This window comes from Pyrgilauda ruficollis, unplaced genomic scaffold (assembly GCF_017590135.1).
Source record: "Pyrgilauda ruficollis isolate IOZ18807 unplaced genomic scaffold, ASM1759013v1 scaffold57, whole genome shotgun sequence".
NCBI lineage: Eukaryota > Metazoa > Chordata > Aves > Passeriformes > Passeridae > Pyrgilauda > Pyrgilauda ruficollis.
Genome location: NW_024527377.1, coordinates 2950656 through 3014572, shown reverse-complemented (window position 1 = coordinate 3014572; position 63917 = coordinate 2950656). Strand labels below are relative to the sequence as shown.

The window sequence follows — 63917 nt, the reverse complement described above, 5'->3', positions numbered from 1 at the left end:
CTGCTGCCAATTCTGCTGCTGCAGTGTATGGCCTGGCCTGAATAAGCTTTCCTTTGACTTTATGGGCATAATTGGTGATTTTTCTTTATTTATAGGTTTAGCTTCTGCTATTCCTATGAGGTTGAAAATAGTATCCTGTGGAGAAATAGCTTCTGTAAGTCACAGTGGGGGCAACTGTGACTCCTTTTGTATTCTTCAATTTCCAAAATGCAACCAGCAGTTTCTAAGATTACCGGAAAGAATAAAGCCTACCTTTTCCTCAGCACTGTCTCTGTTGGTTTGGCCCCAGAGCACCTGGTTAGGAGCAAAGGTAGTGCTTAATTTTGGAGAAGTATGCACTCTCTGTCCAGAGGTCAGCATATGTATTTGCAAATAAAAATGCAATTAAATTAGGTGTGAAGGCAGTCCTGGATCAAGGTCAAAAAATCTTGCCTCCTTCTGCAGTTAAGGAGTCACTTTTTTCATAGCTTTTGGCTACAAAGCTATGATTGCCTTCCTCTCTTACAGCCAGGCTGTCTGTACAGGTCATACCTGGCTAACACTGGGTCTAGGAAAAGGCTGAGTTTAGGGAGGCTCTTTGCCTGTGGTGATTTCCCAGCTGCTCCAATGGAGACAGCTGCCCACGTGCAAAATTTTTTTTAGATGAGCTTGGAATTTGCGTGGCCCATGTTCATGAGGGGGAGGTAATTTTAAACCCCTCTGGAATCTTATAAACTGAATTCTCCCTTTGAGCTGCACCTTTGCAACTCACCCATGAAAAGGTAAAAGTGAATATTTGTGCTGTGCTGAGGAGCACAGTGATTCCTGAGTACAGAGAAAGGGAATCTGAGCCAATACTTTTATCCAGGGAAGGAAGATGTTGACAGCATGTTTACAACATGTTGTAAAGAATTTACCAGGATGCAAGGAAACAGCAATCTGGAGACATGGGCATCAGCCAGCAGCTCTTCCTTTAGCAGGGAGCCTCCTCCAGGGCAGGAGGTGTTGGAGGCAAGGGCAAGAATGGATCCTGAATGAAAACAGGAGCCAGGGAAGCTGCAGCCCAGCTCCCTGCCCTCTCTTCAGGCTCTCATTCTGCACAGGAAAGACTGGATTTTCTTCAAAACATGGCTAGATTTGAAGAACCTGAGCTTTTTGGATGTTTTGTCATAAGCTGTATATATGAGACTTTTCTGGCCAAAGCTCTTGTGTTTGTGCTGTGGCAGCTCTGGCCTTGTGCTGTGTCACACGCCACACACATCCCAGTTCTGCTGTGCCAGCTCTGCTCTGCTCCAGCACTTCCCTGCTCTGCCGGGATTCAGGCTAAAACAAACAGGGTGGATAAAGAGTAGGGAGGACACAGAGCCACTGCAAGGCCAGAAAGGGGCTGGAGCCTGGTGTGTGCAGACTCTTCAGGGCAGGACAGGTTAGACTGGGTCTGAGCAGGCTCTGCCTCTTTAGCCAGGGCTGGCCAAGGCTGGCAAACACAGAGGTGAAAGTCAAGGGGTAACTCACCCCCAAATGCAGCCACTGCTAGGCACTTCTGAAGCATTTCTTTCTCAGTTTTACTGCCTTTGTAGCTCCCTAGATTATGGGTGCAATGACTTGTCAGGGCCACAGGAGTTCATCCCGACGCGTGACTGATCCGATGGGCTTCAGGAGAGGTGTGGGGAGCTGAGAGCAGCCTTGGTGCCAGGGAAAAACTGGGGGCTGGTGATAAATACAATCCCTTTGAATCATCTCGGGCCTTAATTGTCTAATAGTGCTAATAACAGGGACTAATAATATAGTCTTTGGCCTTGAAAAGGCTGAGAAATCTTTTCCAACAGCAGCAGCAACCAGTGTGCAGACCAGACACCAACAATTGCCAAAAAATGGGAAGGATGGATCTGGGTCTGCTCCCTGATCTGATTTCTGCATTTTTAATTAATTACTGTCATGCCTGCTGCTACCTGAGGTGCCCAGCCTTTCCTTGTGCTTTTATGGAAGCATCATGCCTCAGTAAATTGGATTTCACACATGGTAAAGGTAAGAGCTCACCTGATTATCCAGAAGAGGTTCACATTAGCATTGCATCTTGAGAAATACATATACATTTATGTTTATGAAATACAAACATAAGTATGATTAACGCAGCTCTGGTTCCTCTAGGGATCCAGCTGTTCTGCCTGAGAAACATCAACTTCTCCTCACTCTCCTGCTTTGATTTAGGTGAAGATATGTCCTCCACTGCTGTACCAGCCCATAGATCCCAGTGCCATGGGGATAATGAGGGGGCTGAGGTGTATTTCCATCTCTCTGAAATGGGAAAACAAAGCAGCTCAGCTTATGGAACCTGAACTGATGTAAGCCTGATTTTTTATGTTGTAATCCTTGTTAGTCCTTGTGTTCTTCTGCATGCAAAACTAACCGCTTAAAACAGACCTTGAAATAACACTTTTCTTTACGTGAAGTACTCAGGAGATAGACAGCCTTAGCATATTCCCAGTGCCTTTATTTAGTTGCTCAGTACCTTCACAAAACAACAATTCCTTATTAATCTGGATTTCACCCAACATGGGCCAGGCAGTTTATTACTTTAAAGCCTTATTTCATTGCCTTAAATGCAATAACTCTGGTTTACATAGCTTATTGTTACTTAGGCATGTTCACGTGGTCTCTCATTGTGTTAAATCAGTGCTAAATGAAGTGTGTGAAGCAGAGCATTTCCAGAGTATTTTTGCCTGATTCCAATTTATAAATATGTGATTTAAATTCAGGCCTCCTTTAATTGATTCCTCCAGAGATGATAGAGGAGATAGGAGCACTCACATGTGCTTCTGCTCAGCTGGGCTTGCTCTTTCCAGTTCTTCCTGTCTCTCTGCTATGGATTTCCCATGCCAAATACCCGTCTTTAGTGTTGGCACAAAAACAAATCCATGGTTTATCTCAATGCAAACAAGAGAAAAGCTCAGCTAATTGCACTCATGGCCGTTACTGATGCAGAATTGTGGCACTTTCAAAACATTTCTGTGCTCAGACAGGATTACTTGCTCAGATTGATTCCTTAGACTGAAGTCAGACCTGTCTTCAGCTCAGTAATGACATTTGCTGTAAGTATGCTAAAAAAGTGTGGAATTACAGGGAGATGGATCCAGTGTTGTTGTCTCCTTTCACCTCGTGGGTCTGGGCTACTCCCAACAGCAAATTCTTGTAGTAAGTATGGCTGTTGTTTGGGAGGGTTAATGTTGTGTTGTGACAGCATTTGTCCCAGCAGAGTCCATCCAACAGGGATCCCTCTTATATGACACATTTAAAAATCTGATAGGAATATAAAAATATGAAAATACTTTTTATTGAAGACTTTTTCCTTGTGTTGAGTATATGATGCAGCAGTCAGCTGGCCTATTGTTTTCCTAGGCTGGTTATTCAGAAGTGCCAGCATTGTTTGTACTCAGGATTTCTCCAAATGCATTTGAAGGAGCTGGTTGCCTTTCTTGAGCTGAAAACACAACATTTAACACATGGTTTTGGGGAACCACGAGGTGAGGTTGCTCTGAACTACACTGGTAGCTTCTTCACTTGTTTCTCTACGTGAAAACATATTTACAAGGAAAGCCTTGCCCTCCAGAAATCAGCTCCCAGAGCTGCTCCTGTCATCCTCCAGGCAGAGGTGGGACGTGGCTTTGCTCACGTCTGTGCTCAGCACCCTGAATGTCACCAGAGAGAAGGGGCAAGGAGGGGATGCTCACAGCCTGAATTTAGAGGGTGACAGCAGCTTCTGACCTTGCTCTGCCATTTCCACTTGTCACTCAGTCGTGCTGCTGGGAGTTGAGAGCCATTTCCACTGCAGGGACGCTTTTGGGTGGATGATGTGTGGGGTAAGGAGTGAGTAGTGAATGAGGTACAGCTGACACCGTGGTTGCTGGTAAGGAGAGTGAGTCTCTCAGTTATTCCATGACTTGTGTGTAAAGATACCTGCCAGAGAAATGATGCAGACTTTCCACCCTTCCAGTGGAGCCCGTGGGCAAACTGTGTGCTGGCTTTCATCTGATCAGCTCCATCTCCAAATGTGCAACAGGGGAGTTATCTCAGTGTATTTCGTCACTTGGGCAGCCCAGAGATGTGTGGTGGTAAAGCTGCAGGATTTTTGGGGAATTTAATAGTCAGTGTTATACAGATCAGATTTGGGGGGTTATTTCATGGTACAGCAGTGCAGGGTGGAACTGAGGCCTCATTTTTTCTGTTCTGGAAGATGCTTGAGAGGTTTGCTGGCTGTGCACTTTGATGAGGAGGACAGGCTAGATCAACCCCTACAAATTTTCTTGTAGTAAGTACAGTTGAAAGGTCCCCAGTTTTGGTTTTATTCCATGGTATTTAATACTGTTTTTGAACAAGGTGTCTGTGAACAGCAGCACACAAATCACCTGGGTGACTCAAATCAACAGCTTGTTGAGAGTCAACAGCAGGATAAGTTGCAACCACTCCTTGATTAAAGGAGGGAAAACATGATAGCCCCAGTGATTCATATTATAGAGGGCAGCTTTTGGGTCAAGTGTGCAAGGAGAAGAAATATTGATGTTGCCTCACTGGCACGATGTAGTGTTAATAGGGTGTCGGCATTTAGTTTATGCTAAATATTTGATAAATGTCAGATGACAAATGACAGTGGGAACAGACAGGGGAGGGGACAAGTGGAAAGCTTAGGAGGGTAAGAACCCATCTTTCCCAGGCTGCAGCTGATGCCAGACATTCAAAAGCTGCTTTTAACAGATCAAGCAAGGAAGAGTCACAGCTCATGTTGGTTATTTAAAATTTTATTTGCCTCTAATTTATTCTCATAAAAACACTCTACTCTATTTGGTTTTAGTATTCAGACAGTACAGACTTCTGATATCACGAGTGACATTAGAGAAGCAGTACAAATCAAGCTACCTTAGCATGTAACCAAGCACAGGTGGAACTAAGCCCACCCACACTTGTAAAAACTAATCAACCTGCTTTCTTAGGCTTTCTAGTTAAAATGCAATACTCAGTAATGGTTACAGTCACCAAACCATATAAATAAAATCTAACATGGTAAAATGGGAACAGCTGAATGTGCAAGAGTCAAAGTAAAAATATGTAAGTAGGTATTTTGCTAATTAGAGCAATCACCAATTAACTGCATCTATGTTGTAACTGTCTTTGATGGGTGTGAGGTTTTCCTCTTCATTTCCAGTTAAAGTTCATCACTTTCATACAGTCCAGACTGCTCAGCCAAACGCTGAAACTCCCCTTCTGGTGAGAAAGCTTGTTTCACATCCAGTCCTCTTCCATTAAGTGCCAAATACTTGCTAAAAGTTGGTCGAACCCGTAACTGCTTTGGGGCTGGAAGTGGCTTATTTGTATGTGCTGGAAGAGAGAGAAAAAGCCTCTTTCAGTGCCTTCCCAGAGTGTAGTAAGACCCATGGCAGAGCAACCCCATTGCTTTTTATCTGCAACATAAACCAGCAAGCCCCTGGGAAGAATTTAGCAGACAAACCCATATCTCAGACACCAGAGATTTATATTCACCCTCTTGCTTGGTGTCAGGGAAACTGTAGTCTTTAAAAGTGCAAAAGGACACTCCACAGTGTCCTCTACTAAACAGAAGACCTTTTCCCAGGATAGTTACTTTTTGTCTAGTAAATAAATCCTCCTAGTAAATAAATCCTCTAACTTCATGAGATTAATCTTGAGGGCCAGTTCTGAATATAAGATGCACTTTCTGTGGCCTGGAACTTACTTGCAACCTCTAGCCTGGCATGGCATGTGGCCACCCCTGCCCCGTTGACAGCAGACACGGTGTACCAGCCAGCATCCTTCTTGGTGGCATTGTGGATCAGGAGACAAATCCTTCCAGTATTGTCATGGAGCAAGCTGAAAAATCAAGGAGTTAATGCCTAAGTGCTTTGAGGTGGAAGGAGAGAAAGCAGAGTCAGTTTACATGCTGAGGAGCTGAGAAAGCCCCAGATCAATCCTTGCAGGGCTCTGCATGCTGTTCAGACGTGAACACTGCACCTGTGTCAGAGCCACCAGCGATTCACATCCTGGCACCATGCAGGTGGCACCGGTGTGCAGCCCCACACTGCACATCTCAGTCTAGAGCTGTGCTTCTCCCAGGGCCCTCTACTGCTGCAGGCACTCAGAGGAGCACCTGGGCACAGCTCTCTCCCTCTGTGCCTCCAAACAAGGCTCAGCACATGGCCTGTGCCCCTGTGTCACACACGAGGGGCAGATCCAGCTCTCCAGCCTTACAGAGAGCAGCCCATTTACATTGGATTGAGCAAATACTGGTTGCTGTTTGCTAACACACCAATGGCCAGCTCATCAGTGGGATACCTTATTCGGTCTGTATTATATTGTACCATTTCGTTGTTTCTTTTCCAGTAAATCCGAGGGGTTGGGATGGCAGAGATCTGGCATTCGAGTCTGGCTGTGTCTCCTTCAAAAACCTTTTTGCTTTGTGGCTTGAAAATGAAAGTTGGAGGCATGTGATGTTCTTTAGCTGAATTAAAGAGGAGAGATAAGGAGGAGTTACTGGAAGTGTGGAAGGCTCTTGTCATGCCTTTTTTTTAAGATTTCAGGTTGCTAAATTCAGGAGGACACGTGTTCCTCACTGCATCTCCTTAGCCTGCAGGCAGTTCCCATGAGCTAAAGGGTGTGGTAAACCCAGTCCACTTTAGAAGGAGAGTCAATTAACATATGTTATCAATCCTGGAAAATTAATAACATAAATTAAATTAAATTCTGGACATCTCACTATACCTAAATTATATTCTGGACATCTCACTATGTCACTATATCTAAATATCCTGATAGAAGTGGCTTGGAGAAATATGGCATCCTAGATGTAGTTATTAAAATAGTCTTGGAACAGGTAAGTTTGATTTTTGTTGTTTGAGCCTGGATATGTGGAGTGCTACCTCTGCTTCTTATTAGTTTAATGTCCCAAGCACAGAGAGAAAAGCAGCAGATTGCCGAGACTTTCCCAGTGTGTCCAGGGAATTATCAGTGCTCTCAGTCTTACCAATTACTTCCACTTTTACTGTGAAAGATGCTTCTCCTGCACGGTTGACAGCCACACATTCGTATGTCCCTGCATCAGCTGATTTGACTGCTTCAAAAATAAATGAGTGGAACCCCTTTTCTGACACTATCATTTTATGGAACTGATCCTGGTGAACCATCCTTCCATTCTGGTACCACATCACATCTGGGGTCGGGAGCCCACTGACCTGTGAGGGAGAGGAGAGCAGTGAAGAGTTAAAGATAATAAAATCCCTCCAACACTGCAGGGAGTTTGATGCTGATGGGTGATCAAACCATGTTTCTACTGCAAAGCTGTATGGTGTTGTCTAGTTCTGAATAGTAATGAGATGTTGCACAGAAAGGCTCATGGAGGGCTGTGGAAAGATGAGCTTTAGCTACAAGACAGTGGATGCTGTTCCTGCAACCCCCTGTTGTTCCCTTCTTGTAGGTGGCTTTGATCAGGCCCAAGATGCTGATTTTGGGTTCAGCCTTTTGTTCCCACAGCTGTCACTGCAGCAGCGCTGACACCCATAACTGCTAATGGCTGGAAATGAGCTGTCCTGCAGGCACGCTCCAGCTTCTCCACGGCATTCAGAAGTTTGGGCAACCTGGAGGAAGACAGCTAAAGGCCATGTGTAAGTCTGGCCAGAGTTTACTGAAGCAAAGAAGCTGGCAGCCATTAGGAAAACCCAAGCCTGTGGGGGACAACAGGGTCCTTTCTTACCCCAGGGTTGGTACAGCTGCCATGAACTTTTAGGCCATTCTGAGTTTTGTTTCTATTTAGGGCATTTCCTTGCTTTTCTGCTCCAGCAAGGGTACAGTTACCTCGGGGAAGACTCACTAAAGGGAGGTGAGTCCTGCACAGACCTCGCTGGACGTGTGTCCACTGAAGCAGTGGAGCCCCTGTGCAAAGCACAAGGTTCCCTGCCAAAAAGCCTTTATTCAGCAGGGCATTAATATTCATTCTTCCCAAGGAGGTCTAGAGACATTTTGTAGTGGACTATATTTACTGGTACTTAGCTTTAATCATAATCTTATGTAGCTAATTCCACTTACATTTTCTAAGGGAAAATGCTGACGTATTTAGAACCAAGAACGTCTCCTTTTTCCTGGTTTCCATAGCCTGGGGAGACCCTGAACCATCTGCCTTTAGTGCTCTGGTTTGTTAAAATGCAAAGGCACTGCAGAGACCTTTCTCCATGCCCCACACCCCAAGAGAGAATGGAATGGGAGGGAGAGGCTGGCAATGGAATGGGAGGGAGAGGTTGGCAATGGAGTTGGGAGGGAGAGGTTGGCAGTCGGATTGGGAGGGAGAGGTTGGCATTACTTTGAAGTCCAGCCTGCAGAACCGCCCCTCCTCAATCACTACATCTTCAGGCACTTGTGTAAAACGTGGCTGAAAAAACTTCTCCTGGATTGAGTCATGTCCGCGATCGTCGCCTCTAGAGGATGGTCTGCTCCTGAAAATGGGACAGGAGCAGTTAACTGTGTAAAAGCCACTGTAGCACAAGTAATACCAAAGCTCTGATTGCAACTGGAGCCCCTCAACACCTTTAGGAATCTAACACTTCTGGTTGGTTTTTCAGCTGAAAGTCCTAACTTTTGATCAGTTAATTTGTTCAATGCAACACACAAGAATAACTTTCATTATGGCCTAATATCCAAAAGAATTGACAAAAGAAACTTGGCTGCTTAGTTTTCATAATTTATATTCATTTCAATATTTCTATTTCTTTGACTAGAAATTAATCTTCTAGAATACAAAGAATATTTTTCCAGGGTGCATGGGAGTTGCATTTCCCAACTCCCAAGGAAGTTAAACCTTCTAATGCTATGTTTAGAATTCACTGGATTAAGATCATAGGCATCATCACCCATCCACAAATGGTAGCATTTTAGTCAAAAGGGAGTGAATTTGGTAATTACTACTTTAGCAAAAGTGATAAGTAATGACGTTAAACCAACATTGTCTAGAAATGTTTGAAATAAGATCTTGAAGAATAACACGGCACAAGTTTTTGCTTTACCTGACATGTGTTGTAGGAACCTGCAGCCTGATGTTTTCTGCATTCTGATGCTTGGGAAGAGAAAGAGGAGAGGTGAGTTCACTTAGAAAGATTTATCTGTAGACTGAGAAGCCATTTTAAGTTCATATCCTGACTGCTGCTTAAAAACAAAACGAATGTACTTCAGAAGTCCTTGGGACAGGAGGCAGAGGAGCTTGCATGAGGACCTGACACAGTGGGCTTTGCCATGGCAGAACTTCTCACTGCTGCCCAGGTGATGGGTGCAGCAGCTTTGTCTGGCACACAAAGTTTTCTGCCAGCCCATAACCTTTGTCAGAGAGGAGCAGTGCTCCTGGCAATATCTAAACTGGGAGCTGAGTACAGAGTGTCCTTCCCACAGCAGGAATAGCAGTGGAATGGCTGGCAGGAGCCTCGTATTGTGCCCACTTAAATATGGTACCAGCAGCGATGGACACATGCTGAGCTGGAAAATACTTTTCTTTCTAGATCACAGCACCAGCTAAGCTCGCTGACAACTCTGAAACCACGTGGCTAAATCTGCTAAAGTACCCAGGATTGATTCCTGTTAGGAGCCAGGATGTTTGGAAAAGGTGACAGAGTTTGGTGCCAGTGGCTCCTTTTAGCCATGGAATCAGAGAGAGCAAACTCTGCATGGAAATTTCTGGAGAGTTTGCCTTGAGCCATCCCAGTGTTTGGTTCTGTGCTCTGCAGCCAGTCCTGTGGAACATTTAAGCCTGGGTTTAAACTTCAAGCAAAGAGGCAGTTTTAAGTTCAGGGGGAATATACCATGAATGAGGGTTTTGCTGGGCTGAGTTCCATGTGGAGTCCAAAGGCAATTGCCTCTATCTGCTCATTTACACAGGTTCTGTACAGTTATTAACTTGTCCTGTGAAATTACGCCGTAGTGGTGAAGTTGCTGATGATTCTAATGACCTGTTACATGGACTGAGTTAAGATCCTGAGGAATCAGGAGGCTGAATGAATCAGTGACTGCAATATGTAAAAATCAGACTGAACAATGGAGGTAAGATGTCCCAAACATAAGCCAATCTCTGCTTCCAAAGTTATTTTTTTAACGCAGCATTTCACATGTGCTGAAAAGTTGTCAGTCATCCTGTTTTGACTGAATATTTCCTTGTTCTCTGCAAAAGATGAGGCTTCCCTTTCTCTCTGACATTCATGATTTGTCCTTCTTTCCTGATCTTGCCAGGTGATTGTTGGGGAGAAATAGCTCAAACTGTGTATTCCTCCTTTGCTGTGATCTTAAGTGTCTGTTCCATGCAGGAGTTTTGCTGAGGGCTCTTTGGCTGTGTGTGCCTGCTCCTGGCTCTCTGCTTTTTGCAGCAGGAGGGGTGTTTTCTTTCCTGCACAGGTACCCAGTGCCATACCATGGACATTTCCACTAACTTTGAGTATAGAAGTGCCAAAGAGAGCTTCTAACTCACCTGAATAACCAACAAATGATGCAATTCTCCAACTAAAACTCTTTGGAAAAAGTCAGTAGTGATAGATTCTTGTCTATCAGCATGTGGGCTGCTGAAATAACTGCTTTGCATTCTCTTAATGGCTTCAGCCCCCTGCAAGGGCTAAAACCCAACCAATCCCAGCCCAAGGCCACGACCTCTTGAAGCCAATGTCACTTATTCCCAACAGTGACAGGTGTAAATCTTGTTGTCCTGGCCAAGGCTGCACCCAGGCTGTTGGGAGTGGGTACCTGGCTCCCTCAGGGGCTGCTCCCTGCCTGTCACAGGCACGGGGTGCTGTGCTGTGCTGTGCAGCAGCTGCTGGGATTCCTCCCTGGAGAGGTCATTCCTACAGATCAGGCACAGCAAGGGAATGGTGCTTGAATTTTCCCCCTCTGCCATCAGCCTGTGAAAACACCAAACCCCTGCTACAGAGAGCTCTCCTTTGAGAGCCACCCCTCGCCTGCACTGGCACCAAGTAAACCCCATCTCTGCCCCACCCAGGTACAAGCAGGCCACAGCACAACCACAGGAAATCCTAGGGGCAGGAGCCCAGTTACCTGTGCATTCTGCATGCTGTCTTCACCCTGTGTGTCCAGCACAGAGGCAGCATTCACTGGTCCCAGCAGCCTGCGAGCCATCCTCTCTTCATAAGTCAGTCGCTGAAGGCAGAGTGGAGAGCAATTCTAGTCAGAAGTCCATTTACTATTTCAGATCAGCTTGTTAAGAGCACATTAATATGCCACAAATTCAGGATGTTGTCAATGGGAGCAGGAGCTGACCAGAAGCCCCACGTCTGGCCCAGAGGGTTTGCAGTCTGTGATGCCAACTGAAGTCAGCCTCAATATATACAGCACTGAAATGCATAAAAGATTAAACTGCCTGTTCATCAAAGCCTCCCTAATGCCATCTGTGGCCTTCCACTCCTCCTCTTTCTCTTCTGGGATTATTTATGGGTAGCTGATGGCATCATCCACAGAAGCCAGAGTAAGTCCCAGGGTACCTTTCTCTTAGGGCTGGGAAAACTTCCCAAGTCATTCAGCTGTGGAGCTGGAGGCATGATGGATGCTCCCAAAAAAGCAAGAGCCACACCAGAGGCAGGCACAGCCAGAGGGGAGCACCACTGCCCCTGAAGCACTGGGAGGCACACCTGCAGGGGGAAATGCTGTGAGCTGGCTGGGGAGGAGGCAAGGACACGTTTATGACACAGCCAGTTCCTGCAATCTGGATGAGGCACACAGGGATAAAAACGAGCAGAGTTAAATTCAAGCTCTGTCAGTTGGGTTACTTTAGAAAGTACATTAGCACCAGAACACCTGACGCTTTGCTGCCCACAAAGTTTCACTCGGGTTTGGATTTTGTGACACGAGGGCGAGCTCTGACTGAATTTCTGCTCTGTACAGATATACATGTGTCTGCTGGGTGGGGAAAGGTCTGGGAGCCTTGTGGGACTTTTCTTTAGAAGAGAGCACAAGACCTTTAGCAAAACCTGTGAGAGCTGAATATCCCTGAGGTCCTTACGTGTGTATCAAGTGTGGCTGAGATTGGCCAGCTGGCTCAGATGCTGTTGGAGGACAAGGGAGGAGGACACGGTGGTGATTGCATAAGACTTATTTTTAGCCTGGCTTCCTATGGGAAGAAAAGCTGACTTGCTATGACAAGCTTTCTTACAGCACACAGGACATTCCTGTTTAGGGGCATATTCAGTCAGATTTCACCGATTTGTTTGCCCATTCAGTATTTAAAATTACAGTATATGACACAAACCTGTTCTCACTGATGATCATGAAATACTCCTTATACTTCATGGGAAAGAAGATGGAAACTTTAAACACTGGGCTTTTACCAGTCTGCCTCCAGCCAGCAGAAAGGTTCCCACATTAGAAACCTGCCTGCTCTAGCTTGCTGTAGTGGGCTTCCCTACTAGTAGCAAATTTTTCCCCCAGATTTTGATTTCTTGGTAAGGGGGATTCTATTGTGACCATCTGCAGAATAAATAAATAAGTACTAAGGCTAAGAGGCCTTCTTATAGGAAACAGGCTTTATGATAAAAGCTCATATTAAAAAAAAAAAGCTCATATAAAAGCTTAATTGATTGTTGTTCATATAAAATAAAAAATTTACCCCATTTGGAAGTGGTTCATAGAATGAAATTTCAAATATTCCAATTTTTCCTCAGGTTCTAATGGTTTTGAGATGTTCATTAACCCCAGTGCTGAAAACCAGGTTGTAGTCATGTCTAGGGAACGGAGGCATTCTCCTTGGATTTTTAATTTTCTGTGGATGTGATGTTCAACAGGATCCCCAGAAGAGAGTTCAAATTTGTGCCACAGCTCTAAACATGTTCCTTTTTCTTTCACATTGAAAGAATATTCTGGTCATAAATGGCTTTTCCTCACGTGGGATCTGTTGAGGTTCTGGGTAAAGGTCCTTGGGCAGTGCTGCTCCTGCATTTCCTCCTTCCTTAGCTCAGTTTGGAGGCTCCAGCCCCTGGGGCAGCAGCAGCAGTCTCTGCAGCCTGCCTGCACCCCTGGGAGCTCCTTGGTCCCTTACCTGGTTGCCGTTCTGGAGGAGGCTGTCTTTGCATCGGAGTTTCTTTTCCAAGTCCTGAATGAGGGCCTCCTTTGTTCCTCGAATTTCTTGGTCTGATGTCTTCTGCATAGAGTTGATGCTGGCTTGTTTGTTGTACATGGGCTGTGAGTAACTACTCATACAGGAAGAGAAAACAAAGTTATTCCTGCAGGCCTGCTGGATTATCTGCTACAGCTTCACAGAATGCACATGAAAATGTGAGCCTGCCTCCTAAGAACTGCGGATCAGATGAACCCACAAAGCATCTGGGAGGAGAACAGGCCAAGCTGCCCAACTGAGTACCAAAACCTTAAGGGAAAGAAGGATCATGGTGCAGCCAAATCACTGAGTGTCCTCCCACAGCACAGCATCCCTACATCCTGCAGTGGCCCCTGCCAGCCTGACCCCATCCGTAGCCACGGGATGCAGTCAGCTCCTGGAGCTTGGTACCACTTCTGATTCTGAAAGATGCCAGGAAAAGAGGAGCAGCCATCAGAATGGGTTGCAAAGGTCTGCTGGAGGTCACAGCACTCTGTGCTGACAGGCTCTGACCTGGTTTGTGACCTGCAGTGGGGTCTCCTGTGCTGCACCTGTGTTCAGAGATTATTTCTATTCCAAATCCTCTTCCTCCTGTGGCTTGGGAATTTGTTCTGCTGACTAGACTAGAGTAGAAGGGTTATAATTCCAGAATACTCCCAGCACTGCTTGGATTTAATAACTTAATGTGAGTTATAAAACTTGAGTGATTTGCCCCACAGGTGAGGACACCTCATGTCCCTGTTTGCCCATTACCAGCGGGACTGGGAAAACAATTCCTCAACTCAGCGTGTGCTGCATCTAAGAGCAGCTGATATGAAAAGCATAGTGAGGCACCCAAACCCTTTGCTATGGAAACAAACAACCCCACACTACAAACACAATCCCAGCAGTGTCCCAAGCCCCCCACACTCCTGCAGGACTTCAGGAAACACTCCCCAGTTAACCCACCCCATCTTACCTTTCCCCTTCCCTCAGTGTTGTGATTCAGAAAACAGACAGAAATATTCTGATTTCCTGAATGCAAACTGACACTTAAACCTGGATTTATATCCAAGTCAGCAGGACCCCCTGCCCCTATCAACTTTCCAATATCTCACTTTGTGCATATTCTACCCTGACTTTCCCCAGGACCTCCAGCTGATATTGGCAGGAATACAAGTTGGTGAGAAGGCAAGGCCCAGCTCCCTTTGAGATCTCACTGACCTTGGAAAATATTTGGATTGCAGCCCAAAGGCAAAATGATATAATACATATTTAGGAAAGAATTTATTCTTTGGTCTAAAGGAGTGAAATTTTCAAGGGCCTGCCTTTCTTTTGCATGTAAGATTAATAAAAGGGGTATTGTAGGTGAGTTTAACTTCACATTATGTTGTGAAAATATTGCTGAGACTTACTAGGATTCTAAGTTGTGTTGGGAATACTACTGCCTCCTCCCTGTCTCCCTGTTCATAAAACATGTCTTGGAAAGAAATGAATTTGATACAGGTGCCTGTCTTCTGTTCTAAATAGCCTTAAGAAATGTCTGTCAAATGAACCTAAACAATTCAAACCAGCTCCAGAACACTCACCCATTAGCCTGTGGCATGCCCACAGTGCAAGGGCAAGCACTCAGCCTCCTCACCCGACCCCTGCAGGGCTCTGCTTGCACAGCAGCAGCCAGGTGTGCACGGGCACAGCTGTACCAGGGCCTTGCTTTGGGGCGGTCAGTGCTGGGACAGGCCAGGGGAAGCAGGGCAGGTTAGAAGGCTGTGTGTACTTACTGAGGTCCCACGGGAGAAGGAGCTGGGCTGTTATAGTCGGGCTGCGAGGGGAGCACGGAGCACAGGAAGGCTGCGGGGGATTGGTTAGGCATGGGTAGAAGCCTCTGCCCAGATGATGAGCTAGCAGGAGACTGTGCAGATGCAGGTGTGATGGGATAGGTGGATTCCTTAGGGGCACTACAGGAAGGCGAGGAGAGCGTGATTGAAGAGCTCAGCGATGACGAGGAGGAGAATTTCTGCCCGCTGGGGTTACGAGGCTGGATGAGGATGGAGGACTGTTTGATTTCTCTGCTTGACTCTGTAGAGGCTGCAGGTCCTGGAGGCTGCTGTTGCCCTTGACACACGTTCTTAGACTGGATAAAGTGTTTTGGGCGTTCGTAGTTAAACATGGTTGGTTGGCACATAGAGGAAACGGATGGGAGATTAGGGACACTCATAGGAGAGGTTTCACGGCTGTCCTGGGTTTTTGTTGGTGATAACTGGCTTTGGATAGGTGGCTGGTAAAAACTAGGTGACAGGCCACAAAAGGTTTCCTGGCTGGGCTCCTGGATAGAATGGAACCCTTGCCTTGCAGAATAGAGGCTTTCTTGGAGTGGATTTTCCCTTAAGGAAGACAATACAGATAAAATAAATTGTACATCACAAGCTGAATCACCAAAATACTGTGTTCTGAGCAGTCATTAGCAATTCAAACACTATGAAGTTAAAGTTCAACTAAATTAGAGCTTGAACTTAAAATTATTTAGGATTTGTTAGAACTGCCCCACAACTGTATGAGCATTTTGGGTCACAGTAACAAGCCACACAGTCTGTCTGGCTCAGGTGCAATGATCACCGGGCTTGTTTTATATGCCAGAGCCCAGTAAATTCTAAAGGAAATAGCAATTGGTTAACCACCTGCCTAAATGTACAGATAAACACAGATGCTACTGCTAAGCCAGGTAATTTCCCATGTATCATCTTAACTAAAGATCCCTGGATCCTGCTGTTTTGTGGCCTGTCAAAATGCTAAATGTACTATTCCCCAGAACCAGCTACCTGTGCCAAGAAATTCCTTGTACCATAGGGAAGCACAAAAGTTTCACTTTCAAGTCTAAAATGAACTTTTGAAACCAAATCTCCTGATTTCTTCTCTAATGGGTTTTGAATTCATAGCTTGTAATATCCAACCGAGATTTGGGATCAGAATGCCAAGGACTGTGTGTCTCTGTTTGAGGTGATTTCCCGAGATTTGCTGTTAAGGCTGCTAATTGCCAGAATGACATGAGCTGCAAGATAAGGTAGGGCAAGCTGAGCTGCTCAGAGTCCTGATTTTTTTTTTTTTTTTTTTTTGTAGGTGTTTAATATCTAAAAACCTCAGCTTTCCATCAGCTCAAAACCTGGGAGAATTTCATTTAGCAGGCTTTTTAAAATGGACAAATTACTTCCATAATTTGTTAAAAAAGTAGTCTCCCAAAATAAAGCCACTAATAAAAAGAAGAAGAAGAAGAAGAAGAAGAAGAAGAATATAGATCCCTACAGTTACATGTGCTGGAAAAAATTGTAATCTTGCCCCACTGAGATCAGCTGTTTGACTGCTATATATACCCAGTATATTGTATTCCTCTCGCTTTTAAAATGGACAAATTATTTCCGTAATTTGTTAAAAAAGTAGTCTCCCAAAATAAACATAAAGCCACTAATAAAAAGAAGAAGAAGAAGAAGAAGAAGAAGAAGAATATAGATCCCTACAGTTACATGTGCTGGAAAAAATTGTAATCTTGCCCCACTGAGATCAGCTGTTTGACTGCTATATATACCCAGTATATTGTATTCCTCTCGCTGGAGAGCCCAGAGAAGGGCTCCACGAGGTCATAAATTCCCATGGGGGGAGAGAAGTGGAGACGTTGCTCTGATATTAAGGACTCAAGGCTTCCATTTCCTAAAGATAATCGTCAATATTAGTTGTGAATTAGCTGTAAGTAAACAGAGGCCTTATAGTAAAAATTCCCTAACTTTTCCCTTGTCATACTCTTGGAATTTGAAGCTGGCTCAAACTTTTGGAACATGTCCACACTACGTCCTCATTCACCAGTGCAGAAAACTCCCTCAGTCTTGTCTTTATCCCGTTTTTATATCACTACCTGTGCACGGATTTGTACATTCACTGTACCACAGGCTGTGGACAGCAACCAGCGTTTTCTCTGCTTTCTAGAACACTGCACTTAGCCAAGCTCTGGATCACAGCGTCACTTCTCACAGCAAGGGATAAGCCATGTTTTCCTCAAATCATTCCGCCTTGATTTGGGAGGGAAAAAATAAATCCGAAGAGACATTTGACCTTGCAAGATGAAAACAGTACGTAATAACAGGGACAGCTTGCCTGTTGAAGAACAAACCCGTGATTTTGGCTCTGTTGCTGCCCACGTTCCCTTTGACGCTCCCGCACCCTCCAGGTACGGCTCCACCTCAGCATTCCCAGCAGTCCCTCACGCCACCTCCCTAACCAGCCTCCGAGTGAAAAGTGACGTGCAAAAACCCCAGCAGGCGCCTTACCTACAGCCTAGGAGCTGTCACCTGGGCCGCGGCCGGTGTTTTGGGAAGGACGGTCATTCACTGTCATAGCCGCCCTCTGCGCGGCGGTACGAGCCCGGGGCTTTAATGTGCTGCCAGCGGTGACACGGCGGGACCGGCCTGTCCCCGGCTGTCACAATAAGAGTCTCTCTACACAGCCGGACGCTGTGCAAGGGCCGGGGCCGGGACTTGGGCAGGTGCCCGCGGGCAGCGCATCCCGGCGGGCAGCGCATCCCGGCGGGCAGCGCATCCCGGCGGGCAGCGCTGGCACCGCCCGAAGCCCCGAGGCACCGCTGCTGCTGTGGCTGCTGATTCGGACCGGCTCTCTCCCGGCTCGGTCCGGCTCTGTCCCGGCTCTATCTGGCTCTGTCCATTCTCTGTCCCGGCTCTATCCGGCTCTGCCCCTGCTCTATCCCGGCTCTGTCTGGCTCTGTCCCGGCTCTATCCCGGCTCTGTCCATGCTCTGTCCCGGCTCTGTCTGGCTCTATCCGGCTCTGCCCCTGCTCTATCCCGGCTCTGTCTGGCTCTATCCCGGCTCTGTCCCTGCCCTGTCCGGCTCTCTCCCGGCTCTATCCCGGCTCTGTCCCTGCTCTATCCCGGCTCTATCCGGCTCTGTCCCGGCTCTATCCCGCTCTGTCCTGGCCCCAGGGGGCAGCGGCCGCGGCTCAGCGCTGCCGGGAGCGTCCCTGGCTCAGCAGAAGGGGCAGACCCGCAGAAGTCGCCAGCTTTTCAAGAGAAAAGCAGGTGTTCTGCCCGTCAGGGAGCAGCAGCAAGGACCGCTGCAATATGCTTGAACGTCCCGAAATCCCACTTTATTATCCCAAGGAAATTCTTGCCCAGAGGAGCTGTGACTGACCCATCCCTGGTGTTCAAGGCCAGGTTGGATGGGGCCCTGAACAGCCTGGTCTAGTGAAAGGTGCTCCTGCCTATGGCAGAAAAAATGCCATCTGTATGGTCCTTTCCAGCCCAAACCATTCTGCGGAATGTGGGTCTAAACTCCTTGTTTAACTCATTTCCTAATTGTTTGTAGCTAATTGCCTCTGTAGCGATAAAGCTCTGCTACCGATTTTAAGGCTGTGCACTCAACACACACTCGAGAGCCCGGTTTAAAGGTGGATTAAACCCCCCAGCCGCAGCCCCGAGCGAGCCCTCCCTCCGTGCCCAGGGTCACCTCCCCAGCCCCGCTGCGGCAGGGAGCTCGGTCAGGAGCAGGGGCATTGCTCATGGATGTGTCTGAGCAGTCATAAACTGAGTAACGAAACTAGCCTTGTGGAAAGGATATGATGAAAATGCGGGAAATGTTAATATTTTGCTGCTCGTGTTTGTTATTACAGCTTTTTACACGGATGAAAAAATGCAGCTGTGGTGTTCTCACCAGAACAGCAGCAGATCCTGCTGGCAGGTTAGGCTGGCTTCAATGCCTAATTACACCTTAAATTAACATTATAGTGTTTTAAATATCTTAATTATACTTCGGCAACCATCGCCTGTTGTTTAAAAACACCCCAAGCCCCAAAGTCCCGCAGCTGGGCTGCGTGTGCGCTCTCAGCTGCTCCCATCTCCTCCCCTGTGCCCGGGAGTCTGTCGGCACTGAGATCTTCACGAGGTTAATCCACCTCCAGAGCTTGTGTTTAAACATCGTTTGCGAGCTAAAACTACAGAGCAGGTGTTAATTGAGTGCTAATTTATATAAATTCCTCGCGTGAAAGTGATTAAGGGAGGGAATTCGTCCCTACTTGTCTTTGCTTTTTACGTCAAAAAAACAAAACAAAACAAAACAAAACAAAACAAAAAAAAAAAAAAAAAGAAAAAAAGAAAAATAATTAAAAATAGGTGGTTTGCATAGAGAGAGGCGAGTGCTTGTAAGAAGGTACGTGGGTCATGATCACTGCCCTGCAGGACGCTGTGAGCACAGTACAGGGCAGGCTCCGTGCTCAGACAGGCTCCCTGGCTTCCCACCAACCTCAACTTGGCACTAAAGCTGGCTGCGAGGCATCAATTTAAGGACAGTTTTACACACTTAAAAGAGTGGACACAACCGGGACAGCTTGTGTGAAAGAGAAGGAACAGGAAAACGTGACATCCAGAAGGTAGGAAAAAAGGTGAGAGAACTGGAAGCTGAACTGATGAAGGCAGAGGGATAAATCTCATCTCCTGTGCCAAGTAACTTAATAGCACTGTGACCAGCACTGCGAGGTGTCAGAAATCAGCTTTTCTGTCCTGCTTCAGTTTACTCTCTAAGAATGGTGCCCTGCTGCTTCTGATTGGGTTCTTTCTCCTCACTGCTTGAGTCATATAGCAAAAAATGTCTAGAAAAAGAGTTAAGGATCTGTTGCTTATTAATTAAGATACTTAAAAGCTGAATACTAAAATACCTGGCAGTATATTAGTGCCTGAAGCCTCTTCTTTTGCTTGGATTGAGTTTCTTTAATGAAGTTTGAATGGTTTATTCTGCTTCAGTGTTGTTGAGGACACTGCAAGCTGCAGGTGTAAAGGGCTCAGAAAGGAGTAGCTGGTAGTGACAGTCTTGAATTGCATTTTCTGGCTTTTGTGGAGTGCCTGTTGCTAGGCAATAATTGGGAGAATATGGGCACAAGGATTTCATTCATTTTATAGCTATTCCCAATAATAGCTTTGTTCTGTCATCACTGCCTTTGTTGGTATTTGCCTTTGGTAATACAGTTGAACCACATGAGGGAATTATATGCTAAATCTGAGTAACAAGACAGTTATTTTGCAACAAGCCATTAGCCCTGATTGCTGAGTTTGAGGTAACAGCAACATTTACAATGCTGAGTCACATTCATAATGATGTTTCAAAGCACCTGGCAGTATGTCTGTGAGATTTGAAGGTATTTAAATTCTCATAGATACATATATCTAGAAATTTTAATAGTTTCTCTCTGTATTTTGAGATGTGTCTGAAGTCTGGACTAGTTAATGTTTTTTGTTTACATTTATATAGGTATACACACACACATAGCCTACATTTTAAAAAGCTATTACATAGCTGATTTTGGTGGCAAGGTAAATCCCTTTATGCATTAGGGTCTGCTTAGGGTCCCAACTGATTTCCCTGGAGCAAGCCTGGATTTCAAAGAAGGGCTTGAAGCCAAACTGAGAGCTTCCTCTTAATGATCTGCATGCTGGTTATTGGAACAAAACCATTTTTACCCAGTGATTTAGCAAAAAAGTAACTCTCCTGCATGGAGACATCTATACTGAAATATGATCTCTCCTGTGGTAAAATTTGAAGGAGGCTGTTCAGAATTGTTAAAATAACTGGTTTAGTTAAAATGGCTGAGTACATCCAAAAATAATCTGTAAGCCAGGGAATGGTCTCTGTCAGGGACAGCCGTTTCCACAGTCTGTAACAGGATCCCTGCAGCTGCAGGCTGGCACTCAGCTGGGAGAGCAGGCACACGTAGCTCTCCCTGTCCCTAACAGCACAGGGGGAATCCTCTGCTGGGCTTGGATGGCTGAACTGTCACCATTCGAGGTCATCCTTGTGTCTGCAAACCCCTGAGAAGCCCTCCAGAGATGGGGGTGATGTCACCAATCTATGCATTCTAACCTGATTTGTTTCTCTGGAGCAATCAAAGAGAACTGATAATGCAATAAGTGTGCAGTGACTTGAGAGATGCATTTGGGATGGAAATTGGATCAAGTCTTGTCATAAAATTGAGTGCTTTACTACTGGGGCAGGATCTCCATCTCCTGAGGGGGGAGCGTCCCTGCCATGCCATGGGACAGTTTTCCTTCTATGCAGTGGGTCACTGGGTCAGTGCTTTTCCTCCACAGAGTGGTTTGCAGGTCCTGTCTGCACCACACTTACAGGATCTCAAGTTTTATTGCTGTCTTTAAGAATAGGAAACAGAAACATGAGGTGATGCCGCTCGGCCAAAGCCACCAAGGAAGGTGGTGGCAACAGAATTGTACCTTGAGCTTTCCCAGGTACTGTGATCTTTGCCTCATGCTCTGCTGTGGAGCCAAAGGTCTCCTGGAAGACAATTTTTTGGAGTGATGCTTTTAGGTTAGACACAGACAGACTCCTGCAAACGACTTCAGGCCCTTCCCTGGTGCTTTGGGTGGGACCTGCCAAGCTGGTGCTGCACATTGTCATTGTCACCCAGGCAAACAGCTCAGGCTGCTGCCTGTGCCTGATCCCTGTCAGGCTGAGGGGCACTGGAGTGTGCAGCTGGCATCCCTGGGCAGTTCATGCCCTAAGTGTTGTAAAGAGCTACCCCAGGGGTGTGATTTTCTCTGGGGTGTGATTTTCTCTCTGTCTTACCGCAGAGGTGAAACCCCAGGCGAGTTCTCGTAAGCTCCATGGAAATCTTCAGCTTGGCTCTTGGAGCTCTTCTGGCCAAAGCTGGAGGCTGCAGCTCGAGTGCCCAGCCCGGGGCTCTCTGGGCTGTAGGATGGCAGAGCAGCTGCCCCACGCTCCTTGGCTCCTGCTTGGCTGCTCCTGGGGAGGGTGGCTTTCTTCATGGTGACCTGCACAGCTGGCCTGGGGACAGCACCTCCAAAGCTCTCCAGCTCTTTAGCTCCTGGAAGTAGAATTGTCCCCATGTCAGGCTGGGAGCAGTGGAGGCTCACCAGTGCAGCACTGCAGTAACAGGGCATGGGAAACTGCAATGTCTGAGCAGGAGGATGAGGCTCATTCTGCTCTGCACAGACTGAAACCTGCACAGCAGCACGAGCCAAACCTGGCTTCTGGCAGGGCTGCTGAGCTCTGGGTACCTGCCAGGTGCTGCTATGGTGGCATATGGCTTCCAGCACGAGCCAAACAGGTCAGGTGGAACCATAAACAAGGTATAGACATGGCCAATGTTGGGCCAAGCTGGAATCCCTGGAGGGATGAAGCTCAGGGATGAGACTCCTCTGAGAGAGGGAACAGCATCTCCACCTTGTCATCCTTGACTCAGGAAGAAGAGGGACCAAAAGCACAAACACAGAACATCTTGCATCCAGCTTTGAGAGGTACCCAAGCAGACTTCATTTTTTGGGCATTTCTCTCCTCTTGAGCCTACAAAATAGTTTGGGTCTGGCTTCTGCTTGGGAAATATCTGTGATTCTGCCTGATGTTGAGCACAGCAAATTCTTTTGTGTTTATTTGATCAACACAGAAACCCATGTGCTTACCTGGGGAAACAGAGAGATGTGCACTGGATGCTGCAGACCCAAATTCATTTTCAGCAACACATTTAAATATTCCAGAGTCTTCTGGGAAAGCTTCTGTAATAACCAGGGTGCAGACTTCCTCTGAAATAAGAGATTCAGGCATGATGTACCACAAGAGGCAAAGGTTAACTTGTAGGAACTGCTCTTTACAGGACTCTTTACATAGTGGTGGGGATTGGCACTAATAGAGTGAAAAAAAAGTGATGTAGAGGGCATGGGAAGTGAAGGGGTTTAGAAGGAGCAAGATTAAAGGAGACTCTTCCTTTGACATTAATGAAACAAAACACATTTTTGTGGTGGATGTTTTGTTTGTTTAGTTGTTTTTGTTTGTTGTGGCTTTGTTGTTTTTTTTTTTCCTAAATTCTGTCATTTCTTGTGCAAGTTTAAAAGGTTATAGGTCAGAATGGTAGATATGCTTTCTCTTAGCACAGGGTACTCTTCATTGGCTGAATGTAAAAGGATTGATATTTTTTCCAAGTGTTGTGGAAAAAATCAGGTCCTTTTGGGTGCTTGCAGCAAAATTAAGAACTTGAAAGCTCTTGGCTCGACTGACTATTGTCTTCTGGCTACCTTTGGACATTGTTCTTTTATTTTGGATGAGGTGGGAAATACTGAGTGTGGTGAGGAGTCTACCAAAAAATGCACAGCATACTTACCAGGAACTGCTGATGAACAAGCCTCTGCTCAAGAAAAGAGAGAGAGAATTTAAATTATTATAATGTCAGAATGGAAAAAACCCCAAACCCTTCATCCCTCACTCCCTTCCCCACCTCAGCTGTCACCCTGGCTACAAGGGAACCATCTCCTTTCTGTCCATCACAAGGAATAGCACGTGGCTAGGGAAAGCTCAGGTGTGGCTGGGGGACCTGGTGGTACAAACACCTCTCCACTAAGGTGATGCACAAAGAGCTCCACTGAATTTGGAGTTGGTTGCCGTGGGTTTGGCCCTCTGGAGCTCTGACCTCATGCCTGAGAGTATAAGAAATGGTTTGAAATGAAGTTATGCTTTTTTCCCCCTGAGTTCATCAGCAGTTCTAGCACATGGTAGCAATGCCCCCATGGCTCAGCAGGGCTGTCATTAATAACAAACAGCCTGGAATCTGCCCTGTTGTGCCTGTCCCACTCGTGCAGTGCCAGAGGAAGTGCAGGCTGTGCAGCAGCCTGTGACTTGGGGTCATCTGATACTGTAAACTCAGCTCTGCGCCTATGAACCATCTCCTGAGGTTTTATAGCAGTTCTCCTTCCTGCCCTGTCCCTGTCCCAGGAGAATATCTGTGCACTCATCTGATACTGTAAACTCAGCTCTGCGCCTATGAACCATCTCCTGGGTTTTATAGCAGTTCTCCTTTCTGCCCTGTCTCTGTCCCAGGAGAATATCTGTGCATCAAGCAGCTGCAGCAGCACCTACTTTTCCTCAGGATCCGGAAATCGGCAGAATCCAGGATCCGATCGTATTCCCTGTACCAGTGAACCTGCAGGGTGGGTGTGGAGTGAACGCGGCACTCAAACACCACCAGCTGGCCCTTGGTGGCTCTTATGTTTTGTAGACCCTGGAGGAGAAAATATTTGTGTTAAGTGCCCGATCTAAGTATTTCCCCATTGAGGCATTTATCAGGAAAGGACACACCCTTCAGGGAGGAGGATGGTCTCGCCTGTATTTTCATTTTGCTTACAATAGTTGTTTGAATTCTAAATGCAGTGGGTTGTGAGTGGAAATTTTTTCACCAGAAGACCAGCACTCATTAAAGCCTTGCTTGTGCATTTAAATTAAGATACAAATGCAGGAAAAACTTCCATTCCACTGGATGCAACATAATAAGGGTGGTTACAATGTGAGGTTTCCACTTCAGCCTCCTTTGCAGGAAGTAAATGAGATTAATTCCTGTAAGTGGTTCTGTCTGGATCGTTTACCAATTAAGATGTTAGTTTGATAGCATCACTAACAAAGTATGCTAGCTTTTTTGAATTGTAAATGAACCAATATTCCAGCCTAGAAACACCTTCTGATGGAACAAAAAAATGCAAAATCTAATACTGGTAGTTACAGGATGGGCTGTGTTGTTCTTGTGCTTTTTACCTTTGTAAACACAGGTGTGGTTCCATAGGCAGACCCAGACAGGCTCAGTGAGGGACTCTGCATCTAGATGGCAAAGAAAAGAGATTTTTACAGATTGAATTTTTCACATGCAGAAACCTGGCTGTGTTGCTGGCACTTTCCTTTGAAGGAGAAGAAGATTCAGAGTGTTTTATCTGTTGTTCATGTTCTGGGCTAGGAAATACCCCATGGAGAGTCTCCTCCACTCAGGTGCTTCTAGAGGAAACAATTCCCTGGCCTGCAGACACCAAGTGAGTGGGAAGAGGAGCTGATAAACAGTAAATGTTGCTCAGAGCTTTAAGCCAATTAATTGCCCACATCTTGCAGCCTCTGTGTAAAGATCAGTGCTGCTGCCAGCAGCTGCCCCCTTCTAGAGAGATCCTGACCTGGTTTAGCAGGTCTGGCACTCCCTGGCTAGTGTCGTGTGTGTGGTTGCTACAGTGAGGCTGAGCACAGAGAAATGAGCAGGATTTTTCTACTGTCCTTACATCCTCTGTTAAAACTCAGCTGTCACAGAAGTTCCAGTAAGGCCTCTGATTGATCAAGAAAGGCAGTTTTGAGATCATGAAATATTTGCAGTGCCAGATATGTCCTTGTTCCATGGTGGAGTGTTGATGTGCACTCATCTCTGTCTCATTTAGCTTTGGAACCATGTGTCTTGCATATAAATGTGCAACTGAAGTGCTTGGGTTTGTTTTGCTGTCACACTGGCCTTTTTTTTTATAGCCTTATCTTTGAAATAACCCATGTTTTCATCTCTTTCCCTCCCAGCCTGGGTTAAGGTGTGAATCTGTCTCTAGGTGTTCTGACTTTTTTCCCAGCTCTTGGCCACATAAGTGCTCTAAGCCAGCTCTCTGTTCTGAAGTGACTCTTTGAAGTGTAACTGTGGCAGCCCCTTGGGCATTCCCAGCCCTGTCACCTGCTCCATCAGTTCCTGGCAATTCTGACTAGGAAATGTTCCAAGCCACAAAGCCCTTTTCCAGAGCTTAGGGTCCAGACCTTGATATCCATGCTGACCCTTCCCTCTTAGACTCTTGCTGAAGATGAGCCTGAACTGATCCTTGCAAAATATTTTAGAATGATGTAAATAATAATTTAAAACATGTGTAAGCTGCTCTCTGAGTGTCAGTAGATTAGGCTGAGTTAAAGTGGTGTAACTGTGGTGAACTGAATGGTTGTGAGAGACTGCACTGGCTGAGGAAGCAATGGACAGAAAAACACTGGTGGCTCTCTGCTTTTACCCAGCGTGTGGGGAAAAAAACAGGGCAGGACAGAGACAGAGGCTTTAGGAGGCTGAGTATCCTTGATCCAATAATATCTGGACCACTTACTGTGACATTCCTCTGGCCCCGACAGGATTCTGAGACTTGCAAGGAGGCTTAGCCTTCGGATTTACCCTGAGAACCTGCAGAGACAAACATAAAGTAGTGTGTGTTTAGAACTATCTCCTTTTCCTTACAACACAGCAATGACTGTTTTGTGAACTGAACACAGGCTAGGTGGGGTCACACAGAAGTGCCAGAGGAAATAGAAGCATCCTGAGTATTTGAGAGTAGGCTCAGGTCACCTCCAGAACATGCAGACGCTTTAACAAGATTATTGATACAGACCTTTATGAAAGACCCAAGTTACATGTGAAACCTGGCTTCATGCTGGAACCAGGGTTTTCCTGTATTTGGATGGGAAAGTCTAAAAAAACACGTTACTTTAGGGAGAGTGAAAATGGAACCTCATAAACCAGCTGCTACGTTCCTCTGCATGAAGACTGTAGCATACTGGGTTGACACAGAAAAAGTAGTTATTGAGATTTTAATAGCTTACCATGGTAATTAAAGGCTTACAGGTTTCATCTTTGCTTCCCTTTTGCTATAGCAAGAAGGATTGTTCTTGCTGGTATGCCACAGATGCCAATCCTCCTTCCCCTGGGGCCACCTGCACCAGGACCAAGGCCAGCCTCGACAAACGCCCTGCAGGAGCAGCAGCAGTGCTGTTGTCACTCTGCTTCTGCAGTGAGCCTTAGGGCTGTGCCTGGTGACACACGGTGACAGTGCTCCTGTGCCTGTGTGCCTGCAGCTGGGGGAAGGAATGGAGCCTGCTTTGCCAGCCGGGAGAAGACATGGACATGCTGAACTGACCTTCTGCTGGCTGCAGGAGCCATGGAGGTCCCCTGCTGCTCTCTGCTGTGATGCAATCTCGTGAGCAGAAGCAGGCCCTGGCATTTGCATTCCCCATCCATTAGGGCAGCTTCCACCCTCTCTGGGTGCCTGTGGCATCAGATTTGCTGTTGTCTGGAAGCTGCTGTCACCTGTCTGTGCCTGTGGCTGTGCAGGCAGCACCTGAAGGTGTTGGCAGATGTCTGCAGAGCTGTTGTTTGCTGTTGAGTGCTCAGCTGCTAAAGCCACTGTAGTGTTCCCCTGTGAGCTCCCTGCCTGTGTGGCAGTTTTGCTTTGTGCTTGCCTCTGTGAGGAGCCAGATGTGAGAGGTCATGGTTTGGCACCGAACTCTCTTGGAGGTGGCAGCTGTTTTCTGGCACGCTGACAGTGCTCTAAGTCAGAAGAGCATGGGTGTTTCTTCAGGGTTTGGATGTTACCCTTGTCGATCTCACATGGTAGAGTTTGGCACTTACAGTGTTTGTTAGACATTATGTAAAGTAATGCAAATTTGAGATCTTTTAGCTGTCTGGAGCCATATTGGTGTATTGGTGGATTTACAGGTGGGTACCTGGTGTAGAGAGACAGAGATACTTCAGCAGAGTGGGATTTAGTTACCTTGAAGAGGTCAGTAGGCTAGAAATAACCCATCTTATCAAATAAAATCAAGGTACATATCTGAATTCCTCAGAGGCTTTGCATAGCTCTTTGGTGCAAATAATTTACTTGAGACCTGTTCTCTGTCTCTTCTGCTTTCCAGCACTCTCCATAACAGTGACACCCAATTACCATCGTGGAGATTTTGCAGCCTAGCTGGATTTGCCTGGTTAAAATGAGAACATATCCCTGTGTGCCTCATTCACACCTGCAGAGTGTCACTGAGCCCTGAGGGCCCAGGCACAGTTACCCATGGACTTGGACCACCCATGGCTTTCATATTTCTGGCCGTTGCTCTTGATTTATAAGTGTCTCTCAAGCAGTTCAAGGATGGCTCCTGTCCAAGGTTATAGCATGAGGATATCAACAGGGCTGTGCTGTGATGCAAGGGCTGCTGGATAATCCCAAACCCTTGGATGTGGGAGCAGGGCCTGGGAATGTTTTTGGGTTGCCCTAGGTTCCCACTGCAAACCAATCCTGGCTGGACTCCACCACAGATTTCCCTGGTGCTGCCTTCCAGTCTATCAGGTAACAGTTGGTACAGTCAGTTTTCAGGACCTGGAATATTGGATGATTTGGGTTTTTTTTTTTCTATTTTGCCTCCAGAGAAAAAGGGTGATGAAAAATCACACATGTTCAGATTGTGAAAGGAGTTCCTGGGCTGATACGTCTGCTTTAGAGAGTGCCCCATGCACCTGAGACACGATTAACAAAACTGCATTGGAGGATCATTGCCCCTTCTTTTTTCTGCACAACAAAAGACTTCATTATCCTCAGAACTGCCATCAGTCTTCATGTTCCACTCTGTTTCCAAGTCCATGATCAGTCTGGTCTCACACAAGCACAGAAACAGAGGGCACAGAGGTTCTCCTGCCAGAGGGGACAGTGGACAGCGGCATCTGTGGTGTAGGACCACAGCACAGTGAGGTGCTGCAGGAGGCACTGCCCTCACTGTATCTGGAGTGAGGAGCAAGGTCTTGGAGACAGGCTGCTCTACTGAACTGAATAAGAGCAGCTCCTGACAAGTTTCCAGTATGATGAAAGAGGCACTGAACTTTAGCACTAAGCAGGAATAGCAGCATCTTATGAATTTGTGCTCAAGACAGTTACTCACTTGCATGGCATTAGTTCCTCGATGCGATGACTGCTGCTAAGACCTCCTGACGTGGCAGAGACCATGGCCAAGGGATGGTGGCTGTCAGGGCTGCAAGTGTGCCTGGCCTGGTGCCCTGTGACACACCAGGCAGTCAGTGCTCCCACAGTAAATACAGGCAGCTCTGCGTGGGCTGCTGCAGCTGCCAGTGCTTGAGAAAGGCTGGGTTAACCTCTCATCAGAGCACATCTTGTCAGTTCAGCTGAGTGAAGACCCCATCACTGGGAATTCTGCTTGTTCTTGGCTGCTGTAAGTGTGTGCTAAGAAGCAGAAGCCATCCTTGAAGTTCACATTGCTGGCAGCACCTCTGTTTGTAGACAAACTCATCCTTCACACACATGGCTCACGTTAGGTGCTCTGTTCTCACCTCCTCTTGTGTGGTCCCTCTGTTTCACACTTTGCTTCTCATGAGTGTGTTGGATGCTCTCACTGTTAATATTGGATTTAGGTAAAGGAGAGTTCATGGGAACAGATAAAAGCTTATGAGCTTCAGTGCTGGGACAGTCACTGCTTTAGTCTGAATTCCCTGGTTTGATTGAGACCTAATGACCTTAGGGCTGAGGATATTTGGTAAACCAGGGGACTTTCAAGCCTGCTGAACATGGTGGCTGGTGCTGCTTTAAAGGGCAGAGTGTATTTGGGAGAGTAAATGTCCTGAGAGCATTTGGGCACTGGCTGCAATGCTGACAAGCTCTGCCACTACTAATTGGTTTCACGTGGTTGAAATAGTGGCTTCTGTAGGAGGCCAAACCTGTCCTGTGTGTGTGGCTCTCCAACTCAGCAGTAAAAATGAGAGGAGGTCATTCAGCTTCCAAGAAAACACTGGAAGGTCACTCTGAGGTATCTGTTTTCTCTCTGGCACATCTCCTTTTCCTTATGAGTGATGCTCCAGCCTTCTGTAACTATCAGTTCTCAGACTTCTGAGACCCTGATCCCACATCCTGAGGAGCTCTGTGCGTGACCTGCCCCTCTGCCTGTGTTTACCTTGCTAAGTAGAGAGGTTTTCTACAGCAGGTTAGCAGACCTTGTTCCCTGTGAGGGTGCTGAGGCCCTGGCACAGGCTCCCCAGAGAAGCTGTGGCTCCTCCATCCCTGGAAGTGTCCAAGGCCAGGCTGGATGAGGCTTGGGGCAACCTGGGATAGCGGAAGGTGTCCCTGCCCATGGCAAGGGAGTTGGAGATGGTCTTTAAAACCCTTTCCAACCCAAACCATTCTGTGATGTTACGAGTCTGTGAAAAGTCATCACCCTACAATTTACGGCCTTGAAAGAATATCTAGCCAAGGTTTTACCTTGGTGAGTCATCCTAGCAGTCCTGGTGTCTCATGTAAATGTCAACCTTTACTTAGTGTAACTCTAGATCTTTGTGAAGTGGACAGAATTAGACTCAGCCAAATGAAGAGTCCAAGGACCTTTGCAACCCAACACCAGGATGATTACAAGGTACATCCAGATCATGCTGTTGACACAAACTGTAATGACGACATTCTGACATTACCTGAATAGCTGACATGGCTGCAGAATTATGCTATAGGCAACACTAGGACAAATTTAACACGGGGCTAGGAAAGTATTAAATCTGCACAGAGCCCTTTTGCCAGGTGTTTAGATCATGGAAAACACATTAAATCTGTTTTAGGAACAAGAAGAGCATCTGCTGGATCTGAAATACACTGCATTGCAAAGAGTGTGTGCAGAGGGGAGGAGTACCTTTAAAATTGACACTTAGGAGTGAGGCAGAGCTAGACTGCAACATCACACTGATGTACCAGCTTGTCTTTTATTCAAAAAGCAGCCTTGAATAGATACACAGGATAACAACTTCCAATCACTTTGGAAATGTTGCATTTGCAAACCATCTGCATGTACCTGATGGTGCTACTCATTTTTACAGAGGTGTTCAGGCTTTGGGAATGTGTGCCAGGCACTTGGGTATCTCGTGGCACTAATCTGTGGGGCTTAACAGAGATATGAATAGGTCTGCAAAGAACAAGGCTCTCCCAGTGGCAGTGGGCTGCAGAAAGCTCTGTCTGGAGCTGTATTTCTTCTGTGCCATATGGCTAAACAGGGAAATTGTCACCACTTTGGTAGTGAGCTCTCTAGTTGTGAGTTCCTTAGTGGTGTGAATGTGTTATTATAAAGTGGCTTCTCTGTTGCTCCTGGGGTGTGAATAATGAGAATTCCGTAGGAAGTGAGAAAAGAGTGATTTTATTTGCTTCTCTTTCTACACTCCAAGAATCCTGAGAAGATCAGTTGGACTGCAGAGACTGTTGTGATTTGTGGAATAATCCCTTAAAATCACTGCTCTTCAGGTGGAGAGTGGGGCAGGTTTGTGTCAGCTGGGATATTCTGAAAATAATCAAATAGCTGAAAGAGCTTATTGTAGCCATTGATAAGGTATTCACAGAAACTGAAGAATCCTGGTTGGATGTGAAGCTTGCTGAGAGTCTTCCTAAATTGTAGAAATGCAGCTGAGTATGTTTCAAAGACCTCTTTTATTTTTGGCATATTTTCAGAACAGGTAGCATGGAAGAGCACAATTTCAGAGGCTTGTTTTCTGTGAATTCAGCTTTTAATGCCCCCCATGAAGCAGGTTGGAGATTTGCATCTCAAAAGTTGTGTCTGGCACTCCTGTGGACATTTCCATACATGTTTGAGAAGGGCAGAAAGGTGTGCTGCTTTCAAGGACAGGCTCCCTCTGGAATTAGCAAGGACTGTCAAGCATGGAGACCGGCATGGCAGCTGGAATGAGTGTCCTGTGTTTCATGCTTCAAAGCCACTGCTAAGTTTAAGTTGGGTTCGTCCATTTTACAGAGCAAGTGATGCAAAGAAAAGAGCATCAGCTCTCAGAATGTAATGGCATTTGAACAACAGTAGCCTTAATACAGAAAAGAGCACAGCGGAAAGCTTAATTTTGGAACTAGTTAAGGCACATCCCTGGTGGGATGGTGAACCAGCACACCCAGTGCGTGGCTCACGTGGCTGTGGGTGCAGGTGTGCACATACTCAAGGTGCATGTCCCCACAGGCACGTGTCCCACTCCAAGAGCAGCGTGGAGGGATGGGGCCTCAGTGTCTGTCCATTCACATCTCCTCTGGGTTGCCTGGAAGCCCCTGGGGCAGAGCAGGGTCCCTGGCGGGGCTCGGGGGCCGCCTAGCGAGGGGACACGCTGGGAGGGACGGGCCCTGCATCCAGAGGCTGGGAGCGGCTCACACACCAGGGCTGAGGGGAATTAATTTTATCCCTCATGCCTCTTCTGAGCACAGCTGTTTCTCAGGGCTGGAAAATCCTGGCTTTCCCTCCCCTTATTTGGATAACAGCTGAACTGCCGACAGATATTGGACACTTGAGTCAAAGTGGAGTTCCTAGAACCAAGTGACTAAATCCCCTTTTAAGCACCGACATTAAAAGATGCTTAGAGCTTATTTTAAGAGATGCTAAGCTTCCACTTGAAGTCATGAGGCTCCATACTTTTTAAAGTATACTCGTGTCAAACAGAAATCCTGCTAATTTCCTTCCTTTCTTCCCTGTAAAAAGCCCCAACCCTGCCCACTTCATTGCATGAAGAGCATTACAGAGATGTAGAAGGATTTTGAGCCCAGACTGCCTGGCGTGTGAAGCTGCAGGTCCTGGGGTGAAGGTTCTGTGCCCATGGCTGTGACCTGCAGAGGATGTGCAGGTGTGAATGCAGGCAACAGCTTTTGGGGGTCTCTGGGCATCCTGCTCTGTGGCATTCCCGTGGCACAGGCACATCCCAGAGGCTGTGTCTGTGGAAGCTGAGGGTCCCCTGTGTGAATCCTATGGACTGTTCAGTGCCATGGAAAGAATGTTGTTTCAGGAACCTGTAAATGCTGTCTCTGCAGTGAGGATGCTGTAACAAAGCTAGACGTAATTCTTTCCTGGAAGCTGTGAGGGGGCACCCACGGTCTCCAGGATTCCTGCTCCGTAAAATCCCAGAGTTGGTGCCGAGCTGGGGCCTGGGGCAGGGCTGGGCTGCTCTGCTGGGGCACAGCTCTGAGCCGCGGAGCCCTCTCCCTCCTCGCATCCACGGGCTGCCGCTGCACAGCCTGAGCTGGGGAGGGCACGAATCCCGCCCCGGCTCTGCCTTTCCCTGCGCGCTGCTGCAGGGTGTCGTTCCCATTCCCACAGGATGCCTGATGAAGCAGAGCTCAGCCATAACACAAAAACTCAGAGTGGTTTTTGAGGTCGGCAGGGCTGGCCTCCCGCCCCGGCCCAGCGCGGGCTCCGGGCACGGCAGAGGGAGGGTTAGGTTAACAGGGCAGGGAGGAGGGCGAGGAGCCTGTCCTGCCCCATCTCCGTGTGGGCACACCTTCCAAGGAGGTGGCTCTCATTCCAGCAGGCTTAGGAGATGGGAATTGTGTGATCCGTGCAGTAACTGTGACTCACGGCTTTGCTATCCAGAGCCCCAAGGATGACTCTGCTGCCCTGGCTGTACCCTTACGTTTGCATTTTCTGCAGCGAGTTCTGATCTCCCCTGGCCCCAGACCACACCTGTTACACGTGTCCCTCCTTCGGGAAGAAGGAATTTTTGTGAACAGCTCTGCAGGAATTGCAACTGCTACAGCATCATGTAGCACAGGATGTCTTTGCTATAATAGTAATTACCAAAATGGAGAAAGAGCCTTTTCTGTCCCCAAACATCATGATTTTACTTAGCTGATTTCATTTGCATGGGAATAAAAGGAAAGTGTGTCCTCAGATGGGAACACATTCAAATGGGATGTCTCCAGAGTGACAGCAGTAGCTCTGTTGCACTCAGATGCAAATAGGAATGTGGGGTAGCTTTTGCAGAGCCTGCATAACATTTTTCTCCAAAGTGCTATGCAAAGCAGCAGGTGCCTGCTGTAGCTTCTGTCATCTCTGTCACACAGGTGTGTCTCAAGTGGTTACTGACTGGTGGCCTGATGCTGCTGCCATGTAAACTTGAAATCATCAAAGCTGGCAGATCCAGAGATGAATCAAAGCTCCTGAGCCTGCTGAAATGTCAGCTCTGCTGTCCCAGGGCACGCCAGGCTCCTGAGCTGCTCGTGCTGCTGCTGCTGCACGGCGCAGGAGGCTGCAGCAAGGGCAGGGATCTCCGTGGGAGCTGCTCCCAGACAATGCCCCAGGCAGGGGAGCTATGCACAGAATCCTCCAGTTGCCCATCAGCTCCGGGAATTCTGGCCCAAAGGTCCTGTCCTAGCTCAGCTCCACAGCACTGCTCACCCCCAAGACAGGCAGTGCCAGCCTTTCCATGAGCAGAATGAATCAGGGGCTGAGACCTGAACGAGCAGTTAACCAGGAGCCCAGAACCCCTGGAGTGCTGTGAGGAGGGCTATTTAAAGCTCTCTGGTTTCCCTGACTGGCCAGGAGATGTTTTTAGCCCACTGGTCAGGGAATTGTCTGTCTGGGCTGCTGAGAGGTGGGGCTGTGTCCCCATGGTGCTGGTGCAAGATTCTGGCCAGAGGTGCCTTCCTGGAGGCACTCACAAGTGTTGGGGTTCCCCCAAGAGCTGTGGGGTTTGTGCTGAGCCTGGGCACCACAGGAGCAACTGCTGGGCATCAGGGATGTGTAACCTGGCTCCCCCCGTGCCACGTGTGCAGTGCTGAGGGCTGGGCAGCCTGGGAGTGGGGAGCAGAGCACAGGGATGGGGTCTCTGGCCAGCTCCTGCCCAAGCTGGGGCAAAGCTCTTCCCTCTGCTGCCACCTGAGCAGCAGAGTAATCTCAAGCACCTATAAATGGTGCTGGAGGAGGCTGTTGGTTCTGTGGAGTGATGGGGAGCTGGGGGTGCAGTGATGCCAGCATAAGGAAGGCATTTTCTATAGTTTTTTCCTCTGCATGGGCCTTGCAGAGGCTGGAGGGCTGCTGTGCAGTGGGGCAGAGCTGGGGTCTCTTAAATACTTGTTCTCAGGTCCTACCCCTGATTTCTTCACCAGAGGAGCTGGGGCAGCTTCAGAATCTAAAAGAGAATTTGAGTCTACACCAGGAGCTCTGATTCAGCAGCAGGGCTGTGGTAGTTATCCAAAACTGCTGGGAGCCAGAATGCACCATATAACCAAGTCAGGAAGAGCAGCCTGTTGCATGTGCTGCAGCATCACCACAAAACTCGGAGCAGGCACCTACCTCTTGCACTGTAAAATGCGATAAAGAAAGCTATTCCTGTCTGGGAGCTTTTACACAGAGCATAAATTGTGCATTTAAAAAGTGTAAATAATCAGGATATTGCTAAGCACTGTAGTTTGGAAGCCTCTGTGTAGAACTAAGGTGTGGACTGTGAAGCAGTTAAAGGTGCCAATTCCCCAAACCATCATTGTTCAAATTGCCTAAATTAACCTGTCACTGTACAGTCAAAGGCAGCCTTTTATAGGGAAATAACTTTACAAACCCCAAGCCATTTCACAGAAAATTGAGCTGGCAGAAAGGATTGCATAAAATTAAATAACTTGCACAGATGTTTCTTGAATGAAAATGAGTTCTAATGGTTATTATCTGTGCCCAGCAGGCATCGAGACTGTGCCATCCAAGCTCTCCCAAACACCTCCTGTGACAGTGCCACGTGCCACAGCCCGTGCCCAAGGAGGAGGAAAGGTTGGTTTCAATGAATTCTGTGGAATTTGGGCTCCCACAGACCCCCTGTGCCCGGCTGGTGCCAGGCAGTGACTGTTCCCAGCCAGCAGCCCATGGGCAGTGGCTGCACAGCCAAAACCCCCCCAGAAATAGGATCAGGCTAATTTTAACTCCAGGGACAGCATTTGATATGGAAGCAGCTGGTGTCATACAAAACTCTGGGCCTGTCGAGCAGCCCAAGTGCATTGCTACACAAATATGTTCATTTCCACCCAAAGGCCATTGGCAGCCAGGCCTGATTTTAGCTTGCACTTGACTCATTATAAATCAGAGCTGTAAATTTGTAACCATAGACATGCAGTGCCTAAACTCTTAGATTTTAATGCCGTTTCTTCAGAAAAGTGAGGCGTGTGTAACCTGTTTCTCTCACCCTGTAATCATTGCATTGCTACTATGCTTCATCTGTTTGTGTTTGCAGCTGGTGAAAAGGTTTTCTGGTCATACTCCCTGTGTTCCCCCCATGTGAAAAGGTGCTCTACCGTGAAAAGCTGATTTGCTAGACATCATGCTAATTGCCAAGAGCACATCTAGGCAGTGATCTCCGTGTGTGCTTGGATTACCTTCTTTTTGGCAGCTAAGACAAACTTTCTGGGTAGAAAACCCCAAAAAATACAGAAGGGCTTTAAATTCCTGTCTTCTGAAGAGTGGCAGGGGTAGCATATGTGCCAAACTTCAGCTCAAGTGTCCCACAAAGCAACTGATATTGCATAATTATTGGAAAATCTCTCAAAACCAAAAATGCCTAATTTAATGTGTACCTAGCTGCATTGGACAGTTGTCTCAAGTACAGCCATGTAGGGTGGCTTTGGACTCCAGCTTGTGCTGCAGGCCTGGCACCCAGCAAGGGGCTGTCCCCTGCCCTGTGTAACCTTTGGAAATTAGGAAATGCCAATAAAAAGCATGTGTGCACTGTGAGGCGCAGGAGAGCCAGGGCTTTGTGTCTGCCTGCCCTCCCTGCTAAAAATGAGAAGCTTGCTTCTGCTTAGAGAGCTGGTCAGTGAATGGGTTTAAAATGTTAAATTAGGTTTAGAATGTAAAAAGGTTGAATTAGCAGCAGAGGGAGAGGTGAGTTACGGTTCTTGTTAATTGTATTTGTGAGAAGTGGAAAAAGTTCCTCTCTCAGGCAGTGAGGACACACCACTCAATTTTCTTGCTGCTTTTTGCAACAACAGTGAGGAATTTCTCTTATTTCTCCAAGAGATAACGGTGTTAGGGACAAAGCTCTTGGATACCCCAAACCTACTAATTAATGCAAACAAAAAGAAAAACATGAAAAGGAAGATACTCAGAAAACAAAGGGAATTAAGTTCCTTTCAAGGGGCAGGTCCTGCCCTCAAGTTTGCCTCACACCCTGATCTGCTGAGGAAATCCTTGATCCAGCAGCTCCTCTGGAGCTGGGGGGCTCCACACCTCCATCCACACTTGGCCATTCTCACAACCCTCTGGATTAAACCTACAGACATGGGCCAGGGCTAATTATTGAAATTTAACACCCCCATCCACACTTGGCCATTCTCACAACCCGCTGGATTAAACCTACAGACATGGGCAGGGCTAATTATTGGAATTTATTTGTGTCTCTGGGCTGGGCTGTGGCTGTGCCCTGCTGGGCCAGGGGAGGAGGGCAGTGCCCAGCCCTGGCCTGAGCTCAGCTGCTGCCTGCTGCAGGGGCACACGCAGGCTGGCCTTCCTCCCTGCCTGTGGCACAGGAGCAGCAGTGATGTGTTCTGCTAGCACAGGGCTGGACAGTGAACGTCTGTGGCTGGAAAGGATGTGCTGGCAGAGAATCAGAGCAGCCTGAGCTGCTGCAAGGTGGAGCACAGGGTGAAAGAGTAAATCCAAATCCCACTGCTACTAATGTGGTTCTGGTTACCTGCATTACCTACAGTTCTCAGTGCTCTGAAAAGACACCCACTGAGAAGTTGTATCATAATTTCTGGCCACTTTCTTCCTTGTAGCACTTCTACCCCTTTCCTCTTTCCTCTGCCCACGAGCCACATTTAGGAGCAGGCTTTGGAGCCCTGTGGGTGCTCTGCTGCACAGCCCACATCACAGCTGAGGGTCTTGGGGACCATTTCATCTGCTCTCAGCCCAGGACACTAAATGGAGCATTGGTGGATTGGCTGCTTGCAGAGTACCCCAAAAATGAAATGAGACATTCAGGGAGCAAAGCTCATTGTGGCTTCACCCCTTGTGCCTGTGCCGTGGAGCTGGGATGCCCTGGGTGGCAGTGGGCTCCTCTCTAGTTCTGAAAGCACAATCTTCCTGGTGCCAGGGTGAGAGATGCTGATGCAGGCAGCAGACTGAGCCAAGGATGCTGTGGGTTTGGAGCTCCTGGGTTGCCAGGATGCTCAAATGACCACCCTTGATGAGCCTAAAGGTAAGAGCAGAGCTTGGTGTGCTAGCAAGGGGAATGCTGCTCTCTGAAAAGGAAAATCATATCCCTGCCTCTATTCCCCACATCTGAAAAGCATCAAACATCCTGAGAACATGGTTAATATGCTAGAAATTAAAGTGTTACTCACCTCTGTAAGCCATCAGTTTGGTTTTGGGGCTCTTGCTGCCAGCAGTTTGTGTCAGTGCTGAGTCTTGAAGTGGAAAGTCTCCTCTCCAGCAGCTCCCTCTGAGGTCTGGAGGCTGTCTGGGTGGTGGGTTACATTTCTGATGTTCAGATCCCTGCTTGTGAGTGATGGCATGGCGGGAATGTCAGCTGTATGGGAATAAACTGCAGCAATTTATTCCCTCCAGCCTGTTTGAAAGTCAACAGGGTGGCACCATTAGCTGGAACAAAACAGGTCCAGCGTTGTGAGATACAAAGGTGGCCAGATCTGTAATTGCTTATAATTTGAAATGCTAATAGCCCTGAGTGCTGGAAAGATGCCAGCTCAGGTCGATTGTGGCTCTCCACATTGAAAGAGAAGTGTAGAAAAACTTCATTAGAAGCAGGACTCTCTTGCACAGATCTGGAATGTAAAGAATTTCCTATTCACTTGGGATAGAAAGAAAACCTGAGCTTCTTCCTAGATGCTGAGAAGTGCAGGGAGATATCTTGGTGGAGGCAGCAAGTGTCCAGCTGGCTTGAGCAGCCTCGTGTGACAGCCTGCAGAGCTGGTGCTGAGAAGCTTGTAGGAGCTGAGGGATGTTGTGGTGCTGGCAGAGCTGCAGGGCCATTGCACACCTGCATTTCACACAAGGTGCACAGTGGAGAGCTGTGTCCCTCAGTGTCACTGCAGCAGGTTAGGGGGGGTCTCTGTGCCCCCAAACCCTTGGAGGAATTGCTTTGTGTGATGCACAAAGGGCAGGATCCCCAAACAAAGCTGCCATTGCTCTGTGAGTGTCTGTGAACAAACTGGTTCTTGTCTGCCCCCACAGCAGTGCCCCTCCATGGCTGGGCTGGGGTTATCCTGCTCAGGCTTGGCTTGCTCAGCCTTCATCAGTTTTGTGGCCATGGAAATAACCCAGCTGCTTTGCAGAACCCTGCCCAGCAGTGTGAGGTACTGAATAATCATTTACCTTTTGTGGGATTCCCCAGATTCCCAGTTTGAAAACATGACTTGTGGTTTGCTTTACTGCAAGCACAAACTCAAACTTTTCCTCTTTCCTTCCTGCTTTATTCATACTGAGTCCCAGAAGCTGGGTGAAAAGATATAAATGACTTTTGGCTAAAGCATTTCTCCTGATGCTGTTACTAATGGCTGTTGCTACATTTTTTTGTCACTGCAAATCACATCAAGACCATTTGGGCCCAAGGATGGGATGGGTCCTGCCCATAGCAGGGGCCATGGTTTAGGGATGCTCTCCTCTTCTTCTGGAAAATCTGCCACAAGTCAATGGGATTTACTTGGATCCCCTCACCAGACAATCCAGCTCAAGGAATTTAAACTATTACTCACCTCTTGGGGGAGTGATTCCCAGATGAACTTTTGGAGCTTTTTGAATGCAGGGGTGGTGGGAAGAGACTGGCTATTCCAGCTATCTTAAACCCTTCCCAAAATGGAAAAGTAGCAGGTGCAAAGGCCACAAATGCTGGGGCCCTCCTTCCTGAATTGCTTTGTCAAGGGCCTCTGAAGTGACATTTCAATTTATACATCAAATTCTGAGGCAGATGAATAGGGACCTTTTCCTTAATTTTTTTTTTTTTTTTTCCGAAGAGATTTCTGAATGAGGAGTGCAGGTAACAAAAATCTTCTTGTGGAGATGAAGGGATGTGCCCTGTGGAGAGACTGGGTGTCTTCAGTGGCAAGTTGATGTCTGGGGTAGTTTTGACAGTAAAAATTGAATTAATTCTGACTGTTGTATTCAGAGTTCAGGCAGGAGCTTCTCACTTCCTGAGGAAACCCAGCACATCTTTCCACTCCTGTGTGAAGAAGCTGGGCACAAGCTGGTGTTTGTGTCACAAGGGAGCTGGGGAAAGGGAGGGAGCTTGGCAGTGCTAGGAAATTTTGGAGAGAGGAGGTCCAGGTAGGCTGGCAGGTCCCAGCAGGTGCTTCCCAAAGAGTTCCAGGGTTACCTGTGGCTGTCACAGGCTGGCTGGGGCTGGTTACTGCCAGGGAGGGTGTGACCTGCAGGGCTGGGGCAGGGTGGGGACATTGCTGGGGACAGCCAGGGCTCTTCCCCCAGGAGAGCCTCAGACAGGGCAGAGAATGTGATTGCAAGGTGAACTCACCATCTGTGAGAGAGCAGAGACTCAGACAGGGCAGAGAACGTGATTGCAAGCTGAACATCACCATTTGTGAGAGAGGAGAGCCTCTGGGAGGTTTCAGTGACGTGGAGGTGTCATTGCCAGAGGCTGATGGCCCAAGGCAGTGGAGGGGCTGTGAGGGGGTCCTGGGAGTCTCCCCAAGCCTCCCCTCCTGCCTTCCCACACTGGGGACTCCACGTGGGTGGTAAACCCTGCTAAACTCTGCCAGGTTTGGCTGATTGCACTTTGTCAAACCTGTCTGAAACTGGACCCACCAGTAGACTCAGCCAAGTCTGGTTGAACTGAACCAAGTCTGAGACTAGCAGGGGCTGGGCTGCCTGCACCTCTAACAGTACCCTGCTCCAACCCCAAATTTGGGCTGGCATGGTTCCTCTGGCTTCAGAGGAGCAGTGCAGGTTTGTGTGAGGGCTGTGTTTGGACAACAGGGACACATTTGAACTTTGTCCTGACATTCTTGTTCCATTTAAGATCTGATGTTCTCAGTGAGCCAAACAGATCAGTAGTTTTAGCCTAGGTGCTTATCATGGGCATCTTGTAAATTCAGATTATCTCTGACCACATTAGCCAAATACTTTTCTAAATGATGCTGGTGCATATTTGTAGACTTCAAGGGGATTGAGCAAGTGTGGTGGAAAGGAGTGCAGATGAGCATGGGCAATTTGGAACTTTGCTACTACATAACAGAGGTGGCATTGCTGGCAGATATCCTCAGTCATCTGTCACTATTAACTTCTGAAAGCAGCTTAGCAGAGGTGCCTGCTTGCTTTCCGTATGCTGAATCCCAGGAACAATATTTTAGTGGGGTGACTGGCTAGGCTCAGATTAAAGTTCTCCCAAAGTGTTGCAATAAAGACATTACTGGATGGTGCCTCGAGGCACTGCTTTATTGGGTGCTCTTACAGCTCTCTTAGTGCTGCTTTCTGGCAGCATTCCCTGGGGTTTAATTTCAGGTATTTTGATGTATCTAATGTATTTTCCACTGTAATTTAAGCCTGTGCCAGTCTGGGCTATACAGACTTGTCTATAGGCAGTTTGAGGAGGGGTGAACATTGTTGGGTGCTTGCCAGCCCTGGGTAGGACACTTGTCCTGATATCTATAGAGCTGTACTGACGTGTCCCCCAGCTGGGTCCTCTACAGGCTGCATCAAGATACAGCTCTGCAAAACATGCCAGAGTTTTATGTGAGTTTCCTCTGTGGATGTGGGTCTGGGTTTTGCAGCTGAGATATTTCCAGAGAGGAATCTTTTACCCTGGCCTTTCCCTAAGCAACCCACTGGCTAAAGCAGACAGGGCTGCACTCACCACGAACTCTCCTTGACAGTGGCTCCCTACAGCTGGGTTTTCCCCTTGGTGCTTAGGGGATGGAGTTAAATAACTGGGGCAGAGAAAGTGGCTCCAAGCAGAGCCTTTTCCCCCGGGCTGCCTGAGCAGGGAAGGTCAGGACACGTGCAGAGCGTGGGTCGCCGGCACGCCGCCCGCGCGCCGTTTTTAGCTCTGGCAGGAGCTCCCCAGCGAGCTCAGGATGCCACCCCAACAGCTGCAGCTCTCTTGATGGACACACAAGCACCTCTGGCCCTCCAGTTTGCAGGTTTTCGTGACAATAAACAAGGACATTTAAAAGTTATATTGCCTGTGCCCTGACAGAAATATTCCTCCTGCCTCCTGTGTGTGGCACAGCACCTCTATCAGCATTGAGGGACCAGCAGGTGCAGGAAGAGGCTTGGAAGTTGGTGGGAAGCCTGTTTGCTGGCTAGACAGCAGGCTTAAGTGCTTAAGGCAGAGCCCAATTGTCAGTATAAATAGCCCTCTGTAAGAACAGTGAAAATGATTCTCATACAAAGCAGCTGAATTGGGACCAGCAAAATAATATCCCCTGTGAAACTCACACCAAGGTCTTGAAATCTGCTGTCTGTGTCAGGTCTGGGTGCAAACTGGGTATCTTGGAAAGGCATTTTTCCAGGTGGGGATTGTAAGCCTCTGCAAGTGCCTTCAGTGGAGGAGCTGGATCAGAGGCTGGTATTCTCTGGTTTTATATATGGAGATGGTTTTCTTTGTCCTAAATAGGAGATAATTTTTAGGAAACCAGCTTGGTGCTCTTCTCCTTGGGACTGCTGGGTTTTTGAGCAGCAGGAATTGAACTCCTGGCTGAGGAGCTAAAAGTAACTAACTAAGCTAAAGCTAAAAGTAATTTCACCCCAAAAGTAAGGGTCTATCTTTGTTTCTATCCCATTCTTTGCTTCTAGAAAGGCATTGTGTCTAATTTCATGCAGCATCAAGGACTGTGTCAGCAAGGATTTGCTTGTGATATTTCCCATGTAAGTAAATTTTGCCTAAAATCTCATTTATCCCTAAATTGCCACATGAGACCCTCAGGCATCTGAAGGATTTTCATTTATGCCAGACATGAATTAGTCAAGTCTTAATCTTTTGTGCCGCTGTTCCTGATGTGCCTGTGGCTGCCAGAACGGCAGATGGCACCAGCAGCCCGTGCTGCTCACAGAGCACAGCCTCGGCTCGGGCCAGTCCGCTGGAACAGGACAGCAATTTCACCTCTAAAATCCAGCTCATAGCAGAGCTGGCGTATTTTTTTGTTTGTTTGCTTGGGGTTTTTTTCCTTGTTGTTGTGGTTTGGGGTTTTTTGTTTGGTTGATTGGGTTTTTTTTCGGTTTTGTTTGGTTTTGGTTTTTTTTAATCTAAGCATCTTCATGGACAGCTGCAGACTGTAGTTTTACCTGTAATTGCCCTTCCCCTCGTGAGTGCCTCACTGCAGTGGTCTGAGGGGTTTGCAGCCAGACAAAGAAACAAAAGATTTGATTTCTGCTGGGTGGGACAGAGCTCCTTGTTGCCCAGGTGGGCACAGAGCAGCCACCCTCAGGGCAGCCTGGTAGAGCTGCAGGCTGGGATGAGCTGCTCTGCCTCTCCCCTGGCCAGGACCATGTCTGGGTGCAGGATATCTCTGACCAGGAGCTGCAGCCCCCGTTTGCAGCTGCCCCAGCAGGCTGATAAATCCTCAGTTCTTTGCCTAAGAAGCTTCAGCACTGGCAGCTCTCCACAGCAGAGCTTGGACATGAAATTCAGCAGGTACAGCAAAAGAAAGAGTGCAAAACAAAGTCAGGAGGAAAGGACAGAAGAGATTGCATTCATTAATTGTGATGTTGAATCCCTCTTCCCCACTTGCCACAGGAGAGTGGCAAAGCTCTGAGCACAGCCCTGGTTTGTTGTCTGACAAACATGTGCTTTACCTGGGGCAAGCTTGTGGCACTATTAGTGAAAGCTTTTAAGTTGTCAGGTCAAATCTGCCCAAGCAAAGTGGTTGGAGCCATGTGGCCTGGTTTTGTAGCTGGTCCTTGCCTCTCCCTGAGTGTTTTTCCAAAGCCATGGACACTGTCTTGACTTTCTCCTTGGTGTCTTTCTGTGCATGTCTCATTGTGACATCATCTGTGACCTTCCCCATGGCCTTGCTCCTGAGCTGGGTAAATGTCTGAGATGCAGATGCTGTGGGCTGGTGCCTGGTGAGGATGCAGGGCTGGTCCCCCTTGGGCTGTGGGCACCATCCTGGTCCAAGAGGAGCAGCTCTGCCCTGAGAACATGGGGGAAGGAGGGTGTTTGCAGCAGCACATGGGAGAGAAGATTGATCTTCTGAGGGATTTGAAGTCCATTAGAGTTCCCTGGGAAATAACTCAGATCCACGCTGGAAATCGTTTTAAATTAAGTATCAAAACCCAATGCAGTGCAAGACTCCCAGCATGTAATTCTGAACCCATTAGGAGATTTGTGCTAATTTTGAAAATAATCTTCCTATTTTAAATATTGCTTTGAATGTATTTTGAACTTGAATATTTGGCAGAAGGGGAGCAATTAAATCAAAGGAAAGATTATATTGTGTTACTTTAATTGTGATGGATTGAGTCATTTGCTGAAGGAAAATATCTACAAAGCATGTCTAAGTACAGAAGCAAAACTGAAAACTGGTCTTGGCTGTTCTCTTCCCTGTGATGAATATACATTTATGTAATGCATTCCTTCTCATATCTTGATGACACCACGGGCCCACAGTGCACGAATCAGCTCCTCTGAGAACTGCAGGGAGATTGTCTCTGAGCCTGTGTGAGCACGAGGCATCAACATCTAGGTCCTGCATGTGTTCATTTGTACTTTATGGTTTTAAAGCTACATTAGGGAGAGGAGGAACATCCCTGACTGGATGCATTGAACCAGTGTCTGGTGTCATTTGGGTCCAGAGGACCCAAATGTCCTATGGCTGCTGCCAGTGCTTGCTTCTGCTGCCCGTGCCACAGGCTGGGAACTGAAGGTTGGGGCATGTGGGATTTTGTGAGAGCCCTAATTTGGTTCTTTGGTGAAGAACCAAAGAACCATTCTTGGTGAGAGTTCTAATTTGGTTCTTTGGCCAAGAAAAAAATCTGATTGTTTCATAAATTCAGGCTCTCACTAAATCCCACATTAGACAATGGGTTCCTCTTCAAGAGGAACTGGTGAACCCTGCCTGATTTCCACCTTCAGGAAATTAGGCAACAAGTGGTAGACAAGTGATGATTTTATTAAAACTGTCCTTTTTGGAGGTTTAAATTAAATCTAGCTATTAATCTATACAGCAGACTGTAGTTTTTGTGGCTTATGTTTGGTGAGTGCTGGGCACTCAGTGCTCCCAGTCCCAGCAGCAGTCAGCTGTGAGTGCTGGACCCCTGGAGGGACCAGCACAGATGGGAAGGAGCACAGGAAGGAGCACGGCCAGCTCAGAGGTTGTGTGACCTGTCTGATGCCACCATGTTCATTGTGAGCTCCCTTCAGGGTGTAGCATCTGTCTCTGAGCCTTTCCCATTCCTATTTCAGCCCACAGGCTGCTGGCAGCTGCTGTCATTAGAGCTCCTAACTCGAGCAGAAATGGTGCTAAATGCTGCTGGAGACAGGGGATGGCTGGGGCCAAGCTGGGAGGAGTTTTGTCCAGCAAGTGATGTCTTGCCATGAAAGGATTGTATGTGCAAAGGTACAGCAACTGCTTCTGCTTCTAATTAAGCTGCACCTGTGGAGCTCCTGAGGTTATGGGAACAGAGCTGCACTACGGGTTTTTAAATCTGTGTGCTGTGGCAATAAAGCCATCAGTATCTGAGGATGGTGTTGGCTGTTAACTGTCCCCCTCTGACCCTTCCTTGGTTAATGAAAATAGCAGTTGGATAAAAATGCGAAGATTTTGAGTTGTGAAAATGTGTGTTTGCACCATTAATCACTTGAAAAATCAATCTCCAGACCTTCATTTGTTAAGAGCAGCTGATTATCTGCTCTCTATGCTTTTTCCCTTTTAATAAAACCCCTGAGTGGAACAACAGAAGGACTATAATTAAGGAGCAGTTTTCCCCTTTCTGTGTGACATTCTGTCAAATGTTAGCCAGTGGGTAGCTGGCACACACAGGACAGAAATGCCTTTGTCCTGTTGGTGCAAGGCCAGGCTTCACCTGTGAGAGGGAGATGGGGCTTTGCCCCTCTCTGCACAGGCATTGACAAACCTGGGACTGGATTGTGGCTGTGTTGATTTGGCAGCACTCTGTCCCTTGCTCAGCTGCCCCGGGGGGGATGCTCTTCCTTTGCCACCAAGCTGTGCCTTGGAGGTGACAAAAGGAGCCACAGCAGACCCAGGCTCTTGGTTTCCATGTGCTTCTTTCTCAAGGGCCCATGTTAGATGATGATGATGATGATGATGACACAAAGATCTTTTGAACAGTAAAAGATAACTCTAAGGTTAATACTCTATCCCTCCTGTATTCAAAGTGATGGCTTTGAATGAGAAAGAATAATTCTGAATTGTAAAGATTTGTGTGTCTCTTAAATGACCTCCCTGTTCAAAGGCACACAGTACCATTTGTCTAGCCAGGCTGTAGGTTAAAAAGGGCTCAGTGAACAAAGCTGAGGGATTTGTCTGTTTTCTGACTGGTACCTTCTGGTTTCTAAATGGCCACATATCAGCCATCTGGCAACAAGAAGGTTTTAGTATGAAAAATTAATTAGATACAATCTAAGCATAATTCTGCCTTGATTTTCTACAAAACAATAGTAGTTTGTACCCATAAAAGACTAGCAAGAAATACAGTGATAAAATAACCACTCCTCTTAAATTTTTTGTTGATTTGCTTCTTTTTCAAAAAAAATGAAGGATTGTCCCAGCTGAAGATATGCCCTGTGCAGGTTCTGCTGTGCTGTCTAAGCTGCCCAGCCCAGCTGTACTACAGGTGTGCCCACCACAGCTGCTGCCTTGGCCAAACAAGCATGGCAGATAATGACAATAATGACAATATACGCCAATAATGACAGATTGTGCCATAATGTGTTTATGATGTGGATGAGTAATTATTCTGGACTGAAGCAATTCCACAAGCCTTGTGACTGAGGCTCCAGAGATAATAAGACAAAATGTCAATACAATAAAAGAGTGAGATGGGGAGGGAATTTTCGTTATTTTTCTTCCTTCTTTTCAAGACTGAGCCAAGAAAAAAAATCTGATTGTTTCATAAATTCAGGCTCTTCATATTTACATTGAGGCCACTAGGAGAAAAAGACAATTTCAGCTTTACTCACAGAACAGTGAGCTTGATGTGGAACTCAGCAGAGAGCTTGGGCAGCTCATGCACAAAGCTGGTCTGGATTCTGTTAGGGTTTTGTCTAAATGCAGCTGTATCAATTCATTGATAATGCAGTGTCTGCACACTGTCTGGAGCAGTGTTGGTGCAAGGTGTGGCAATTTGGCAAACAGAGCTCTGGGTTTCTTGGGAAGAAGAGCTGACACGGGGCTGGTGCAGGAAGTGCTGCAGGTACTCCAGGAACACGCAGAAAGGGACTGCTGGCAGTCAAAGCAGAAAAAGTAAACCTGGACAAGGATCTAGGGCTGAGTTTGTCCTGACCTTTGGGTACACTTAAAATGAGGGAGCTGATCTGAGAATATGTATTCTTTGTGATATCCAAAACGTTCACATTTTGAAGTATTTAAAGAGCAAAATTTGTGCATGGGAAAAATTTTCCCACGTTGGCAGGACACTGATTTCCCTAGGAAGGTTCAAGCTGATGTTGAGCCAGAGATCACAAAGATGTTGATCCAAACTTCCAGCTGATGCAGCTGTGCTGACCCAGCCCCAGCGCCAGGGAATGTGGATGTGGAGTGTGCTAAACCTGTTGGTGGGAGTGGTGAGGTGATGGTGGGAGGGGAACTTCCTTGGCTGATGTGTGCCTCACCTCTGCAGAGGTGAAAAAGGTGGGAAATGTTTTTTGAGGAATTCCTGTGCTGTACTGCAGGCCCAGTGTTTCTTGAGTGTCTCAGATGTGCTGTGGAAAGCACAGTGCTGCCAAAATCTCTGGGAAGGAAAAGGATGAGTCTGGTATTTGGTAGTTTAGCGTGCAGGGATTCTGCTGCTAACAATCCCATTACTTGCTTAATGGTGCCAGAATTTGATCTTTGATTCCTAATGCTTTGTAGTAGTTAATTTTTAATTTAAAGATTACTTCAGTGAATGGAAACAACTTTTTCATGTATACATCATGGCTGGTAAAAGTTCCAGAGTGCTTTGCTGTGGTTTTTGTCTGGGGGATTTATTATTGTGTTTTGTGCTTTTTTGGTTTTTGTTGTTGTGGTTTTGGTTTTTTTTGGTGGGTTTGGTTGGGTTTTTTGTTATTGGGGTCTTTTTAGTTTTTTTGTTTGTTTGTTTGTTTGTTTGTCTGTTTTGTTTGATTTGGGAGTTTTTGGATTTTTTGGGGATTTTTGGTTGCTTTTTGTCCCCCACAAATCAAACCTTCGATTTTCCCTGTCCTGATTGGTAGACAGGAGGAGAGGTAACAGGTAAACAGGAGCGAGAAGGAGGGAAAGGGAAACTGAAAATCGAGGCAGAGCAAACTGAGCACTGGAGGATTCTAGAAATGGGTGATGAGCTTTGAGAAGGAGTAATCCATTTCCCATATGTATTTTGGAAACTCACCCAGGAGGAACCTTCCTCTCTGTGTAACCATCCCAGATAATAGCACATTTCCTACCTCTGGCACCAAAGTGGCTCATTTTTGATGTCCTCAGTGCACTGAAGCCAGATTTCTGTCTTGGCTGCAGCTGGGGACATTAAGAGGGTTCCTTGCTGTGTGAAGGAGAAATCCATTGTACCTCTGTCACCCCCTGGGAATTCTGGAGCCTTTCAAGGCTTTTTGATTAGGACTGCCAAGTGTTCATTTTTGCAGGAGGATGACGGCTGAGATGTTAAAACTAGACAGGAGATTAACCTAAATGCTGAACAGTAGGGTAAAGAGAATGGGTTTTATACAGCCTGAATCACTTGATTTGAAAGGAATGTTTAGTCTACCCAAAATTCTTTAGAACAATTTATCTAGAAATGAATGCTCATAGGGGAACTGTTACTTTATATTTAGTGTTGCCTAAAGCTGACACTGGGATGTGGGCAACTTTTGATAAGAAGGAGTTGTCAGTACCTGGTTTTCCACCTGACTTTATGTGGAAACTGTGCCCAGAGGGCTGGGCATGGGGTAGGGGCACAGGGTGGGCATGGGGTGGGGGCACAGGGCTGGCCAGGTCTGCCTGTGCTGGCACCTTGTGGTGAGGGTAGGTTTTGGGTAAGTGGTAGAATGAGGTGTTCAAGGAGTGAAGGACTCACTTCATTGCCTGGAGTATAAGTTATCTTTCTTTTCATCTGGTTAAATAATGTCAGAGCCAAAGCAAATTTAAATTCAGGCACACAGGTTTGCAAGAAGAGCAGGAGAGAAGGCAAAGTGGGTAAAAGTAGGTCTGAGGACTTGGCTAAAGGAAGAGCAGGGTGTGTGAACCTGTACTATGATGGCTGCATAGCACAATGCTGATTCAACTACCTGTAAGGAAGGTTTATGGTGTGCAGAGCAGACATCTTGGCACCAAAACCTTATTTATAAATTTTTCCATGACAATTCCAATAGAGCTGGAAGCTAGAAATAACAGAGGCGGAGCAGGAGCACCATATGGTGAGCTCAGACCTGTCCAAGACAGGGCTGGAGCTGGGGCCAGGCTGTGTGAGCTGTGTTCAGATCTCATTTCAATGCTGAGCACCGAGATTTCAGCTTTTAGAGCAAACACGGTGCTAATCTGATTGTTAAAAGTGGCATGTGAGTAATGCCTGCCTCGGGGAGCAGCTCGACTGCTCTCCAGGTAAAGCAAATTAAGTCAGTATAAAAGGTTGACAGATACTCATGAAGATCAAATTTGACAAGCATCCTCTAGATATATTTAATATAAAATGCAGATGGCAGTAATTTGCAGGATCTCTGGGTTCTGGTCATCTAAGGTGGTTCTGCTGGTGTCTGTTCCTCTATCTGTACCACGTACTGAAATACTAACTTCCAAACCCATCAGGATCCCAGAGATGAAGTGGGCAGGAAATGGATTTCTATTGATTTCAGCCCTGCTTTGTTCTGTTGCATGAAAAAAAAAAAGGAAACCAAAATTATTGTTTTGCTTGCACATCTGCCCAGACCTACCAGGCTCATGCCTCTTCCATCAGCAGCTCCACATCACATCTGCTCACCTCTGCCTTCATACGGGCAGGTGAAGTGGTCTCCACTTGGAGATTTTGGTTTTTCTGAGAGACTTCAACTCCCAGTTTGTCAGCAACATGAACTGGGACAAAGAAAACAATAACCCTTCAGCGTGGGGAGATCCTGAACTGGAGCAGCACCGAACATCTGGTGGGGTCAGTGGTGGTTCAGCAACACCCGCCCAGGAGCAGCTTTCTGGTGAAGTTTTAATTATGTGAATTTATGATTATACTTCAGAAAAGCATTTTATCTTACTGAGCATGAGGGGTTAGATTAGATGTTATCAAGAGGCCCCTTCACATCCTCAATAGTTCAGTCATTCTGCATATTTTAAAATTCCACTTAATTGTTAAACTAGCAGCTGACTTTTTTTAGCTTTTCCAAGAAAACAAGAAGCAGCTATTATTTCTTAGCAGCAGATGTACAGTAACCCTTGATTAAATTAATTTGACTGTTCACACTTTTTCTTTGTTCATAATTTGTTTTTGCTCATAACTTGCTGCTGCTATTCTCAGATGCTTTTTGTACAGCTGCTGCAGATCCCCTCCATGCAGAAACACACTGAAAGTATTTTATCACTCACCTCAGCCTTTTAACATGGCTTGAGTACTCCTAAAATCTTAATACACTGTGTATTTTTCTTTAGAAAGAGGCAAGAGCTCAAAGCAAAAGTTAATCAACTCTGTAAATTGATAAGTCAGCAAAGTAAATTAGGCTAACAAAAACCCCAAAACTATTTCCCTTGAAATATTTGATTTTTGTGTATCTCAATGAATAAAGATGTGAGGTTTAACAGGATACTTGAACTTCCATGATTGTTGGGTTTTTCTTGCATAATGCCCTCAGTATGTCTGTGTCTGGTCTGTTTGCATGATGGGAATGGGAAGAAAGAAAGTTTTTGTTATCATTCATCAAAGGCTTTCTTTTTAAATTTAGTGTCAGAGCCTGGGTTTCCTGGAACATCAAGCAGTAATTATCTCCCTGTGTTTGTTGGCCTTTCAGTCAACTCAGATTTTGCGCTCAGATTCAATGCTAATTTTGTGGCAATTTTTTAAAGGAGTCTCAAGTTTATCTTTAATGAGAAGCCAGAAATCTTGTTCCCACTCAGTCACAGGACTTCCCTTCCTTCAGCTGACGACTCAGTGCAGTACGCCAATGGTTTTGTTTGAGTGCCTAAATGCAGGTGAAGTTTTAGCAGGTTTTAGTTAATAAAGAGCATTTCAAAAAGATGGTTATGCCCTCAATACAGGTTTTGGGGGCTCTGTCTGCCAAACACTGGGGGTCTGACCCTGCTGTGTTGGCAGGAGGTTCTGCAGCGCTCAGAGGCTGTGGTGCCCTGCAGAATGTCCTCTCTTGGGGTCAGGTTTATGGTCACTAACACAGATGGTGGCACAAAACCACCTGAGTGTGACATTTTCCAGAGCTCCCCCTGCTCCCACCCTCCACAAGGAGCTGCAGACAGACAGCACCTGCAGCAAGGAGCCTTGAGAGTCAGTTCCAGGGGAAAGCCCAGCCTGCCTTGGGCATGGATTTGATGTTGTATGACACCAGTCCCAAGGAGGAGATCTCTGATTTCTTTCCAGGGCAGGAGCGAATGGTGCATTTGGTGTGGGTGAAAACTTGACCTGCTCACATGGTCAGAAGGTCTGGGAATAGACACAACTACACCACCCAAATAAGTGCAGTACCAAAAGTAGTCATTCTGTAACTTGTTAGTAGACAAATCTGTTGGCCCTTACTGAGGACAGGAGAGGTTTGGGTGTGCTGGGCAATGTCAGGGTGCCCTGGGAGCCTGGGGAGGTGGAGGCTGTGCAGGACTCGGTGCCTGGGAGCTCTGTGCCTCTTCCAGCCCCTCCGCCCTGCGGCTCTGAGTCCCTGCGATCGAGCACTGCAGGAGTCTGCAGCCAAAAATGGAGCTGCCAAGGGGGGGTGAGAGATTCTCTTTAGAGGGAACCCAAACTTTCAGAGCTTCTTGTGACTCTAGTAGCCATTCCTAGCTGGAAGAACTAATTCATGGAGTGTTACAACCCTGACATCTATGTGAATTAACAGGTTTTCCTCACCAGGTATGAGGGTGAAGTGAATTCTGCAGAGAATAGCTCCACACGTGCCAATTCCATCACATTATGTAAATAACCTGTGACTAATGGAGAAATCTATGAAATGAAATGAAAGAAATGAAATGAAGTGAAATGAAATGAAATGGAAATTAAATAAAAGGCATCAGTCAGTGCATTTGCATGGAAACCAAAGGAACCTTGTTTAAAAATGAGTGATAGCAGACAAGATAATTCTACAGTTGCCATTGTGGAATATTTCTAAGTGTCTTATTAGCATAGAATTGAAGGGACAATGTTGTTTATGGAGTCTGTGAGGTTCCACTCAATTCTGCAGCCTGTCTGACCCTTCGTTGTGAGGCTCCTCAAAGCTTTGAAGCTTTGCTACAGATTCGCTCTCCTCTTATTTTTTAATTTGCTTTTCTCTGTCTACTTCTATCTAATTTTTTGTCCCTGTTTACATTTTTTTTTTTCCTCTGCCTTGTAATCCTTGTCTTTTAAAATTTTTCTTTCTGTTTCCTTTTATTGGGTTGGCTATAGCTATTATTTTGTTTTTTTTCTCATTTGTCACATAACCTGTTGCTTTTAAATTTTTATGCTTTTTTTTCCCCTCTTCTCTCATCCTGATGCTTTAAAGGATCACCTTAGCACACTGCTGTCTCTGGAGCACACTTTGCACCCCTCTGGGTTTGTCAGGACATCTCTGGAGGTCACCCCTTCTCCTCAAAGCAGTCTTTGTGTCTTCTCCCCCTTCTCCTTTGTATCCTTTGGGTCAGCAGCTCCCTCACACATCTGAAGTCTGGTCTGGTTCCTTCCTGAGTACCTTTGTGCCCTTGAGCCATGGCTCCATGGCCATCCCTTTGACCTGCGGCAGGCTCTGGATTTCTCTTGGAACTTTGGATCTTTCTTTGGACCTTTTGCTGATTCTTGGTGCTCTGGTGCCCTGTTTGAATGAGAAGTGTCCTATCCCAGTCACAGACAGTACAATTCACCAGCTGGGCAGGGGGATGGTTTTACACAGGGTAATATTTATTTGTCAGTCAGTGGGAGAAATCAAAAACTTTAAATCACATACAGCACTGGCACTGCCTCTGTCCACAGACAGGATTACAGTCAATAATCAATTGAGCTCTTTACTCAATGGAATAATTTCCACAGTGAATGGCAGTTCCCAAGTATCTAACCCTAGTTATAAGGTTATAAGTGCTTAAAGTGAAACCAATCAACCATAAAATACACAGACATATAAGGACATAGTTCATTTACAAGGATGTTTATAAACATATTGGTCTGGTCTGCATGACCAAACCACTCAAAGCTCTGATGCAGTTTTTATTTTTTAAAAACAAAGTCTTTCTACACTGGAATAGCATCTGGGAGTTCAGGCTTCCCCTCTAGCTTTCTGTAGTTAGTTCATGGTGCTGCTTCCCCAAGGAAGCTCACAGTTCTTCAGCTGGTTGCATCAGGTAACAACTTCATGTTGAGGAATGCTGTTAGTATTTTTTCTACTTGGCTATACCAATAAAACAAGGGAAAATAAAGTCACCAGCATCACCCAAGACAGGGCAACATTTGCCAGTTGAACTTGAGCAATCTTTAAGTATCAGGTATTGCAGTTACATTTACAGCTGTCACACACCATGTTGGAGTCCATAATACTTATGCTTTAAAAACAAGTAATTACTCTTTGTTCCTGCCACAGTCAATTGCCTCCTCCTGACTTGCTTGGAAGTTCAGTATCAGGAGGCACAGGAGGGCAGTGGATGTAGAGAGAGGATGTGCAGCGCTGAGGACGATATCTGAGACAGTGAGGATCCTCTGCTCTGTTAACTATGATTGTTACAAGTGCAGCTCTAAGGAGAGATGCTTGATGACTGAATGATCAGAACAGAAATGGAGCATCCATCAACACTTGAGTCAAGTGAAATTGTGAGAAAGAAATAAGAAGGAGAAATCAAGGCACAAGTATTGTTGTTCACTTTTGATTCAGAGTCAGCGTCATTGCTCCAAGAGCTCCCACCTGCTAATGAAGAACCCTTTTATACCAAGATTTTCAGACTGGAAGGAAAAATTGAGTGCTCAACTCTGATCAGAATGTCAAGAGTAGACAATTGCTATTACAAAAAGTGATGGCAATCTTTTTTTTTTGCCTGTCTAATACATACTGCCCAAGCACGTCTATGGAGAGACAGCAGAGAGACCATCCATCAGCATCACAAAATCTGAACCAGAATTCATTTCATGGCTGTTTTAAAACCACTTGGGACATGATACTAAAACCACCTCTGCTGTAAAAGTAAGCACACCTGGGCTTGTGGATGGGATGGGAGCCACTTAGGCCAAGTTCACACGTGGGAATCTCAGCTGGGCCTGATTCAAACATTAAATACTCTCTGAGACATTTGCCAACGAAAGTAACCTGAACTGCTGTGCTAGTATTAATAAATTAGATTAAATTGTGAATGCCATGTGCTTCTAAAATGCTTTAAGCATGGGCCCTGAAGCTGTAAGCAGTGTAGTTAAATTTGAGGAAGATGGTGATAGAGATTTGTGTTCCAAACCCAGGGAAACACAGTTGATAGCCCAGCCTCTAGCAGGTGTGACACCAGCATTTGTTAAAACACATTTGTTCAGGAAATGACCTTCTGACAGGAGTAGATGGTTTTCAATACAGATACTAGGATCCTCAAGAAAAGTGAAGTTCCTGGAGCAGATTTGCTCTAAGTTTAGCCAGGTGCAATGAAGACAGAGAATCACTATGTTACTGAGGAGTCTCAGTGGTGAGAGAAGCAGCTCCATCCCCTCCCCTGCACCAAAGCACAGCCCCTCTGACCATGCACGGCCCCAGTGTCATTGACTGCAAAGTTACTGCTTTTAACTCTGTGAAATGCCTGCTGTGCTGAGCAAACAGATGATGTGCATCAGCAGTAAAGGCAGCCCAGTGACCTGGGTTGAAGTTCACAGAAATAGTTAATGCTGAGATACTCTCAACAGTCTGATCATTGGCCTTTCTTGGGTATTTAGCTGTCTCCTGGTTTCTTTTCTATGATGCACAAGACAGTTGTTAAGGTTTGTTTAATCTATTCCAAATGCATGATATTCGATTTAATTAGGAAAAAACCCCTAAATTATGCCAAATTAATCCATACCTATCGCTCAGATACTCGATTACCATGTCACTAATTCTGCCAGTCTTGCTCTTGTGACGGGCTGCCCTTATGATTTCTAAGGGCTCAAACACTAGGAGATTTCACCCAGGTTTTTTATCTCAGTGTGAATCAGGGGGCACTTAACAAACCTGAGTACCTGCAGGAGCTGCTGAGGCTCTTGTGACACAGCTCCTCTGATGAGCAGAGTAGTGGAGTCTGAACTAATGCTGGAACAAGAGAGCTGTGCCTGAGCCCTCTAGGAACTGGATGGTTGAGGAAAGCAGTGTTCCCTCCGCAAGAGAACTTCACAGCCTTAAGGTGAGTTTCATCACAGCTGAGTCATCAAGGAGCTCACTGAAATTTGAATGTGAATTCTTTTTGCTTAAGTGGGGCATTAATAAATTGCTAAAGTTAGAGAATACTTTACAAGGAACCTTATGTACAAGTGTTAGAACAGGGGGTTTTGAAACTCAAAAGAAAAAAAAAGAGGGGGCTTTAGCAGTACAAGTAATTAATTATCTTTAATTTGAACAAGAGAAAGCATGGTGAGTTTTTGGACTAAAGTATTCTATGTACTGTATTTAAACAGCTCAATATTATGTTTATTTATGATTATTTATGTTGCCACTATGTCATGGATGAAGAAGAAGTTTGACTACTTTTTTTATGGCCACACTGGAAATCGGCTTTTAAAATGTTTTAGTTTAAGAAAAGTTGTGTTCAGTATTATCCCTCTAGGCTTCTTTGTATCGTGTTACAAAAGAAACCACTTTCAAACACAGAAATCGTATTTCTGTGAACAGAAATGACCACATCTGCTCAAGCGTGCCCTCTTGCTGGTGCAGAAAAGTGGGGGGAAATATTGCAGAAATTAAAATGCAAGCCTAATTTTCTACTCAAAGAGAAATCCAAGTAAGTAGCTGGAACAAAGTTTACTCTGAATTCATAGTGGGTTGTTTTGATAATGGAGATTCTAAAAGGTCTGTTGTAAGGAGCAGTGAGGATGGTAAGAGAGAAAACAATGAATGATCTTTACTGGTGCTTTGGAGAATGCAATGCTTTTAGGAGAAATGCTAAATATATATTTCATCTTGAACGTCATTCTGAGTGAAACTTGCAGTACATCAAATGGGTCCTGTTTTAGTGTTCATAAAAAAAAAAAAAAAAAAAAAAAAAGTCCAGCTCTAGCCTTTTCCCTTGTTAAAATACAATTTCTGGGCTGAACTGGTACTAAGCCAAAGCAAACCCCATGAGGGGGCTGAAGGGAAGGTGGTGGAGTCTTAGGGTAACTTCAAGGGCCTTCCTTACAGTGAGAACTGCCTCTCAACTGCAGATTCATCAGAGAGAGCATTGGTGTAGGGCTGGAAAATAAAAATGCCAGAAAACAGTGTGTGAAAGGCTGCTGAAGTTAGGAATAGCACAGTGTTCAGGGTTTGCCTGGGGGGAGGCAGGTGTTTAAGAAGGACATCCCCATCAGTGGCTGAAATGGAAACGTTTTTATTGGAGTTAAGGTAACATGCCAGTGACTTGGAAACTGTGGATTAAAAAAATTAAGATGTTAATACTGCTTATAATTTATTATGATTGATCTTTAGGGCTGTTGGAAGTGGTTTTACCAGCATTAATACTATCATAAAGTACCTGTTAAGACTATGCCTATGGGAGCATAATCCCGGTTTTGCTGAACTAAATAGCAAAGACTTCCTCTAAACTTGGTGGTAACATGCCCAAGACCTGCAGAAAAAGGCCATCTGCAGCAAAATACAGAATTTTGGAAACTGCAGTTAGATTATCTTATATATCCACATGGGGATTATTTAACTTCAGAGACCCCTTAGATGCATCTGTTTGCAGGTTTGAAAGGGCAATATTTTCATATTCCTCTTGTGATGCTGAGCATCTGCAGTGGTGAGCTAATACTACCAAATCCTTCTGAAAGTTCTTGTTCAGAAATCCATAAAAGATGGGATTGATACATGTTGAGATCATGGCCACGAGGTGGCAGATTGTAAATGCCAGGTTATGATTACAGCTCATTAGTGCCTCGTAGTTCCAGTCAAAGACCACATTGAATATATTGAGAGGCAACCAGCAAGCTGCAAAGGTCACCACGATTGATACCAGCATCATATTGATCCTTTTGCTTTCACTCAGCCTGCTCTCATTCTCTCTCATCCTGTCTATTTTACTTCGTCTCCGTCGAAGACACACGAATATCCTGAGATAGCAGACAAAAATAAAACCCAGTGGGAAGCAGTACTGGAAAACCAGCAGGCTAGTGGTGAAAATCAGTCTCTCTGTAAGAGACGGCCACGCTTCGATGCAAGCAACCTTGTTCTTGTAGAAATCACTGTGGAAAGACAAATGTTTGAAGGGTTCGTCTGTTATTTGGTGGAATACTAAAAAAGGAGTGGATATGATGAGGGAAAGCCCCCAGATGAAAAGGATTCCCCAATAAGCATGTGAAATATTAGGCTTCCAGCCACGTGGGTTCACAATTAACTGATATCTCTCAATAGCAATGAGTACAAGTGAGAAAATGGAGACTGAGACAGATAGGCTTTGTATGAAAGAGCCTATTTTACACATTGCTTCCCCAAATATCCAGTGGTCCATTAAGGTATATGCAACTGTGACAGGAATGCACATGATACAGATCAAGACATCTGATAAAGAGAGGTTGGCAATCAAAATGTTGGTGACATTTTGAGCTTCTTTCCGTCTCTTTATTATAATAATTAGGCAAAGATTTCCAACAAGCCCCACTAGTGTAACCAGTGTGTAAGCTGTAATAAGCAAGAATTCTGCAAGGGAGGAAAGGTGGCATGTATCAAAGTTCAAGAACTGAGAGAGGCTAATGTTAGAGATAGTTTGATTCAGGATCTCGCTGGTGTGCTGAACAGCTTTATCCATCCTGAAGCATCTTCCAACCTATGGACAAAACCTTGTATTATTTAGAATATACTTTGAATGGAGATTTTCAGAGCAGTGAGTACTGTGGGTCTATCATTGTAGTCAGTGTCCTTAAAGTTTTGAGCAAATCTAACATGATTAATTAGAGTACTGGAAAAGCAGATGGTTATTAGTGGGCTTATGTATCCCTGTGGAAGGAGGTTGATGTCACCTTTCTGAGGTTCTGCACTGACACTGCTACAGATCTACAACTGATACACAAGAAAAAGCTGTGATAGCAGCTCTGACTGAACTTGTACAGACACTTTCACACAAATCCTCTTTTACCAGTTGTGGATGAAATTTGCTTTTCAGAATAAAGTATTCTAAGATCTGCCTCTGCTGAAAATTTAAGAAGGTTTAATGGATTCCAATGAGGATAATCTGTTGCTTTTGTATTACCAGAAAAGAAGAATTGGGTCCTGCCATCACTCTTCTAGCTTAGACATCACACTTAGATTTTCTTTAGAACTACAAAGCAATGTGAGTTAATACACTCAATCCTCCTGAATTAATCAAAGTTAGGTGTGCTTGAGTTCAAATGGCATTCAAAACCTCTATGAATGATATCTAAAAGGGAGTTTCCTGTTCTACTGATGCATTGAAGATAGTATGTCCTTTTTCCTAAATCTAACCTGAGAAAAATGTAAACAAAATAAAATTCACATTGTAGTTATACAGAAAATAACTCCTCTTTCAGCTCTAACCTAAACAGGAGTCAAGCAAAAAAATCTGCTATTAGAACAGTTCTGTTGTTTTAAAACTTTTATTAATGGGAAGAGTTAGGTTCAACATAACATCTTGATGGGTTTGAATTTATCACTGAATGCAGAACTTAATCTCACTTTATAGGCTCGCCAGCTTTCTGGCCAGAAAGAGATTGTTTCCAACTTGAGAAAGGAAAAGCTAAGTATGAAAAGAGCTATTTTAAAATTTAAAAATGGGTAATGGATATATGTTCTACACATATATCTTTCAAAATTCAACTTTAACTCACCTTAATTCCTCTGTGAAATTATTGGAAAACTAGCTGGAAGGAGATCATTCTTCACCCCTAAAAATGGTGCTGAGAGCCTGTGGAGAAAGGAGAATGAAGAAGAAGTGGGAATTTAGAGGATACACAAAAAGAAAAGGGGATAGGTGGATGTTTTATTATCACTAGAAAGAATCTGCTTAGGTGTAGATTTGTCAGCCCTTTCTCCCTCTCACAGAAATTATTGCCATTATTTAATCACTAAGGATTCTTAATAGTTTGGTTGCCTGTACAAAATTAAACACTAAATCCAGGGTAAACTGGAATTATGATTCTGTAGAATATTCCAGCCAGAGTTATATCCTGGACTCCTTTAGCTTGATACTTCTGTTTGACATAAGCTTGGGTGCTGCAAATTAGGATCTTAAAAACCTCCAAAAAACACCATGCTCACCTTTGGAGCATCTATTATCATTTTCATTCTGATTAAAATACTCTTTCAATCAGCATACTCATTGGAGTGGGAAGTGGCTGTAGATATATGTGCCTCTGTGTGGCCCTGATGTCCCCAAAATGACTTAAATTGTGGTCAGGGCTAGCATTAAGCCCCGTAGTCTCTCTACAGAATGTACCTGGCTTGGTTAAAGCTATACTGGCGAATGACATGGAAAACTCTATAATCCTGCTGCAAAAACTATGGAAGCCTGGTGGCTCTGATAGATTTTGCAGTCCCTTGCAGGTGTCCCTACTTCAGTAGGGCAAGAGCTGGGTACTCTACTGTGTGCCCACCAGGCTCCACAAACTCTTCTGCTCCTGAGGCCAGGGGCTGTGACTCTGGCTGTCGCACCCTGCAGAACCCGATGGTGGGGTTGGCAGCAGCCCCTTCAGGCCACCCATTTCCTGGAGAGCACTGTCACCCACCTTTCCCTGGAGCAGCACTGACTGCCTGGCTGGGTTTCTCACACCCAAGGATGCTTGTGCTGGAAGGACAGAGGCACAGCATGGCAGATTGGCAGTTGTTGCCCCAATGAGATTTATTGCCACTTCAGAAGTGTGAGGATCTAAAGCCTGGCTGCTTTGCCCCAGGGGAGATCTTTCTCTGCAGTGCCTGTGGTGTCCACCTGGCTGGCACAGACCTGATGCCTTCAAAGACAAACTCTTCCCTGTTTTTTATGTGAGCAGGAGAAGCTGTGGGGGATGCAAAAGGCCATGAGGCTGAGCCAAGTTTGTAATATTTTATGCACTATTTGCTAAGCTTGCTTATTTCTCCATGGATGCACAACACAGTTTGATAGCAAATTCTGAATGTCCTCTCCCAAGAATTCAGGATGGTAGGGCTTCTCTGGCATTTTCTGTTCAGGAAAAGTCCCTGTACTGACCTAACCAGTTCACTTGCTACATCACTTTTAGGCACACTCTCCATCTACACTGCCTTTTCTCAGGAAAATGTGCAATTTCTTTTCACTCTTTGGTTTGTGCCGGGAGTTAAAGAGTGCAGTCTTTAGTACACACCATTCTGCGAGGCAATTTAAACATTTCCTTGGCAATAAAACAAATTCACCTGTCTTGGTAAACATCTGGGATATTCATAGCATTAAAAAATAAGTTACTCTAGTATTTACTACAGCATGTTGAACTATATTGTAATACATACTGGCATCTTTTAATCTAATAAATAAATGTCATTGGAATCAGCATCCTTGGATCACAGCTACAGCTGATACCAGAATTGAAGTGTTTAACAAAAAGAACTCATTGCTTCAAGCCCTAACCCATGCATTTTGGAAAAGATTCTCTACCATAGTAAGAGTTTAACACTGTAAGATATTATAAACCCCCTTGCTTCATTCCTCTGTCTGCAGAAACATTACTGAAATGTTCATGAGCAAAAGAAAGGTTTAAAATAAAATGAGTTTTAGAAAGGCTTTCTTTCCTAACTATTTTCTTACCTATGCTAAAGATGAACAGTCCCATCCTTTCAAGGTGAGCAACGAATGTTTCAATTACAAACCTTGTTTATTAAGTTCCTAAGTATTGCACAGATAAAATGTGGAGGAAAATTTACAGTCAATTTTAAATATAGGTTATAGATAATAAAATAATGCTTTAAAAGATATTTCAGTAACTTTTTTCATAGTTTTATTGATTTTCTGACTTCTTACCTGATGAAAAATTCAAGTCATATCCACACTGCTTTAACAGTTTTTCTTTTCCCTCAGAGCCAGCAAACACATCTTCGTTCTGTATAAAAGAATCCAGAGCAAAGCCATGTCTCCTAAAGCGATACTTAAACTCTCCTTTCTTCTCTGTCTGAAACAAACCACAGATCCCCACTTTCCAGCAGTACTGAATCTGCCAGGCTGTAGGAAGGCTGATGAGGAATAAAGCAAGCTCTGGAATCCAAGAGGAGACGAACAGCAGTGAGCAGGGAGGAGGAAGGACCAGTAGTCATGGGGATGGATTTTCCTCCACTGTGCTGCTTCCCTCCACCCTGTGAAATACCTTATCATGCAATTTCATTTTCAATTATTTAATCTATTCTGCAGCTCAAATGTTTTCCCTCTGCAGGATTTCATACATAAACATCTGCAGATGGCATATTGCTTTCTTAACTGATACAGCAATACAATAAGCTGCTTGGAAAGAGCATGCACATCCTGTTAAGTGTATCGTTTGCTTTATTGCAATTGAGATAATCAGATTTTCACTATAAATCGATATTTTAGCTTATACACCTCAGATAAAAACAGTATTTCTGAAAAGCAAAGCATGGCACACTGCACTAGCACATAGTGAAAAGGGGCTTTATTTTTCTTAGTGTTTTTTCAGTAAGAGTCCATACACTTTGTAGACACATGTATACAAAAATAAGCATTCAGCTTACTCACTAAATATTTAGAATGAACATTTATGGAGTGGGAAAGGAACTGCTTTTCTTAGGACCTGCAATCTGGTAAGTTGCTGTATAAACTTTTGCATTTTTACCTGGGTACACTTAACTTCCAGTATCTCAGTCTGGCTTTTTTAAGAGAATGGTTTCTCAAAAAAACAGTAGGATTTTTGTGATGAGCAATGCTGATGCCGTACTGAAGTACAATTCAGAACAAATTATCTAAAAATGTAGTTGGTTGTCATGCTATAGTATTTGAATAAAATAGGTGCAGGGTGGAGGGAGCCTTTGTGGCCAGCCAGATGAACATCCTGCTTTTCACGTATTTGAGTCTATTCATGATGTGTTTGTCCAGACTGTTTTTTAACCATCTGTGGATCTTGGATTAGGGATTCAAGTGCCTAATTGCCTGCTAGGAAGACTGCCTTAACACTTCCCCATAAAACTTCCTTCTCTTTAGTTTAACCCAGTGCTTTTTATTCTAGGTGTGGTTTGGGAATTCTGATATTTTAACCAAAAATGCTGCAATCAAGCAATGGGAATATATTTTTCTAAAGCATTTCTAGAGCTTGCTGGGTTTGATTATGTCAGTATTGCTATAAAAACAAAGCTTTGCCAAAGCACTTTAGAAATTCTGCTTCTGGTTGTAGTGTAACCCCAGGAAGTTAATCAGGACCTGAACATGCGATGTGATAGATAAGCATCAGAACAGGCCATAAAAATGAATATCTACTTGTGAAGCAAATAAGTCAATAAAATGAAAAGATGTTCTGATTCTATTTCCAAATTTCAAAGGTCATTTTGTTATTTACACATGCCTCTGTTTCTAACATAATTCTGTATGCAGTCCTTCATTTGTGGAAAAAGTGTAGTCTTTAACACATGATCCATTGATTTTTACAGTTGTATCAGCCTGCTGCCTCGTGTGGATTTAATGGTGTTGTAACCTGTTGTGAATTAGATCACATCCAGCATCAGACGCTTGTGGGTGTAGCTGCTCCTGGTGTGTTTAATCTTGATGTCAAAGGTATGTATGCTGAGTGGGACCCATGGCTCTGGAGGAGGGATCACAATGTATTTTTTTCAGCCAAATGCTGGAGTGTCTGTTTGCAAAAAAGGTTAATGGATGCAGAATTGTATTTACTTTTTATTAATGGTCTTATTTCTAAAGTGCTCAGTATTAAGTGACAGGTGAAGTGCCATAATAGGTTTTTAAACTTAAAGTTTGTAATAACTTGTGTAGTATTGGCAACAATCTACACAAATTGGTGAAAAAGAACATTTAACTTCTCTAAGTTCACCTTTTGCTCTGGCATTTACATGATTCCTTGGCCAGCAGGAATCTTTGCTGATGGCTGATCACTCTAAATTTTTGTTTCAGCTTAGTTGTTTCTCTTATGCACCTGTGCAGTAGTCCTGGTCTTTGCCTGTTGCAGAAAGCAAGATTTAGTAGAGATGTGCATGTACAATTTCTCAGCTTCCCACATAAAGGAATTCCTTAACAGCAGATTGGCCAAGAGCTGATTCAGAGACCTGTAACATCTCTGTAGGGTCATGGAATCACAGACTGGTTTGGGTTGGAAGGGACCTTGAAAATCATCCAGTTCCAATGGGCAGGGACACCTCCCACTAGATAAGGCTGTTCCAAGATCCATCCAACCTGGTCTTGGACACTTCTAGGGGTGGAAATCACTTCCAGGACACTTCCTGGGATGGGGCAGCCACAGCTTCTCTGGGTGATTTCTTCCAATGACTCACCAGCCCCACAGTCAAGAATTTCTTCCCAAATCCCACCTGACTCTGCCCTCTGTCACTACAAAGCCACTGCCTCTCGTCCTGTCATTCCAGGCCCTTGTCCAAAGTCCCTCTCCAGCTGTCTTGGAGCCCCTTTAGGCACTGGAGGGACTCTGAGGTTTCCCTGGAGCCTTCCCTTGTCAGGCTGAGCACTCCCAGCTCCCTCAGCCTGGCTCCAGAGCAGAGCTGCTCCAGCCCTGGGATGCAGCACTGCAGGTGGGGTCTCACAAGAGTGCAGCAGGGAGGGAGAACCACCTCCATCATCCTGCTGGTTATGCTGCTGCTGATGCAGTGCAGGATAAGGTCAGATTTCTGGGCTGCAAATGCATGTTGCCAGCTCATGTTGAACTTCTTGTCAATCAATACCTGCAAAACTCTCTCCTGGATTATTGCTTCCTAATAAATACTGTTCTTCATAGAGGCACAGAAAAATAAACAGGAATAATTGGAAATCTCATTTGTTAGTGTTGGATGTGCTGGTTAATGCCATGTAAGTAAGATAATACGCTGTGATGGAGGAAAAACACACTCCCCTCACATTTTCCT

The 63917-nt window shown here is 45.7% G+C and overlaps 3 protein-coding genes across 6 annotated transcripts; all 3 read right to left on the bottom strand.

Annotated features, from left to right (window-relative positions):
- Window positions 1–4759: 4759 nt before the first annotated feature.
- MYOT (myotilin) lies at window positions 4760–17563 on the bottom strand. Of its 4 annotated transcripts, XM_041481968.1 has the most exons (11): window positions 17407–17540; window positions 16995–17148; window positions 14872–15474; window positions 13055–13205; window positions 11062–11163; window positions 9039–9088; window positions 8339–8471; window positions 7010–7217; window positions 6322–6487; window positions 5726–5859; window positions 4760–5352 (listed from the first exon to the last, which is right to left on the bottom strand). In XM_041481968.1, the coding sequence occupies exons 2-11, from the start codon at window positions 17012–17014 to the stop codon at window positions 5180–5182; spliced, it is 1740 nt and encodes a 579-aa protein (XP_041337902.1). In that variant the 5' UTR covers window positions 17015–17148; window positions 17407–17540; the 3' UTR covers window positions 4760–5179. The 4 variants fall into 4 exon arrangements, with proteins under 4 accessions (XP_041337902.1, XP_041337903.1, XP_041337904.1 ...); XM_041481969.1 differs by lacking the exon at window positions 16995–17148 and having other exon boundaries at window positions 17407–17563; XM_041481970.1 differs by lacking the exons at window positions 14872–15474; window positions 16995–17148 and having other exon boundaries at window positions 17407–17561.
- A 452-nt stretch (window positions 17564–18015) lies between these two features.
- Window positions 18016–37885, bottom strand: LOC121361468 (myopalladin-like). The gene is made up of 7 exons (XM_041482213.1): window positions 37813–37885; window positions 26035–26108; window positions 24686–24748; window positions 24017–24158; window positions 23265–23288; window positions 22570–22689; window positions 18016–18149 (listed from the first exon to the last, which is right to left on the bottom strand). Exons 3-7 carry the CDS (start codon window positions 24746–24748, stop codon window positions 18016–18018), a joined length of 483 nt encoding a protein of 160 aa, XP_041338147.1. The 5' UTR covers window positions 26035–26108; window positions 37813–37885.
- An 18671-nt stretch (window positions 37886–56556) lies between these two features.
- On the bottom strand, window positions 56557–60866 carry LOC121361354 (neuropeptide Y receptor type 6-like). Its single transcript, XM_041481972.1, has 3 exons — window positions 60850–60866; window positions 58712–58788; window positions 56557–57693 (listed from the first exon to the last, which is right to left on the bottom strand). The coding sequence occupies exon 3, from the start codon at window positions 57673–57675 to the stop codon at window positions 56557–56559; it is 1119 nt and encodes a 372-aa protein (XP_041337906.1). The 5' UTR covers window positions 57676–57693; window positions 58712–58788; window positions 60850–60866.
- Window positions 60867–63917: the final 3051 nt, after the last annotated feature.

Excerpts from the sequence above, each read along its gene's own strand:
- MYOT (XM_041481968.1), bottom strand. The coding sequence starts at position 17,014 with ATGTACAAATCCGTGCACAG. Across the intron at positions 15,475-16,994 it reads ATGTACAAATCCGTGCACAG|GGAAAATCCACTCCAAGAAA; the intron begins GTAGTGATATAA and ends GTCTTCCTTAAG. Across the intron at positions 5,860-6,321 it reads TATAATACAGACCGAATAAG|CTTGCTCCATGACAATACTG; the intron begins GTATCCCACTGA and ends TTGATTTTTCAG.
- LOC121361468 (XM_041482213.1), bottom strand. The coding sequence starts at position 24,748 with ATGCAGAGTCCCTCACTGAGCCTGTCTGGGTCTGCCTATGGAACCACA. Across the intron at positions 24,159-24,685 it reads CCACACCTGTGTTTACAAAG|GGTCTACAAAACATAAGAGC; the intron begins GTAAAAAGCACA and ends TTTCTCCTCCAG. Across the intron at positions 22,690-23,264 it reads TTGTTCATCAGCAGTTCCTG|AGGAAGTCTGCACCCTGGTT; the intron begins GTAAGTATGCTG and ends CTCTTATTTCAG.
- LOC121361354 (XM_041481972.1), bottom strand. The coding sequence starts at position 57,675 with ATGGATAAAGCTGTTCAGCACACCAGCGAGATCCTGAATCAAACTATC.